At 35.7% G+C, this 63,772-nt stretch overlaps 1 protein-coding gene and 2 long non-coding RNA genes across 3 annotated transcripts; 2 read left to right on the top strand and 1 right to left on the bottom strand.

The window, feature by feature from the left end:
- The first annotated feature begins 23,368 nt into the window (after positions 1–23,368).
- LOC131630906 (uncharacterized) lies at positions 23,369–25,819 on the top strand. Its single transcript, XR_009292548.1, has 3 exons — positions 23,369–24,134; positions 25,303–25,401; positions 25,532–25,819. It is a non-coding gene; the product is annotated as an uncharacterized LOC131630906 (long non-coding RNA).
- A 9,909-nt stretch (positions 25,820–35,728) lies between these two features.
- On the top strand, positions 35,729–38,179 carry LOC131630905 (uncharacterized). Its single transcript, XR_009292547.1, has 3 exons — positions 35,729–36,494; positions 37,663–37,761; positions 37,892–38,179. It is a non-coding gene; the product is annotated as an uncharacterized LOC131630905 (long non-coding RNA).
- Positions 38,180–60,261: 22,082 nt separating this feature from the next.
- On the bottom strand, positions 60,262–62,140 carry LOC131630889 (uncharacterized). Its single transcript, XM_058901632.1, has 2 exons — positions 61,854–62,140; positions 60,262–61,110 (listed from the first exon to the last, which is right to left on the bottom strand). The coding sequence occupies exon 2, from the start codon at positions 61,086–61,088 to the stop codon at positions 60,609–60,611; it is 480 nt and encodes a 159-aa protein (XP_058757615.1). The 5' UTR covers positions 61,089–61,110; positions 61,854–62,140; the 3' UTR covers positions 60,262–60,608.
- Positions 62,141–63,772: the final 1,632 nt, after the last annotated feature.

Below are 63,772 nucleotides of genomic sequence, written 5' to 3'. Positions count from 1 at the left end.
AACAGATATGGTCTAATGTACGACTCGTTCTGCTATTCCTCTTCAGATATGGTCCAATGTATGACTCGTTCTGAAACCCTCCTCAGATATGGTCCAATGTATGACTCAATGCTGTGCACAATGTTCCAAGGTCTAATTCAGTTACTACGAACGGTACTGACACGATCAACATTCAAAGATTTAATCATGACAACAAAGTCACGACAACTGAGTCACAACAATCAATTCACTCATATGATCCAGATGCTCAGGGAAATCGAGCCAACGAATTCTAACACCATCCTCCTGAAACCCCTGTGGTGACCACCGCTCCTATGCCTAGTCATGACAAGACTGATTGACGTCTAGACGGACGAACTTTTGGATCATTAGATCTACTTCCATTTGCAATTTTCTTTTCTGTTTGTTTAAACATTCGACTCATGATAGACATTATCTGTTTTAATAATCATCATCAGTGCATTGCATATGTTTGTCTTGAATAAATTACTTCGCTATCACTCATCTTAAATTGTGTCTTTACTTTGCATATATTTTGTGATATCCAACTCCTGCTAAGTTGTATGCCTTTTGAGGGAGGATGACGAAAACGATACCGCAACCTCATACAATATGCTTTTGAGCGGACTATGCTGACGATGTACAGGCATTGTTTCAATTCCTAAACAGTGGAGATATAAGGATGTTAATCCCTCGTCAACCCTTTTGAGCCTGAGAAGTAGAAGTTTCTTTCTTGTACTAATTAAAACCCTTGATCATAACCTGGGGCAGGGTAATTCTTAGTTAATTTGGCTGTGCATTCTATTTTAAGAGAATCATTCAGTACACCTTTAAAACAAAGGTTTCAATCACAAGCGTTCATCCGCACACATCAAAGAAGTGTTGGAGATAGCAATCAAAAGACAATGATAGTTCATCAATCATCAAACAAGGCAGTCAATACCTTTCAAAAAGGAAAAAAATGGAAAAAACATATATACAAAGAAAAGCCTGCTAAGTCAAAAATCAAAAGATGACTTAAGCAAAAATCAAGGCATCCCGCTGACTGTAAGCTCAAAAGAGACAGTTCAGGCAAAAGTGAGGGATATCAAAAAGATGAAAAAAGAAGTCAATAAATTCTTGAACAACTCAAAGTTGTGACTACCAAAAGGAAGAAGTGACTGCCATCTCAAAAGTTCTCTTTGCTTGTGAACTATCATCATTATCAAAGGTGCAAATCCAAAAGTCTCTTGGAACCTGAATGCATAAGTTGAATCAACTGAGCTTAGGATTGAAGATCATCACGAAGAGGGGTGGGTACAATCAAATTTTTAGCCTTTATCCTTTGTTTCTTAAACCGTGAACCAAGCCACGTTACAACCCTTGAAAGTCCTAATTGAAGCATGGTTAGTTCAAAAGCATACTGTCACCAAAAGGGTATCCTGACTCCTTAAGGTTACCAAAAATGCTAAGTTGATATCACATTTTTACAAACATCACATTGTTACGAATACCACGTTTTTACAAATATCATGTTTTTACATCTCCTGCTTTAATGTTTTTCAAAAACTCAAGACAAACGTATGCATTGCATCTCATGAATTCATTATTAAGCATATTCTGCTATATAATTTCAAATGTTAGCATCAGAAAGAACTTGCACAGGGTACAACTAATGACTGAAAGTTATCCCGACAGACAATATTACTCCAAGAAGCAATGTCTCTTACGTATACAAGGGGAATGATACGTTTTTTCCAATCAATCTGGGGCAATCAAGTCAAGATTCCAAGAATATCTCAAAAGCCAAACAATCAAAGGCATACACCTCAAGTGGGTTTCAAGCTATGTTCTTGATCAAACTGAGGCAATCAAGTCAAGATTCTGAGAATCTCTCAGGATGCCAAAATAATCAGGGGCATCATCCTGAGTTTACGATTACTAAGGGCATGTCGCCCATAGCGCACATCTCATAAAGTCCTCGTGAGGCGAATCTTTCCAAAGCTCTTACTAGCGGGGGCAAACCTATGCAAGTCCAGTTTGACATCTTGATCAACATTCAGTGACATGTCCTAAATCCAGGAATAGCAGGTACTATAATGCTAGGGGCAACTTTCACCCATGTCTCCCCACAAAGCCGGGTTCACAAGATCATATCCCCACAGAGTAATCATTAAGATGATATCTTCAAACGCTCCCGATAAAGACATGGCTGCCCAACAGAGTTTACATCTTCAACACTGTCGCTCTCCTCCAACATGATTTATCAATATCTTTATCACCAATCAGGGAACATCAAGTCACTGATCATCTCCAATCATAAATTCCCAGCTGAGCATCTTCAAGACAAGATCAGACAGTACAATTACAAGGACATAAAGATCTACTTTCTTAATCAAAGACAACATAAATCATATTCACATATCATATGTCATAAACATATTCATACACTGCATACATTACCTCATACATAACATGCAAAAGCTCTCATTTATTTTGAGGGATTCATTACATAACTCATGCATCATGACATTGCATAAAGATTAACCTTACCTTTTTCAGAATACAGGTACCGACAAATGAACGAAATCTCCAACTTTCCAAGATCTAATTCAGCTACTACGAATGGTACTGACACGATCAACGCTCGAAGATCTAATTCATTTACCACGAACGGTAATGACACGATCACTTTCAAAGTCTAATTCAGCTACTACGAACAGTACTGACACGACAAAAGATCTAATTCAGTTACTACGAACGGTACTGACACGGTCAACGCTCAGAGATCTAATTCTATCATCACGAACGGTGTAGACACGATCAATGACCAACTAAGTCTAATTCAGTTACTACGAACGGTGCTGACACGACAAGAGAATCTAATTCTACCATCACGAACGATGTAGACGCGATTATCTCCTCAAGATCTAATTCCATCATCACAAACGGTGTGGACACGATCAACTGCTTCTAAGATCTAATTCGGTTACTACGAACGGTACTGACACGATCAACTCTCAGAGATCTAATTCTATCATCACGAACGGTGTAGACACGATCACTGACTTTCCCAGTCTAATTCAGCTACTACGAACGGTACTGACACGACAAAATATCTAATTCGGTTACTACGAACAGTACCGACACGATCAACCTTTAAAGAGATCTAATTCCATCATCACGAACGATGTGGACACGATCAAATATTTCCTAAGTCTAATTCAGTTACTACGAACGGTGCTGACACGATCAAACTCTCAAAGATCTAATTCATCTACTACGAACGGTAATGACACGATCAAAACACAAACAACACTTCTCAAACACTTCGAACACCTGGATGGCATCTTCAAGCCCATCTCCGACAAAAGTCCCTACTTCAGCTAGGGCAAATTTCTTGGTATTCTAGTGTTCAATCATCTTCCACCTTCAGATACCGACTGGCACACAAACCACTCTATATCTTCAGGTTTAAGAAGATTGAACAGGGGCAGCTGTCATACCCCAAAATTTGCCCACAATATTCAAATATTCAAATTATTTTAAAATTGAATTTTTTTTATAAAATTTTGAGGTCATTCACATTGACGTCTTGAATTTTATAAATATTCAATTTAAAGTCTATTTTAAAATATAATAATTTACTCTTAAATTATTTATATTTTAATAAATAGCAAAATGCTTTCTCATGCTTCATACACTTCCAATTGACTTTTATTTCAAACAAATAATATAACATAGTTGGTAAGGAGGTAAGGCTTGCAAGTACAAAGTCTCGGGTTCAAATCCCACTTCTAACACTTTTTTTTCTTTTTTTTCTAACTATAGTTTTAATTTTATTTTTATTAAAAAAATCACAAAAAATCATTTTTTTTATCATTTTATTTTTAATTTTCGCACTATTTAAATATGCATTTTTTAAAATAGTCAAATTTTCACTTTTATGTATTTTCTAGTCAAAAATCATCAAAAATCATAAAATATTCAAAAAAATCCAAAAAAAAAGTTTTTAATCTTATTTGTCCTATTTTTAGCACTTTTTATAACTTAGAGAACAAGTCAATCTTATTAAATTAGTTTGATTTAATTTTTTATTAAAACAAATTGATTTTTGGGCTTTGATTTGGTCCATAGTTTTACTATAATTATTTTTTCTAACCTAATTCATGAGATATAAATAAAACTAACAATTACAAATTTCTCAATTTACTCTCTCACAACTAAACCCTTATTTTTTTTAACACCTTCAACCTTATTCTTCATTCCTAATTCCTACCTACAAAACAATTCACCAAGTTTCTTCAATATCTTTTGTTCTTCTTTTGCTTAGTTCTTGGCCAATGATTTCGTATGAGGCCTCATCTTCTTCTTTTTTAAAGAAAAAATCTTTTTCTAAATCTTTTTATCAAAACTAAAAATAAACCTTTTGTTTTCAAAACCTTTTGGCCAATGATTATCATATGAGGCCCTTGATGTATGTTTTTATACTAACTTTAGTTTTTGGCTAATGATGATACTTGAGGCCACCTTTTATCAAAATTCTTATGTTTTGACATCCTCTTTATGTTTCGAAACATTTTCTTTCAACTCTCTTTTTTTAAAAAACCTTTTTCAAATACTTTATCTAGAATTACAATTTTTTTGGCCAATGATGATACATGAGGCTTGTTTTTTTTTAATCATTGTTTTGGTCATTGTTGCTACATTTTAGTTTAAATTTATGTTTTTACAATCATAATTATTTTTTTTTTACTTTTGAGAATTTTTGCCCTTTGAGCCATAATCTAACTTTCTGAACCTTTCTTTAATTTTTGGGAAAATTTAGATTATATGAGGTCAAACCTATTTTATAATATTTTTTATTTTATTATTGTAACTATTATCATTACTAACCCTTATTATTATTATTATTATTATTATTATTATTATTATTATTATTATTATTATTATTATTATTATTATTATTATCATTATTATTAACATTATTACTATCCTTGTTTGCAGGTACTTCCTTTGGCCATTAACCTTGTTTTGGCCAAACAATTTTGCTGGCCACTTTCTCACCATGTACTCTCAAGAGCGCACAACACCCAATCTGAGCTAAGTTTCTTTTTTTGTTTTTATTTTAATTGCATGAAATTTTTTATATATATTCCTTTCTTTTTTTATTATTAGTATAATTTTTTTCTTTTATTTATTTTTATTTATTTAACCAAATTAGTTTTTATATATAATAATTTCATAGTTATTTATTTTAATCGAAAACTCGTTTTTTAATTTTATCAATAATTATTTTTAAAACAATAAAAAATTTTATTTTTGTATATATTTTTAATTAATTAATTAATTGAAAATTAATAATTAAAGTTTTTGTTAACCTTGATTCATTTATAAACCTTAAAATCTTCAGGCAGGTGTTCTCCACTAACGCATTGTTAGGCCTTATAAACCTTTTGGGTCACAATAAGTTTTCTTAAATAACCCTTTAGGGTTCGTAAACTTTTTAGGGTTTATAATCAATTAACGTTTAAATCAGTTAATGCACTAACATTTCTCTTCTTCATGTCAATTCTTTTCAGGGTTACCATCAGGGTTCGTCCGCCTACGCGCCACGCCAGATCAAAAGCTAAGTCCCTAATTTGATTATTATTTTAAATATTATTTTTGTCCTATAAAATAAATTATGATTTACTTTTAAATATCAATGAGTCAGCCATGCACTCACTGCATCCTTTTTCTTTATGCCCATCTTTTAGGATTCATCACAATCTGGTCAGTGTCAATGCTTCATGCCTCAAGGCTAGCCTCTGCCCATCAACCTTCATCCATCAAAGATAAAAGTTTGTCAGACTGCCAAAGCTACGTTGGTAACCCTAAACTCTGTCTTTATTATTACTTATGTCAAACCCTATTAAGGGATCCGCTGGTTTCATTGTTCCCTTCCCCGTATTATTATGTAACTGTTCCCTGGTTGTATTGTTTGGCCTTGAAGGCACTTAAAACTGTTATATTATATTTACTGCGTGGTTAGTAATTTAGGGAGTGCAAACCATGAACTGAACATAGATCACTTAATTACAAGATAATTTTCTAAATATAATCACGTGATTGGTGCACACACGCACGCTTTTGGGTAACCTCTCTGTTGCCTTGTTGCCTGTTGCCTGTTGCCTGTTGCCTTGTTGCCTGTTGCCTTTGTGTTCTTGCAGAATAAGCCACGTCCCTCGAATATGAGGATACCTCAGCCATGTTGCCTCGAATAATAATGGTCATACGACCCTAAATGATGCTGCCTTCGATACACAATATGACCTCGACCCTCGGAAGTTGCCCACGAAAAAAGGCTGAGGTATCTTCTGGTTGCCTAACAAAAATGGCTTATTCTGATCCTTGCCTTAGGCTACCTGCCCCTCTATGGCATGGGACAGTCTTATGGCAAAGGATGCTTCGATGACCCCTCAACCTCCAAACGAAAGGCTTCCTGCCCTCTTATGGCAAGGATAGACCCTTTCATTCTGAAAGGCAAAAAGAGACCTATCATCTGAGTTTAAGGTAATTGCCCCTAATTGCCTTGCAATGCTCAAACTTTCATTATATTCTTTCTCATAATTTTTCAAAAGGGCTACGCTCATTTACGAGCTAAAGTCCCTATCTCTTTCATCTACATTTTCTAAACAAACGAGCAAGCAAAGCAATTAAGAGCCCATGGAAAACCATGGATGCAAAGGGTGCCTTACACCTTCCCTTTGCATAAATTACCCCCCGAACTCAGATTTCTTAAAAGGTTTTTTTTCTGTTTCTTTTTGCCTTTCCGAATTTATTTGGATAAAATAAAAGTCGGTGGCGACTCTTGCTTACCGTACATTTCGATTATTAAAAAGTCAGTTCACCGTATTACACTGATGATTGGGAAAGTTTCTCCTTTGTGTTAGGAGAGGAATTGAATTGAATGAAAAGAAAGACAGACAAACTGACTATTTTTGGTATTTTATTAGCTCGCTGAGATTCCTTGTGAACCTCATGCCTACATATCCCTAATGGAAGTCAGAGCTTTTTGTAGTTCGGAGAACTAATTAGGGAAATTAATTATTTTTGGTGTCGCTTGAAGCTCAAGGTTGAAGCTTGAATTAAATCTCTATTTACAGTAAAGAGGCATGAAATCATCTTTACAGAGAGGTATTTCTACTATTCCACCACAAACATTTTAAAAGAGTGACAGAAAAGCTGAATTCATTTCATTAAAGAGAGGGACCTTACTCGTGTGTTTGCAAGTATGCCAGTCACGTGTCTCTTGAATGAAAGAAGGAGTCTCATCCAAATTAGGGAAAGTGTACAAGTCTGGGTTTGTTTTCCTCAGAGCATGCCTTTCAAAGTCCTAAATGGAAGAATGTTTGAATTTGAAATTGAAATTGAAATTGAAATGTTTGTTTGTTTGAATGTGGTGAGATAGGAGAAATATCTCTCTATAAGATAAGCAATGTCTATCTACTGTTTGAAAGATTTGATTTTTAGTTGGCTTGTATGAGGCCCAAGCTTGAGGCTTTTGATTGATTGTTATTGACTCTAGGAGATGACTTTACTGGGAATTAACTGAAGAAATTTGTGTTCTGTACAAAGCCCAGAATTGTGGCTGACTCTAGTTGGAGAGTGTTTATTTGATGGATTTTATTTGGTGTTCTGTACAAAGCCCAGAATTGTGGCTGACTCTTTATTGGGGGGTATATTATTTATTTGCTGCCTTGTATGAAGCCCAAGGTTGTGGCTGACTCTCTAGGGGAGACACTATTTTCTGCCTTGCATAAAGCCCAAGGTTATGGTGGACTCTGGATAGGGGAATACCTATAAGGGTTTTGACTTTAAGGGGAAGTATGTGCCTTGTACAAAGCCCAAGGTTGAGGCTGACTTTTTGAAGAAAAGGGAAAGATCCACCAGTGTGGGATCTTTGACTCAGAGGGGATTTTGACGTTGAGGATTGTGCTTTTGTTAACAGGAATTGAGGAATGAAAGACCCAGGTTTGAAGACTGACTCTACTGGTGACTTGTTTGAATGGTTGACCTAAAGTAGACTCTACCGGGGAATTTGTCTTTTTACTGACTGAGACTGGTGAGATTATCTTTTAACAGAGAATTTTTGGAAGCTACCCTTTCCAGGGAATTTTGACTTTAGAGGACTGATTTTGGAGGCTAACCCTTTCCAGGGGTTTTTGGATTTAAAGGAGTGATTTTGGAGGCTGACCCTTTCCAGGGGTTTTACTCTGCTGGAGAGTTTATCTTTTGAAAGTTTAATTTTTTTGGAAGCTAACCCTTTCCAGGGATTTTGGGTTTAAAGGAGTGGTTTTTGGAGGCTGACCCTTTCCAGGGGATTTTGTTAAAAATGAAGGAATGAATGGAGGCTGACCCTTTCCAGGGGTTTTTGAATGATGGCAGAAGAATTATCTAGTTGATACTTCTTGTTTAAAGCCCAAGATTAAGGTTGACACTGACTGAAAATAAACAATTATGGATCCTAGACTCTGCTAAGGAAAATTAATGAAGATAAGGGTGACAGAGACTGTCCATGTCTCTCATTCCAAAAGGTGTACTCAATGTGAGATTGAGACATTCTTAGCTTGTTTAAAGTCTGGTTTGAAGAGTGGAAGAAACTCACCAAGGTAGACTAAAAGGTGACTAAAGACATGTTCCTATGTTTATAAGAAACCTGATGGGTCCTTGTATACAAGCTCAAGAGGAAGCTGAGAATGCTTTTAAGAAGCCTGTGGGTCCTTGTACAAAGCCCAAGAGGAGGCTAATCGAGGGTCCTTGTTATAGCACAAGAGAAAGCTATGTGGTTTTGAACTTATTTTGGCTCTAAGCAAATTGGTAAGAGGTTTCATCGGGAATAATTCCTCTTGGGTGGATGTGTCCTATTTTGGGTTCTAAGGTTTTTTTCAAGATGTTTCACCGGGAATAATTCATATTGAGGATTTGAACTAAATATCTCTAATTAGGAAAGAGCCTTCACCGGGAAGACATTCTCAATCCTAGGCCATAGTCCTATAATATATATAGTTTAACTGTCCTAAGGTTTACACTCAGACGTAGTTCTAAACAATATATAAACAGTTTATATTTGACAGTAATTTAAATGAAGACTGTAAATTGAAAGCTATAAAGCCTAACCTGGATGGAGTGGAGGCCTTTGAAGATGTATGTACAAAGCCTCACCAGCAATTTTGTTGTTTTATTGATAACAGTTGAATATTTATGATAAACAGTTAAAGGTTTTTTGAAAACAGAAGAAGTGAAGATGGACATAGGTCACATAGGTATTTGAAGAGTTTCACCGGGAATAATGCCCTTCAAATACCAGAAGAATGTTTTGAAAACAGAAAGAAGATTTTGTAAATACAGTTTTGAAAAAACAAACTATGAAAAGAAAAAGGTGCTGGGACTTACACTCTATTAGAGGCCCAATGAAAATGAGTTACTGTTTATAAGAAACAATTGAGGAGATACAAGGTTTTGTTGTCTGAAAACCTGGATCGTCCGTTTGATCGGAGGTTGAAAATAGTTTTGAAAATTTGACAAAGAAAAGTCAACTTAATTAAAGTAAAGATGAAATCTATTTATTAAAACCTAAATAATTAGGGTTTTATCACAAAGATATTTATAAGAGATTAGATTTTGAGAATCAAGTGAAAAATATATTTTTTTAAGTATTAAAACATACTTAGAGATATATGATTTTAAACCTAATTAAAACATATTTAAAATAATATATTTTTATGATTTTTTGGTATATTCTCAAAATAGATATATTAAATAAGAAGTGTGTGAAAAATAAAGTGAAAATGACTTAATTTGATAGGTGAATTAATTGTGTGAAGTTGTGAAGAAAATAAAGGAAATTAGTGATAAAAAATAAGGTTTGTCTCCACCAAGGCTTGAACCCACGCCCTTATGGTCACACGTTCAAAATAATACCACTGGGCCAAGCCTCAGTTGGTGACTATAACACGCGCGCGGTTGGTTTTGTTTCAAAATGAGTTAGAAATGTTTGAAAAATAAAAGAATCAAAAAGTCTGGGGCGAGGGGGATTCGAACCCCAGACTAGAGGCATGAGGAGACTAAGAGCGCATGTGAGGCCACTAGGGAAAACGATGAATTCGTTTAGTAAGCGGATTCAACTAAATATATTTTAAACTTAAACCCTGATATTCAAAAGAATGGCGCCATCACCATCTTCGTCTTCAACCTCCAGCTCAAACATTTTTGAATTTATGAACTCTCTCAATTCTCAACCATTTGCAAAGATGTAAACATCAAACTTGTTCTAAATTCTCTCACGGTTTCAAATATGTAACTAACATAAGCTATAATTAACTATAACTAACGAATTATATAAAAGACGTGAAGAACCCTAAAAATTGAAAATGAAATTAAATGGCTATACTGTAAGATAAATATATGATGATAGAGGGTTTTCAATCCTCTGATGATGCTGAATGAAATGGTGTTGAGATATATCAAGAAGAACACTTAAATATGAGTGTTAGAGTTTGAAAAAATACCTCTAAAAATGGAGGTCGATGGTTATGGTGGAGAACTTCTGGCTATGGCTGAACGATCCTAAAAGCTTCCTGGGGACTCAGTGATGCTAACTGAATGCTTATTGTAACTTGAATGCTTCAGAATTGTTCTGCTCGACTCCTTCAATTTGAGCTTCAAGTGAACATGGAGGTTGAGGATTCTGAACTTACAGATGAGCTGCGGCCATCTGGATAGCTTCACCACACCCTAAGGAACCTGTTTGGATGCTTGGACTTGCTTGACACCTTCTGAATTGCTCTATGGACCTCCAACTGCACGAGCTTTAAAATGAAAGCAACAATGGTGTTCCCTCACTTACAAAAGTGATCCAGATGTTTGGATCAACTCCAATGAACCTCCTTAAGATGTTAGAAGGCTTACTTTCAAAAGAAAAGCTCTGGTTTGAAGAATTCGATTCTTCTTGCCAAAGAACTTTTGAAAACTATAAGCAAGAGGGAGAAATGAAGAAAGCAATAAGTTATGGTTGCTTTGGTGTGATCAATACTGATGAAGGCTCTTCTATATATAGGCAAAGAGCTCAGTACAATTGAAGAGAGTGAGCTTGCTTAGTGGGGTTAACTTGGTTTCTTGGTTATGAAGGAATTCAAAGAAATATCCAAAATGCAATGATGACAATTTGATTCATCTTGATCCCAAGCCCTAGCCCTCGATTTAATCTGATCTTTAGGGATCATTTCTAATGCAGAGAAGCCTCTAATTGGCTTAGGAGAAGATTCCTTGATGATTCACCAATATTCCATTTTGTAATGATTACTTAATCACATGGCATTGAATTCTTGCAACTTGGCCAAAAATGATGAAATAATGCATTTGATTCCTCTAAATCCCTTCTGATATATCATGTACAAGGATGCATCAATTGGTATAGGCATTGGTACAAAGTTTGCAAAAATTCAAATGTGGACATGACCTATAATTTTCTTTTATGAGGCCAACTTTGAACAAGCATAACTCCTAGCTCAAAATGAATTTGAAGAAGGTTGAGTATAATTTGGAAAGCCCTTAACATATAATTCAATTCATTAGTTTGGACTTTCTTCAAAATCATTTGGGAAATTTATGAAAAATGGGCCTAAAGTTGGAAGAAAACTAGGTCAAAAAACACTTAGAATTTTTTCTAAGTTTTTATGACCTATAACTTCCAAAGCCTAAATCTCTCAAATGATTGATCTCTTGAAAAACTTTGCATTGTAAGATGTTGTTTTATTTTGCAAAATCTACAACTTTCATTTTGGGAGATTTTTGAGTGTGTAAGTAAAATTTTGAGTTCCCAAAATGCCCTTAAAACCCTAATTCTTGACTTTTGTTGACTTTTTGATCCTTGATGAATTTTCTTGAGTTTCTTTTGCCAAATGACTTCAATAATCATATATTAATGATATTGATCCTTAAAAGTTATGGTTTGACCAAAAATCCCAAAAGTCAAATGTGATCTTGTACAGTTGACTTTTTCCAGATGAAGTGAAATTTGGACTTTGGTAATGAATCAAGTTCTTATTCTCAAATGAGTGATATGAATGGATTATATTGAGGTAATAGAAGTTCTTGAGTCATGTTTTGAGTTTTGGATCCATGTCCTGATTAAAAGTCAACTGCCCAGGTGAATTAGGTCAAAAAACCCTAATTGTCGACCAGATGAAATTGATGACTGTAGATCTTGAATTGAAGTGTAATGCCTAGTGGATATTGCCATATGGATCATTTGAAGATGATTGAATCTTTTGAGTGATGCCCTGGGGCTTTTTAGGGTTTCCCAAATGTGGTCCCTGATTTTAGTCCTTGAGGGGCTCAAAACCCTAGTCTGGTGATCTGAGCAAACCTGAGTCTTGATGACTGGTGTCTAATCAATCATATGTGAATGAATGAATCATTTGAACCTTGTGATTGCATCATAGATTAATCCCATACTGATTGGTCCTTGGCCTGAACTCTTTTGTTCTTGCACATCTCCAGTTGGGTAACAAGTGACTGCCCTGAGTACCTGTCTTGGGTTAATGAAAAACCTGGAAGTGTAACATCTCAGGGGGGGGGTCAAAATTAGGGTATGACAGAGAGGTTATCCATATCCCCACTGCCTCAAGGTTTTGGGTGGATATGTGGTGTCAATGTCTCTTTGGGTTTCAAGTGTGAAAGTTGTGCAAAGTCATACATCGACTAGGAATGAAGTAAATGTTGGGTTTATAAAAAGGTGACCTATACACCAATTGCTTTAAGGTTTTTGGTAGATATATGGTCTCAAGGTCTCTTGTAACCTTGGATGTTTGGTCCATTAACACTTCTGAACCTCGCTCCCTGGACTTCTCCAACAAGTGGTATTAGAGCCCTGGTTGACTCGTGGGGGAATAGAAGTGGATCCTGATATAGATCAAGGCTAGTGATGTGGGGGACTCACACTTGTGGGGGAGATTGTTGGGTTTCAAGAGTGAAAGTTGTGCAAAGTTCCACATCGACTAGGAATGGAGGAAATGTTGGGTTTATAAGAGAGGTGGCCCATACACCAATTGCCTTAAAGTTTTGGGTGGATATGTGACGTCAAGGTCTCTTGTAATCATGGAAATTTGGCCCATTAACACTTCTGAACCCCGCTCCCTGGACTTCTCCAAAAAGACATAATAAATGGAACTATAGTTACTCTATAGTTGCAAATGTAGGTAATTTGGCTGAACTACGTGAACAAAGCTTTTGTGTGTTTCTCTCTACGCTGATGAGTATTCACGTTACTGTTCTAACAATTGGTATCATATGACGCTTAATCCTGGAAGTGCAAAATTCAAAGTGACTCAGTTCGAGAGGACGAGCAATTTTGGTTTATGGAAAAGGATGGTTAAGGATTTGTTGGCTCAACAAGGTTTACAAAAGGCGATTCATTATGAGAACCTAACGGACAACCGTTGATTGGAACAAGATGAAGGAGAAGGCCACAAGTTTGATAAGATTTTGCATTTCTGATGACGTGATGAATCATATCCTTGACCTCACAACCCCGAAGGGTGTCTAAATAAATTGGAAAATCAATACATGTCCAAGAAACTCATGAAAAAATTATTTGCGAAGCACCGTCTCTATAGCCTGAATATGTAGGAATGAAGCGATTTGCAGGCTCATGTCAATGATTTCAACAACGTCCTCGCAGATTTGGGACGACTTGGTGTGAAGGTTGACGATGAGGATAAAGCCATTAATTTTTTGTGCTCTTTACCAAGCTTTTATGATCACTAGGTGACCACTCTCACATACAAAAAGGAAACAATCACGCTAGAATCTATTTCTTCTACTCTTTTGCAACACGCATAACGCTAAAATATAGAGGAAGGTGGAGGAAGCTTGTGTGAAGGTTTGTTTATGATGGGAGGTTAAGATTGTGGCACTGGCAAGGGTAAGGCAGTGACTTCTGGAAAGAAAAGGAGGTTCAAGTCCAAGGAAAGAAAAATAGTATAATGTTATAGTTGCAAGCAAATTGGCCATTGGAAAAGAGATTGTCCAAACAAGTCAGGCAACAATAGTTCAGCAAATATAGTTCAATTTGATGGTTCCTGCAGTGAAGAGGATTTGCTTTGCGTTTCATCTGCAAAGTACACTGATGCATGCAGGGACGGACCCAGGTTGCATCATGTGTGGGTTGGTGCCCCCACTATATCAGTATGAGTATTACTTATATTACTTATAATAATATACATGGTACTTATTTACTCTATAAGGTTTAATTAATTTTCAAAAACTATTATATTATTACATGTATCTATATGTGCATAATGTAATATGTTTATATACGTGGCCCTCTGAAAAAACATAAGCTTTGTCATCTAAAATATTATTTTATAGTAAAACTTATAAGTTTAAGATCGAAAAGTATTATCAATATTTTTATAAAGTTTGGATTAATAAAAATGTTATGTATTCTATTTATTGAATTTTACTTTATGTAAACTCTTTATTTATCATAATTTATAAAATAATTTATAAATTATATTAACTTAATTATTAAAACTAATTTAATAATTTATTTTTTAAAAAACTATACCCGATTCAAATATGACATCTAATAAATAAAAAAAATATATTATTTATATAGCCCCCACTGCTAGAAAATTCTGGGTCCGTCCCTGGCATGCATGTATGCTTGATTCTGGGTGCACCTACTATAAGACGCTACACAGGGATTGGTTCAACTCTTTTAAATTAGGTGATTTTGGTTTTGTCTATTTTGGTGATGATAAAACTTATGCCATCACTGAAAAAGGGCAAATTAAATTGCTTTGGATGATGGTGGCGTGCCACGTTGAGTGAGGTACATTATATTCTTGAATTAAGGAAGAATTTGATTTCTCTAGATACTCTTCAAGTGAATGGTTATTCATTTCGGTTAGATGGATATAGATACATCATAAGGATTAACAAGGGTGCAATTACAGTGATGACGACAATGAGGACCGCAGGCAACATTTATAAGTTGTTAGGGGCACAGTTATGGGTGATGTGGCATCTGTTGAAAATGATAATGATACAACTAAATTGTGGCACATGCACTTAGGTCATCTCAGTGAACGTGGGATGATGGAACTACACAAGAGGAATTTGCTAAAGGATGTTCGCAGTTGCACAATCCAATTGTGCAAGTATTGTGTTCTTGGGAAACAATGTAGAGTTTGTTTCAAGACCGTGCAACATCAAACCAAGGGAATTGTAACACCCCGTTAATTCTGGTGTATTAATTTAATTATTTTATTAATTAAATTATTAGAAATAATAATCTGTGGGAATTATTTGGAAAATAATAAAAATATGGTGTTGGGCTGAGTGTGATAGTTAGTAGAAGAGGGGTGTTAACTAAGCAAGCCCATTAAGAATGTTTTATTTTATTTTTCATAAAATAAAGGAAAATTGGGAAAAGAGAAGCAGAAGCAGTAGAAGCAGATTTTGGAACTGAAGAACACGTGAAAGTGAGAAGAGCCAAAGGGGAAGAGAACCTTCGAAGATTCGACTCTGAGGTAAGGGGGGATTCTTCGGGTTAGTATTCCTTATGTGATTGTAGGTAGTATGATTGATTAGGATTGTTATCTAGTTCAATCGTACGTGTCGGGTTTGGGATTTATGTTAGGTTTTGATGAATTGTATGAATTACATGATTTTTTTGATATTCATGTTATATGTGTTAATACTTGTATAAAACTTGTCTGAAATATGTTATGATGTGCAAACTGATGGTAATTGTGTGCTATGTTCGTATGTACCTGAAATTGGGGTTATGGGATAGGGTAAAAGCTGTCAAAATGGTGATTTTTGCTGTACAGGTACGTAGGAACCGGTTCCCATGTGGGACGAACCGGTTCCCCCTTGTAAAAACAGAGAAATATGGATTCTGGGTAGCTGGGAACCCGTTCCCATGTAGGGACAACCCGGTTCCCCATAGTAAAAACCAGAGACGAGACTTTTGAAGCTGCCAGGAACCGGTTCCCACGTAGGGACAACCCCGTTCCTGCAGCATTTTTCTAAAAATGTTTTATCTTTGAAAACTCATAACTTTTGATCTGAGTATCCGATTTATGTGCCGTTTTGGGCGTTGCGAAGCTAATGAGATGCTTTATCTGATGAATTGATAAAATGGGCAATAGCCAACTTTACTTTTTAAACTCGATTTAATGATTAATGAATTGAAAGATAGTATATGTATATGTGCTTATATATATGACTATTGATGCATGTATTAGTGTTGGTGATGAGATTGTGATATCCATTGAGTGATGTTAGTATATAACATGTCGTAGATGATATATGTTTTGTGATTATGCTGTCGGGTTGTTTGATAATTTATTACATTGTGTGCAATGATGATAAATGTAACGATGTATAATCGTGGTGATGATTGATGATTTATGAATGTTAATATGCTGTTAATATTAACATGTGGATTATGGTGAATGTATGCGTGTGATATATTTGTATGAATGCTAAACTTATGCATGCTTATCGGTGATGATTTGGTGATGATAATGAGACGATGTGTTACATCGGATTTGGTGATGTTGTAAGCATGTTATATGTTGCATTCATTAGCATACATTTTCGGTGATGGATCCCGGTGATGAAATGGATCAAATTGGTGGGCATAATTCCCATTGTGTGGAATTTGTGCTGGTTAAAACTGTATCTCGGTGATGAAAAGATCAGTTGGATGGGTTTATCCCATGGATTGGTACCACATGCATAGTGACAGTTGAATCATATGCATTGGTTATAACATGATTGGATGAAATCCAGTGTTATGCCTTGGTGTGTTTATGTGATTGATGTATTGTGGAGTTGTTGTTAATATAACTTGATCATTGATGAAATTGATGAGTTGTGGGCTGATGGCCAATATTGTCGAATTGATGCTTGCTTGTGTAATAATTCCGATTATATGTATGATTGAGTGGATGATAATTACTATGAGATTTTATTGCTTATGATTGCATAATGCTTATTAATTCGAATGAAACTCACCCTTACTTTAATGATTACAGATTAAGGAGTAGCGGCATCAGAATGGGGTAGGATAGCTCATAGGCTAGTCCGTAGTCGTGTCGTGTCATGCTCTGATTGTAACACTGGGAAACGCTAGTTTAGGGACGAATTATCTTATTGGTTTTGTTGTTTTATAATTGTGTTGTAGTAACCTGCATAGATGATGAATATGCAATGTCATGAGTTGTGATCCGTTGCGTTGAACATGAATTGTGTTTTATATTAAATGGTTTCCTGTGTGGCATGACAATTGACTAAGATAATTTATATTAAAGAAATTGTGATACCCTTGTATTTCATGTTTACTCTGATGATTTTTGTTATTATTATTATTATTATTATATTTTCCGTGGGGGTTTAGAAGGGTGTTACAATAGTGGTATCAGAGCATAGTCGGTCCTTGCGACCAGAGTCTTATTGTTAATTCCTGTCGGTATGCGACATGTGTGAGAAACACTGTCGGTACTCAGTGTGTTCTAACGGTTTGCTTGCAGAAGTAGGATTGAAACTAGTGGGGGAGAAGTCATGCTTCTCGGATATGTCTCAGATGCAAGATGTTAGAGAGATGCGTGGGGCAGTAGTACAAGAGTGTGGAGTTATTGTTTTCTGAAGCGAAGGTGACATGGACTGAAGACCGTGGTTGTTGTTCAGTCGGAGTGTCTCGGAGTAGATGATGGTTATTTCTGAGAAATGGAATTTGGAAGTTGTGATGCTTCAAGTGCTACTGACGTATTGCGATGTTGTTGTATGAGTAGCCCTATGTAAAAGGTTGCTGTTGAAGCAGTGATTAAAAGAAGTATTGTCGTAGACCTTGTCGTAGGATTACTAGTAAGTAATTGAGATGATGGTGGAGGTTATCGATGTTGTTGAGAAAGTTTCGAAGTGCGAGTAATGCAAAGAGATGAATATGATCTCAAGGATAAGAAGGTTGATGATGGCGTACATGAATTTGGTTTCAGGATGTTACAGAAACCGAACTTCAGCGATGAAATGTGTTGTTTAAGTTATAAGAAGTTTGGAAGCGAAGAGATGTGATAAGATGATGTTAATAATGAGATTAATTCGAAGAGGATGAGTTTTGGAGCAGAATTTTCGTAAGCAAATCGCAGGAAGATTACTGAATCGTTATGAAACTTCGAAAATTCATAACTGGAGTTCTGGACATCCGATTTGAGTTCCGTTTGAAGCGTCGGAAAGCTAACGAGATGAACTTTGTTATAAAAACGGTTGCAGCAGCTGTAACATATCTAATTGCGTCAGGATGATGTTAGAAAGAGGTGAAGTTACGGTTACACTTGTCCTTAGAACTAGATTGTTCGTTGGTGCGGCATGGGATGTCAGTGTCAGAGTTAAACAGAATAAAGGAATAATGAGGAGGCTTGTTGAGAAGCAATCTTAGAGATTAAATGTGCCAATTGAGAAGTTTTGGAGATGTCGTATAGAGTTTCGTTGCATGGTATCGGTATTGTATCTTGGGTAACGGTTGGAAACATACATGTCTTGAGCTCTGAGTGTCGGATTAATGTACCGTTTGAACCCATGAAGAGGAGAGATTATGTTATAACTTGTGGAAGAGTTATAAATACAGTAGAGTGGTCCTATGAGGAGATATTATGATGTTGGATAAAGAGGCCTAGACCAGTGTTGAAATAGGAATGCTTATTACCGCGATTGTTCGGAACGAAGTCGAGTAGAATATGTCGTTGATGAATAAGATGATAAAGATGATTTAAGTATTAATGGAATTGAGTGATGAGGGAATCAGTAGAAAAAGTGAAATAGACTTTGGAACCATTTATGGTATATTGTGATGCGTCGTTGATGGGTTTGGATGGTGTATTGATGTAAAATCAGTAAGTAGTAACTTATGCGTCGGGATGATTGAAAGCGCCGGAAAGGAATTATCTGACTCATGATTTAGAATTGGCAGCCATGGTTTGGTTGAAGTTGCGGTGACGTTATTTGTATGGTTCGAGGTTCGAAGTGTTTAGTGATCATAAGAGTCTGGAGTACCCCTTTGATCAGCAAAGACTTAATGTGAAGCAATAGACATGGTTAGATTTTGCTTGGATTATCATCTTGGTGAGGAAGATGTTGTGTCAATGCACTGAGTAGGGAACCTCTAAAAAGATCGATGCTGATGGAGAAAGAGTTGGATTTAATTGAACAATTCAGAGAATTAAGTTTGGTATGTGAAGGTGTTCCTACTAATGTTGGATTGGGTATGCTGAGACTGACTAATGGTATTCCTAACGAGATTAGAGGAAATCAGAAAGCTGATGTTGAGTTGATCGATAAGTCTACTTTGGATTACCAAAGTAAAGATGGCGGGTTCAGAATCAGAGAGGATGGTATAATGAGGTTGGGGGTCGCTGTTGTGTTCCGTGTGTTACCGAGTTGAGAAAGAATATTCTAGAAGAAGGACACCATAGAGAATTATTAGACTATGGCAATGTCAATGAGTTTGGGTGCAAACTCGGAAAAGACACTATTATGTAGTAACAACGGCTTATGCTTAAATATGATTGTCGGCTATCTATTGACAAATTGAGGACTTGATCACCCTTAATCTCTTGTCGATAATAGGCGGAATTATATAAATGGTATAAGATTGCTTGTTACCTTAATGGTATAAGATGTGACGAATGCTGAGATGTGAGAACAACCACTCACCATATTGTGGGAACTTATGAAGGAGTGAATATGAAGGAGTGCAAAGCATTGGACGGTGACTTAAGACGAGTAGTCGTAGTCGTACAGCGAAAGTATGATGTAAAGTGGTGTTATGAGTGCTACTCGTGAGTAGTGAGAATTAATATGTCGGGGTTCTACATGGAGAATATGTGTTTATCTATATGTTGGGTTTAGAATCTCGTGGACGTAAGGATGTCGTGCCAAAGGATTATGACCTTTTGAATAATTGCCGAAGTGATGGATATCCTATTACGGTTGTACGTAGTTAACGAGTAGGCATTCGGAGAAGTTAAGAAGAAGAATTGATATTACATGATGCTATAATAATCTTATGATGTTGTAAGGTATTGTGTGGATTCCTAATTGAAATGAAGGATTATACTCTACGAAGGACGAAGTTGACTTCATTCTTAGTGAAGAGTGGGACTCTGTTGAGCTATCTTGTAAGAAATGGTATATTGAGGATGATGAGCTATGTAATTATAACTACTGATGTGCACTCATTTCCATAGTTGGAATGTTTAATAGATGAAGTAAATCAGGAATTTGTTTTTGAGTGCGAGTAAGTATTGACGAGTGGTAAGTTAGAACCATGGATGGTAAAGAATGATTCTTGAACGAATGAGTAAAGAGGGCCAGAGTTGGGTATAACCTAGAAGTCTAATTGATAATGATGGTTGCAATGACAGAATGTAGCGTGTTGAGTAATTCTGGTGTGACCTAAGAGGAGCCAGACAATTGGAATTCAATGGTATAGAAATATGAGTATTGGATTCTTGAAGGAAGCAGTTGGTAAAGAATGTAAGTATTACTTATCGCTCAATTGGAAGAGTGTGCCTAACGTTAGTACATGGGTAAATGGAATCCATTACTACAGTGTTGATCAGTTGTGAACATACCATGGATTGTGTAATTGTATTATTCAGTTATTGAGTGTATTGTATGGATCACACCTCGAAGTTTCATTGTTGTTAACCGTTGGAGTTATAGCGGGTGGTACACCTAGGGATGGTCAAATGCAACGTAAGAACTGAATTGAATGCATGAGACATGCTTATGTTGGTTATGTCAGATGAACTTGGAGGTTCGACTAAGAAAGTGTTAATTGAGAATAGGAGAGTCAGATGGAGGACTTCTATTTGGGACTATTCACTGGAAGTATGTTTTCGAGGACGAAAACTCTTTTAGTGGGGGAGAGTTGTAACACCCCGTTAATTCTGGTGTATTAATTTAATTATTTTATTAATTAAATTATTAGAAATAATAATCTGTGGGAATTATTTGGAAAATAATAAAAATATGGTGTTGGGCTGAGTGTGATAGTTAGTAGAAGAGGGGTGTTAACTAAGCAAGCCCATTAAGAATGTTTTATTTTATTTTTCATAAAATAAAGGAAAATTGGGAAAAGAGAAGCAGAAGCAGTAGAAGCAGATTTTGGAACTGAAGAACACGTGAAAGTGAGAAGAGCCAAAGGGGAAGAGAACCTTCGAAGATTCGACTCTGAGGTAAGGGGGGATTCTTCGAGTTAGTATTCCTTATGTGATTGTAGGTAGTATGATTGATTAGGATTGTTATCTAGTTCAATCGTACGTGTCGGGTTTGGGATTTATGTTAGGTTTTGATGAATTGTATGAATTACATGATTTTTTTGATATTCATGTTATATGTGTTAATACTTGTATAAAACTTGTCTGAAATATGTTATGATGTGCAAACTGATGGTAATTGTGTGCTATGTTCGTATGTACCTGAAATTGGGGTTATGGTGTCGCACGCTCGCGAAAAATGAACAGAGTCGCCACCAATATATTTATCCCATAAGGGAAAGGAATATCAGGAAACCTAACAAAGGAAGGACAAGGGTCTTGCGACCAGAGAATCTAGGTACGGGAGTCGGTTACGCAAGGGGAAGGTATTAGCACCCCTCGCGCCCATCGTACTCGATGGTATCCACCTATGTTTGTTTCTATCTAAAGGGTGTATAACTATGTCTATGTCTAAATGCGAAATGAATGCAGAATGTAGGGAAAAGAAAGAATTGTACTCGCACGGGCCCTACCCCGCTGCCTACGTATCCTTTTCAGGAATCAGAGTTACCGTAGCTCGGCTAAAGATTTTCTGTTTGTTTTTGTGTTTTTTAGTTGGGCGGCGTTAACGCTCACGCTCTTGCACAAGGGGACAGCCTAGGATGCAATGGAGCGGAGATAATTTGCCCTTAGAAAGGAGAAAAAGAGATTGGTTTGTATCTTTTAAGGGTAATTCCATGATGACGAGAACCCACTACAAGGTCTCGCATCACTTCCTCACTTTTGTTTTAAGTCTGAACATTTATTAGTGTTTTAAGTGTTTTTGGTTGGTGTTTTTTAAGGGGATTTATTTGTGACTTAGATCATACCAAAAAGAGTTTTTTTTGTTTGTTTTTGAATATTTAGAGAACGCACATCGAGGCCTACGCCACAATCGTTTCTCTAAATAACGGTTAAGAAATACATCGAGGCTTCACACCTCAATCATTTCTTCTCCGCTAAGTAAAAGAGATACAAAAGAGTTTTTTATGAATATTTAGAGAATGCACATCGAGGCCTACGCCACAATCGTTTCTCTAAATAACGGTTAAGAAATACACCGAGGCTTCACACCTCAATCATTTCTTCTCCGTTAAGTAGGAAAGAACATACATCGAGGCCTACGCCTCAATCATTTCTTTCCTACCATGAAATATAGCAACGGTATGATCTTCATCGGTTTTTATTAAGTATTTTAAAAGTTGAAAAGAAAAAGAAAATGAGAAGGGAACTATTCCTAAATTCTAGCCTAAGTTGTTATCGTTTATGTACAAAGGGAAATCTAAACCTAATGTTAACACGGTTTCTACCTAAAGTTAGGAATTAAAGAGACATGAAAATAAAGTCACATTAGAAGCAAAAATTGAGAATGGCGCAATGGTAGAAAATCACACATAGGCATGAAATATCAAGTCAAAAATATAGTACAAAAATGAAAAATTACAAGTCAAGTACTACTATTTGATATGGTTTCATATGACAAAAACAAGAATTTTAATCAAGCAAAAGAATTAAAATAAAAGCCTAAACTAATATTTTTGTGATTATTTTTCTATGTCAACAATTTGTATTAAAGTCTAAAAAATCTAACAAGGGAAATTAGTATTACCTAAAGTCTAACAAGAGTAATGATCTAATCTCTAAAACTTATCAAAATCTTATTTTTTTTATATGTCCTTTTTATCTAAAAATCTAGAAAGAAAAATACTAAAAGGAAAATCAAATCTAATTAAAAACATGAAAACAGGGGAGTTCAGTCTGAAAATAATGGTGTACACAACAGATACGCAGGCCCAGGTACATTGGCCCAAACAGAGCTTTTTTGTTCAGTCATTTAGCACAAAAATGAAAGATGTGCATTGGGCTAAGGGGAGTGTGGAAAGAAATTTTCGGTGCATGGCCCAAGTGATTGAATTCAGTCCCTTTTTTATTATTATTAACCCAAAAATAACAAATTGACCATTTAATAAAAATAAAACAAAAAAAGAATGTGAAATTGGGGAAATTAGGGTAAACCTGTGAACAAATTTCAGGTTGTTCTTCTTCTCTTACTCACGAATGCGATGCAACGACGGCGCGGCGAAAATCAACCTGCTCCGGCGAAATCCTTCAGTTCGCCATTTTTATCGGAAGCAAACGCCTCTACCTCCGATTTCGTTCTCTCGTTTCCGTCTCTCTCTCAAACTCTCGCTCTCGCTTCTCTGATTTCACAACTCGAGCTCTCGTCTCGATTCCATCTCCCAAAATCTCTTCGGCTCAAACTCTCATCGGATGAAGGTGGCCGATAATGATGATGAAGCGTCGTTATTGTTGTTGCGTTACGGTACGATGCGTGATGTTGTTGTTGCGATTGGTTGAAGAAGAGAAACAAATCTATGTTGAATGATTCTTGGATGAAGAGAAGGTTGAGGTGAGAATATGAAGGCTATGGTGAATGGTGTGGTGGGGACGAATGAAGCTGTGAAAGATGAAGAATCGGGTAGAGTGATTGAAGAGATCGAGAAGTGAAGACTTGAATATTTATGGAGATTCTCAGGTTTGATTTTCTTCTTCTGCTTTTTCTGTTTTTTCTGGTTAGGATGTGAAGTTGAATGGTAGTGAAGAATGAATGCGAGGTGTGGATTCTGTTACAGTTTTTTGGTTGAAGATTGTAGATGAAGATGGATGAAGAGAAGTGAAGATGAAGGAAAGATGGTGATGAAGATGAGAAGATGTGATGAAGAGTTGAAGAATGAAGATTTAGGTTGAAGTGTGAAGGAGTTCTTAGAGAGAATTGAAGGTGAATGAGGTTATATAGAGGTGAGTGATATCTCTGATTTCTGTTACTTTTCTGTTCTGATTCAATTGCATTCTGTTAGTTAGTTATAGGTTGTAGTTATGATTCTGTTTAGAAGTTGGTTAGTAGTTATAGAAGCTGTTAGGATGTTAACTGTAATGAGGGGTTTATGTGATTGATTAAGAAAATATCAGGGCTGACTCTGTTAAGTATTGGAGAAGGTTGGTAAGAGGTATTTACAAACTGTTATAAGTTAGTTTTAGATTGGTTAGGACAGTTGAAAGATATTGGTTAGAAAACTGTTAGAAAGGTTGGAAAGAGGTTAGTTATGTGTTATGTGCTGAGCTGGAAATTAGGGTGATTGAAGGTTAGAAGTGTGGTTAGTAACAGAAAGTTAGTTACAAACTGGTTTTTTAGAAGTTGTTAGTTAGTAACTGAAAGTTAGTTATAGACTGTTTTGTATGGAGAACAGGTTAGGGGTTGGTTGATAACTGTCAGTAGTTTTGAAATTAAAAAGTGAGGGGGAAAGTTAGTTATGAGGTTAGAGGGTAGTTATAACTGTCATAGGAGTTAGTTGTATGGGTATGGATTTAGTTAGTTATAGGGGAATTAGTGATAGGTTTAGGATTGTTAGGGATAGTTTGAAATTGGAAGGTGGGGGAAAGTTAATGATTGGCTACTGTTAGCGGGACTTGACTGAATTTGGGATTTGGAGTGTGGTTGTATATATACCCGAACTGTCCTCATCTGAGTTGAACTGGTAATGAGGTTTAGTCGGTATGAAACTGTGATCGAGCCATTAAATCATGTAGAATTCAGCCGACTGTTTTTTGTAGTGAACTGGTTTGAAATGTATGATTATGTGTGATGTTTGTATGGTTCTTTGTGCAACTGTTTGGTTATGAATGAAAATGCATATGGCTGAAGCATGGTTTGGCTTTTGAATGTTTGGACATTGGGGGCAGTGCTGGTTGTATGTGCAGCAGGGAATACGAACTGGATATGCTTGAGCTGTCCTCATCAAAGTTGAATTAACCATTTGCATCATGTTGGCATATCACTCTGATTGTGGAATTTTAGTTTTTTTTGGTGCAGATTAGTGGCATGATATTAATCTGTTTCTTTTTCTATTGAAGCTTCGATCATGGCTTGAATAACCCCTTAATCTTTCTGTTTTCGCATACATCGCAGGTCTAATGTCAGCTGAGTGTTTGGCATAACGTGAAACTGTAGTGTTGAATCAAAGCGGATTTTCGTGTAATGAAAGCTGTGACAGATCGGGAGTGATCAGTGAGTGAAGATTTCTTTTTGCATATAATTCAATGTGCTGAATTTCTTTTGTAACCTCCTTTGCTTTGAAATTCTGAAAAGCTTTGCCGTTCATGATCGTATGTATGTTTTTTCTTTCGGAATTATGCAGGTGATGGTGTGGGTGAAGTCACTTGGTTCATGAAGATGACTTGGTGAAGTTTTAAACAGAGCTGGACTTGAAGAATACATGAAGAAGCACTTAGGATTTTAGGAAACTCATGACTTTGTATAGACCTTTTTTTGTATGAATTTTTGTACTTCCATTTCCTTTTGCTACTCTCTTGTAATTGACTTCCCTTTTAGTTGGAATGGAACTTTAGTTTGACTTTTGATGATTCACCATGAACATAAATGGGCTTTTGAGCTTTTGTAATGAACATTTTTTGTATCAAATAGAGACATGGGCTTTTGAATGGAATTGTGAATTTAGAGAAGTTGTTATGTAATTTGAATTTGGATTTTTGTAGTTGCAAATGAAACGGACATTTGAAGCTTGAACTTGAATTGGTGAATATATGAAAGATGACATTTGATGATTTGAAAAATGGTGGGAAATTGCTTGAGAATTTGAATGGGTTTGAAGCTTTTGAATGCATTTTTATTCTTGTATAAACTCTTGGATAATTTCAAGTTCAAGCTAATCATGGCCAAAGAAATTGGTTCTTAAACACCTTGATCATGTCCATTTTTCAGACTATCTCATTCGTATTTTCTATCTGTATTCCAACATGCTTCCAACACGCATCCCTTGACGATTTCTGTTTCTTGATGATAAAAGCCTAAATCCCTTATACTATAGCACTTGTATTTCAGACCACCTCAACGATAATGTATTGAAGGAATTAGGGAAATAAACCCTAACTGTTTGATCTTGGTGAAGATAGTCTTGTGGATAGCCTTGTAGCTTAATGACAGAAGAGTCCACAATAACCATGGATCCAAACCCCGCTTTCACAGTCCAACGCTCTAAGGAGAACTAGATGAATCAGAGTTATTTGATATGTACACCTCAAACCTTTATGAAACCCTAGCATTTCGAAATCATTGATCCCATGCCAGATTTATTGATTAATGATGCATGAGTTATGTTAATGCCCTAGTGAAAAGATAATGCATATGAAATGAGAAGCCTAAGCCAGTTAGAAGTAAAGGGGTAGGACAAATTTGGGGTATGACAGCTGCCCCTATTTAATCGTCTTGAACCTGAAGGTGAGATTGGCGCTAGCCTTTCGAACATTCCAGGTAGAAGAAGATTAAATATCAAGACCAGAAATTTGTCCTGAAAGATGAGATGGTGTAAACGTTGTCCTTATTTTTGTTCTGATATCTGCTGGGGAAAGGGAATTTTTTTTTTGATGAAAAATTTACAATGAGTAATTGGATGAACGGTGATAGCTTGTAACGTGGTAATGGTGCCAATACAAGGTTCTCGATGGAAATGGTTATTGCATGGAAGTAATTGGAAAATACGGGTTTGATGGAAAGGTAGGACCTACGATCTGTGACTCGAAACTAGGGTAAGGTCAACGGACCTACGACCCACAAGAATTGAAAAAGATGAGGATAAGGTTTACAGACCTACGATCCACAAGAAATGAAAAAGATGAGGATAAGGTTGACAGACCTACGATCCACAAGAAATGAAAAAGACGAGGATAAGGTTGACAGACCTACGATCCACAAGAAATGAAAAAGACGAGGATAAGGTTGACAGACCTACGATCCACAAGAAATGAAAAAGACGAGGATAAGGTTGACAGACCTACGATCCACAAGAAATGAAAAAGATGAGGATAAGGTTGACAGACCTACGATCCACAAGAATTGAAAAAGGTGAGGATAAGGTTTACAGACCTACGATCCACAAGAAATGAAAAGGACGAGGATAAGGTTTACAGACCTACGATCCACAAGAAATGAAAAAGACGAGGATAAGGTTGACAGACCTACGATCCACAAGAAATGAAAAAGATGAGGATAAGGTTGACAGACCTACGATCCACAAGAAATGAAAAAGACGAGGATAAGGTTGACAGACCTACGATCCACAAGAAATGAAAAAGATGAGGATAAGGTTGACAGACCTACGATCCACAAGAAATGAAAAAGATGAGGATAAGGTTGACAGACCTACGATCCACAAGAAATGAAAAAGACGAGGATAAGGTTGACAGACCTACGATCCACAAGAAATGAAAAAGATGAGGATAAGGTTGACAGACCTACGATCCACAAGAAATGAAAAAGATGAGGATAAGGTTGACAGACCTACGATCCACAAGAAATGAAAAAGACGAGGATAAGGTTGACAGACCTACGATCCACAAGAAATGAAAAAGATGAGGATAAGGTTGACAGACCTACGATCCACAAGAAATGAAAAAGATGAGGATAAGGTTGACAGACCTACGATCCACAAGAAATGAAAAAGACGAGGATAAGGTTGACAGACCTACGATCCACAAGAAATGAAAAAGATGAGGATAAGGTTGACAGACCTACGATCCACAAGAATTGAAAAAAGATGAGGATAAGGTTGACAGACCTACGATCCACAAGCAATGAAAAAGATGAGGATAAGGTTGACAGACCTACGATCCACAAGAAATGAAAAAGATGAGGATAAGGTTGACAGACCTACGATCCACAAGAAATGAAAAAGATGAGGATAAGGTTGACAGACCTACGATCCACAAGAAATGAAAAAGATGAGGATAAGGTTGACAGACCTACGATCCACAAGAATATTGTTGAAAAGCACTTAGACTGGGGATTGGGGATTGGTAAAACCAAGTATCGGCACCGTGGGTGGAGGAGATTTGTAATGGAGTAGCAGATATCAATTGGAGTTTGTAAGGACATTTTATGTGGGGATGTATCATTGTCTTGATTGAGGGATGATTTGCATTATCTGGCTTATGCTTTGTATGCATGTTTGAATTTTTCTATGGCGTAATGATCCGCTTTGACGGATATGCTACGCTTTTGAGGATGCAATGTTATATGCAATGAGTACTATATGCAGAGTGCCAAATAAAGGCATTAATGAGGCAAACACCAAGGAGAATCCCCTTAGTGTTAAGGACCATGTGGAGGTGCCAATAGATATTGGACTTTGATTTGCAAGATGACTTTTCTTTGACTTGAAGAATGTGGATTTCTGACTTCTCACCATGTGCCACTGCTTGAAGGATTTTCAGCTTGAGGAGATTCCCTCTATTCACCATGTTGGGAATGAGAAATCCAGATAAAGAGCCTTGATTAAGGAAGTAGAACAGCTCCTAGGAGAAATAAACTCCTATGCTTGAGAAATGGAATAAACTCTCAGGAGAAATAAACTCCTATGCTTGGGGAGAGACCAAATTTCCAGGAGAAATAAACTCCAACGGTCGGGGAAGAGACAATATAACTCAAAAGAGTGTGCCCCAAGCTTCATGACTTTCAAAGGAATTTGCCCAAAAAGATCTTTGGAGAGATTTGTCCAATCTTGACGTGACTGCCCCATATTGACTGAACTTGAGGGGTTCCACGACGTGATTGCCCCAGATTGACTGGAATTGAGAGAGAATCCTCGACTTGATTGCCCCAGATTGGAGGAAGCTTGAAGATATTTATTGACGTGATTGCCCTAGATTGCACATTTGAGAGGTCAAACCTCGATTCAATTGCCCCTGATTAGGTACGTCTTACTAGAATCCTCAAGCTTTCTTTGTTTTGAAGTCAAACAAACATGGAAACAACTTTACCACGCTCAACGGAGTCTTCAAACTCTTCCCCTCAAGGTGATCAAGGGAAGCATTAACCGTTCATGCCCAACGGAGTTCTTTGGATAACTTGCCCCTTGATGGTCACCATTTGAGATGATTAGCTTTTCCTCCTCGGAGTTCTCAAGTCTCTTGTACTTTGACATGATCGAGTTACTTACTGATTCTCATCATGGTAATTTCCTTGATGTTAAGCACATATTTTGTATGCAAAAGAATGTTAATTATAAGAATGATGATTCTAATGCAAAGCCTATGTTAGTCTTGAAGTTTTAAAACCTTTTTTGTGGAATGAGGTTGCGACCTCTTGTGACCGAATCACTAGTTGACACAACCTCGATTTTTCGCACATGAAAGATAAAGCAGGCATACGATACCAACATGGATATGAGTCTCGCTTCATTAGGAGTCAGTTAAACACTATCTCATCGGAGTGTGCTTTCGAAATAAACCCTACTTCAATTAGGACTTTTAAGGGTTGTAACTTGGCCGGGTTCACGGTTTTTAGAAAACAAAGGATTTTTAGGCTCAAAATTATTTGGTACCCACCCCCTTCGTGATGTTCTCCATTCCTAGGTTCAATTAACTCGACATGAGTGTTCATTCCTCACAAGGAATTTGGAATGGTTGAGGAATCAATGAGGTTTTTTTTGGACATGGCAGTCACTCACTTTCTTATTCTTCTGATTGATCATCACACGACTTTGTTCCTTTGATAAGGATTTTTATTTTGTAATTCTTGTTTTTCGCTTCTGCTTTCCCTAACTTTTGCCTGGACAAATTCTTTTGTAAATTTTTGAAGTCCAGCGGGATGCCCTAACTTTTGCCTAAGTCACTTATTTTCAAGTTGTTGACTTAGCGGGCTCTTTTTTTTCTATTCTCTTTTTTTTTTGAACAAGTCGTGTGATATCGCGTTGCTCTCGATTTGTTTGAAAGATTGTGACTGCCTCATTCTTTGATTGATGAGGGATAACCATTGCGGTATTATCATCTCTTGATCTCTTGATGGAATAAGGATAATCATTGCGGTTTTGACATTCCTCAACATTTTGAAGGATAACCGTTGTTGTACCCTTAAATGCATGCCCTTCTGGTGAGTTTTGAACACTTGATCAAGTTAAATGAACACTACCCTGCCCCAGGGTTAAAATAAGGGTTTTTTATGATTAGAAAAGAAACTCCTACTTTAAGGCTCAAAGGGGTTGACGAGGGTCTATCTCCCTTATATCTCCGGTGTTTGGGGATCTGAAATAATGCCTGTACATCCTCAGTAGGGTTTTATTCAAAAGCACACAATTAGAGATTTTTGCATTTTATTTTTCATCATTCTCCCTCAGCTTTTTGCATAAGCAAGCAATTAGTAAAGTTGGTATCGTAATGCCAAAACATTTTATGAGTGATAACGAATGGATTACTTCAAGACAAACATAAACAATGTATTATGATTTTCATTCTGAAATTAACAAGTTTTTTACATGCTATAAATGCTTAAACAAACAGTGAAATGTTACGAATGAGAATGCAATGAAGAACTGAATGGCTGCCATTGTTGAGGAGACTTGACTCCGTCTGGACTTATTGATCTTGAATACTTTCTGCAGTTCTTTCCAAACACTTCAGATTACTCCAAAAGAGATCTCCAACGAAGTCACCCATGAGTCGTAAACTTTTGCCTTGCTTTAGGGATTCGAGCAATGCGAGTGATGCAATGCTCAAGATAAGAGTACGTCTTGCTTATCCCTCGTGCGGGAGCCCCAAGCATAGTTTCTAGAGTAGTAATCGCCATCCTAAATGGAAAGAATCTTGTATGATCATCAACTCGAGAGATACTTGTGGTGAAGAAGACCCAATACTAGAATCTTAACCAATTGTGATTCCAACAAACAAGGAAACGAATGAGTACAAGGCAATAGAATCACGTCAATTTGTTTCTCATATTCTTCTTGTCTCTGTTAACTAGCAAGGCCACTGAGAAGGAGATCCTGAGAAAAGGCAACTGATATATGAAGTAGAACCTTGAGAATGAGAAGCATTGTGAAGAACACTCTTGATTATCACACGGAAGAAGATTCTGACGAAGTCACCCAAGAATTTGTAATGCTTTAGGGATTCGAGCAAGGCGAATGATGCAATGCTCAAGATAAGAGTGTGTCTTGCTTATCCCTCGTGCGGGAGCCCCAAGCATATTCATTGAAGAAGTATTTACCATTAAACATGGAGGAACCTTGTGTAGTCACCAAACTTAGAGAAGCTATTTGTTGCAAAGAGATCAAACACCAACTGAAACACCAACCTCCACGGATACAACTGAGCATAACAACCTTGAGACGCTTCTACAACACATTATTGATTTCTTTTTTTGGAAAAGATTATGACAAAGTTGCTCGAGAATTTGTGGTGCTTTTATTATTATCATACCAACCAACTCAGACAAGGAAGTAGTTTTCAACCAAAATAGGGAATACTGAAGTGAGAATACAGAAATGAAGTGATGATTGCCAATGTTGAGGAGCCTTGACTCCATTTGGGCTTATTCTTCTTTTTTTTTTTGTGATACTTCCTGGAATACGGGCATTCACTTATGCGTGAACTCTTCGTTTTATGCGCAGGCCATTTGGAGTGAATGATATTACTTTGGAGTCAATGAGATCTTGGACTTTGTGTTTCAAAATACTACAATCCTCAGTTGAATGTCCAGATGTCCCAGAATGGTACTCACACCTTGCATTTAAGTCATATCCTTGAGGAATCGGTGTTGGAGGGGGCTTAAACTCCCTTAGTTGGACCAAAGAATCCTTGAGCAAATGAGAAAGCAGCTGACTATAGGTCATAGGAATTGGGTCAATTCTTCTTGGTGGTCTCCTTGGCATTTGTGGACCCTGCTGATGGCAATGATTCCAGTACCCATTCTGTTCAGGTGTCTTCCTCTTTTGACCTGGCTGTGAAACAAATGGAGACTGATGAGGTGGGAAACCTGGAACCCAAGATGGTGCATTATGCTTCTGATTTGAAGTAGATCTGACATAGAAGTATGAATCAACCTTTTCTTCCACCGCAATTGGAACCCCATTTCCTTGAACAAACATACCCTCAGGGGTGAACAAAATCACTTTTGAATCAATGAGATCTTGAACTTGATGTTTCAGTGCCCTACAATGCTCAACATCATGACCAGGCGCCCCAGAATGGAACTCACATCGAGCATTGGCATCAAAGTTGGGGGGAAGCTTTTCAGGCGTAGCCAATTCTCGTAGCTCAACCAACTGAAGCTCCAGCAAACGGGGAAGTAACTGAGCGTAAGGCATCGGGATAGGATTGAGAATTCTCTGAGGTATCTTAGGCTTTTTCCCACACATTTGGCCCCCTTGAAGAACAAATTGGCATGGAGGTAATGGCACATGGAGTTGAGAAGGAACTTCCTGAGGTATTCCATGAGTGGGAAGGGATCCTACTGAAGAGAAGGGATCAACAACTTCCGTTGCAGCAGTAGGAACAACATCCCCTTCCTTCCTTAATACCGTCTTCAGAACTTCCATGACCAAGCTCAATTGAGTCTTCAACTGACTATTCTCCTCTTTTAGTGCATCCTGATTACGGATCAAGTCTCGCATCTCCAACATAAGATGACCCATTTGTTCCTTCATCTCATCCATTTCCTCACGGAGTTGTTCCATAGTTGATCTTGGAGTTGTGGCGGTGGGAAGTCAAATTTGTTGTTGATCTGGAAATCTGAAGAGAAAGGGTCCCATAAATATCTGAGAGAACCATGAAATGCATGATAGTATGAATGCATGTTTTGTTTATGAGAGATCCTAAAGTCTTTTCGCACTTTTGTTTTGTTTTGTTTTTTTTTTTTTTGAGATCAGAGCATTTTTTGTATAGGATATTTTTTCTTTTTTGCTTTTCTATTTCCTTTTCTCTTTTTTTTTTACATATCTTTTCTTTTCTTTTCTTTTCTCTTTTTTTTTTTTGGAAATAGACTTTAGGATATTTCACGAATGGAGTGGATAAAGCAATGATGTTATGTAATGCAAAAGCATGGGATCCACGGTCCATATAATCTTAGTAACCACTGTACAATCCTCTGAATAACTGATATAGATCAGATGTCATGAGATCAAAGGTTCGGCCTTGTATCATGGAACCATAGGAACAATAGTCACCATCATAACAGAATAGTCACCAACGGTACCTGTCATGTATATCCCTCCCCACTCACAGGTGTAGTCTAGGTCAGGGTAGGTCAAAATGGCAACCAGCGTTATCAGTCCTCCTGAGGCACCAATGTTGTTGCATCTACATGCCAACAATGATACCCCATTTGGACCTCGACTGGGCGTGGGTCTCATGATCACACTAGACAAGACCTGACATCTCATCGGCGTCATGACTATCCACTCTATCCTAGGTATCCTATGTGTCACTCTGGCCTGGGTATTGGGCCTTTTACCTCATAGAAACAATCCCACCCAACCTGCAAAACAGAACAGAAGACCCCAAGGAACACAGAATATAATCCATATGCATGATGTGCAAACAGAAATAAACATGATATGCAAGCAGAAAAATAAACATGCAAACATATATACAAGGTATAGACATGAAAACAAATAAACACCCAGTAAATAAACAAACAAACGCAGGCTAGGATCGACTCGCTAAGGATGGACCAGCAACAGGTCTAGCAACATCCCCAGCAGAGTCGCCAGCTGTCGCACGCTCGCGAAAAATGAACAGAGTCGCCACCAATATATTTATCCCATAAGGGAAAGGAATATCAGGAAACCTAACAAAGGAAGGACAAGGGTCTTGCGACCAGAGAATCTAGGTACGGGAGTCGGTTACGCAAGGGGAAGGTATTAGCACCCCTCGCGCCCATCGTACTCGATGGTATCCACCTATGTTTGTTTCTATCTAAAGGGTGTATAACTATGTCTATGTCTAAATGCGAAATGAATGCAGAATGTAGGGAAAAGAAAGAATTGTACTCGCACGGGCCCTACCCCGCTGCCTACGTATCCTTTTCAGGAATCAGAGTTACCGTAGCTCGGCTAAAGATTTTCTGTTTGTTTTTGTGTTTTTTAGTTGGGCGGCGTTAACGCTCACGCTCTTGCACAAGGGGACAGCCTAGGATGCAATGGAGCGGAGATAACTTGCCCTTAGAAAGGAGAAAAAGAGATTGGTTTGTATCTTTTAAGGGTAATTCCATGATGACGAGAACCCACTACAAGGTCTCGCATCACTTCCTCACTTTTGTTTTAAGTCTGAACATTTATTAGTGTTTTAAGTGTTTTTGGTTGGTGTTTTTTAAGGGGATTTATTTGTGACTTAGATCATACCAAAAAGAGTTTTTTTTGTTTGTTTTTGAATATTTAGAGAACGCACATCGAGGCCTACGCCACAATCGTTTCTCTAAATAACGGTTAAGAAATACATCGAGGCTTCACACCTCAATCATTTCTTCTCCGCTAAGTAAAAGAGATACAAAAGAGTTTTTTATGAATATTTAGAGAATGCACATCGAGGCCTACGCCACAATCGTTTCTCTAAATAACGGTTAAGAAATACACCGAGGCTTCACACCTCAATCATTTCTTCTCCGTTAAGTAGGAAAGAACATACATCGAGGCCTACGCCTCAATCATTTCTTTCCTACCATGAAATATAGCAACGGTATGATCTTCATCGGTTTTTATTAAGTATTTTAAAAGTTGAAAAGAAAAAGAAAATGAGAAGGGAACTATTCCTAAATTCTAGCCTAAGTTGTTATCGTTTATGTACAAAGGGAAATCTAAACCTAATGTTAACACGGTTTCTACCTAAAGTTAGGAATTAAAGAGACATGAAAATAAAGTCACATTAGAAGCAAAAATTGAGAATGGCGCAATGGTAGAAAATCACACATAGGCATGAAATATCAAGTCAAAAATATAGTACAAAAATGAAAAATTACAAGTCAAGTACTACTATTTGATATGGTTTCATATGACAAAAACAAGAATTTTAATCAAGCAAAAGAATTAAAATAAAAGCCTAAACTAATATTTTTGTGATTATTTTTCTATGTCAACAATTTGTATTAAAGTCTAAAAAATCTAACAAGGGAAATTAGTATTACCTAAAGTCTAACAAGAGTAATGATCTAATCTCTAAAACTTATCAAAATCTTATTTTTTTTATATGTCCTTTTTATCTAAAAATCTAGAAAGAAAAATACTAAAAGGAAAATCAAATCTAATTAAAAACATGAAAACAGGGGAGTTCAGTCTGAAAATAATGGTGTACACAACAGATACGCAGGCCCAGGTACATTGGCCCAAACAGAGCTTTTTTGTTCAGTCATTTAGCACAAAAATGAAAGATGTGCATTGGGCTAAGGGGAGTGTGGAAAGAAATTTTCGGTGCATGGCCCAAGTGATTGAATTCAGTCCCTTTTTTATTATTATTAACCCAAAAATAACAAATTGACCATTTAATAAAAATAAAACAAAAAAAGAATGTGAAATTGGGGAAATTAGGGTAAACCTGTGAACAAATTTCAGGTTGTTCTTCTTCTCTTACTCACGAATGCGATGCAACGACGGCGCGGCGAAAATCAACCTGCTCCGGCGAAATCCTTCAGTTCGCCATTTTTATCGGAAGCAAACGCCTCTACCTCCGATTTCGTTCTCTCGTTTCCGTCTCTCTCTCAAACTCTCGCTCTCGCTTCTCTGATTTCACAACTCGAGCTCTCGTCTCGATTCCATCTCCCAAAATCTCTTCGGCTCAAACTCTCATCGGATGAAGGTGGCCGATAATGATGATGAAGCGTCGTTATTGTTGTTGCGTTACGGTACGATGCGTGATGTTGTTGTTGCGATTGGTTGAAGAAGAGAAACAAATCTATGTTGAATGATTCTTGGATGAAGAGAAGGTTGAGGTGAGAATATGAAGGCTATGGTGAATGGTGTGGTGGGGACGAATGAAGCTGTGAAAGATGAAGAATCGGGTAGAGTGATTGAAGAGATCGAGAAGTGAAGACTTGAATATTTATGGAGATTCTCAGGTTTGATTTTCTTCTTCTGCTTTTTCTGTTTTTTCTGGTTAGGATGTGAAGTTGAATGGTAGTGAAGAATGAATGCGAGGTGTGGATTCTGTTACAGTTTTTTGGTTGAAGATTGTAGATGAAGATGGATGAAGAGAAGTGAAGATGAAGGAAAGATGGTGATGAAGATGAGAAGATGTGATGAAGAGTTGAAGAATGAAGATTTAGGTTGAAGTGTGAAGGAGTTCTTAGAGAGAATTGAAGGTGAATGAGGTTATATAGAGGTGAGTGATATCTCTGATTTCTGTTACTTTTCTGTTCTGATTCAATTGCATTCTGTTAGTTAGTTATAGGTTGTAGTTATGATTCTGTTTAGAAGTTGGTTAGTAGTTATAGAAGCTGTTAGGATGTTAACTGTAATGAGGGGTTTATGTGATTGATTAAGAAAATATCAGGGCTGACTCTGTTAAGTATTGGAGAAGGTTGGTAAGAGGTATTTACAAACTGTTATAAGTTAGTTTTAGATTGGTTAGGACAGTTGAAAGATATTGGTTAGAAAACTGTTAGAAAGGTTGGAAAGAGGTTAGTTATGTGTTATGTGCTGAGCTGGAAATTAGGGTGATTGAAGGTTAGAAGTGTGGTTAGTAACAGAAAGTTAGTTACAAACTGGTTTTTTAGAAGTTGTTAGTTAGTAACTGAAAGTTAGTTATAGACTGTTTTGTATGGAGAACAGGTTAGGGGTTGGTTGATAACTGTCAGTAGTTTTGAAATTAAAAAGTGAGGGGGAAAGTTAGTTATGAGGTTAGAGGGTAGTTATAACTGTCATAGGAGTTAGTTGTATGGGTATGGATTTAGTTAGTTATAGGGGAATTAGTGATAGGTTTAGGATTGTTAGGGATAGTTTGAAATTGGAAGGTGGGGGAAAGTTAATGATTGGCTACTGTTAGCGGGACTTGACTGAATTTGGGATTTGGAGTGTGGTTGTATATATACCCGAACTGTCCTCATCTGAGTTGAACTGGTAATGAGGTTTAGTCGGTATGAAACTGTGATCGAGCCATTAAATCATGTAGAATTCAGCCGACTGTTTTTTGTAGTGAACTGGTTTGAAATGTATGATTATGTGTGATGTTTGTATGGTTCTTTGTGCAACTGTTTGGTTATGAATGAAAATGCATATGGCTGAAGCATGGTTTGGCTTTTGAATGTTTGGACATTGGGGGCAGTGCTGGTTGTATGTGCAGCAGGGAATACGAACTGGATATGCTTGAGCTGTCCTCATCAAAGTTGAATTAACCATTTGCATCATGTTGGCATATCACTCTGATTGTGGAATTTTAGTTTTTTTTGGTGCAGATTAGTGGCATGATATTAATCTGTTTCTTTTTCTATTGAAGCTTCGATCATGGCTTGAATAACCCCTTAATCTTTCTGTTTTCGCATACATCGCAGGTCTAATGTCAGCTGAGTGTTTGGCATAACGTGAAACTGTAGTGTTGAATCAAAGCGGATTTTCGTGTAATGAAAGCTGTGACAGATCGGGAGTGATCAGTGAGTGAAGATTTCTTTTTGCATATAATTCAATGTGCTGAATTTCTTTTGTAACCTCCTTTGCTTTGAAATTCTGAAAAGCTTTGCCGTTCATGATCGTATGTATGTTTTTTCTTTCGGAATTATGCAGGTGATGGTGTGGGTGAAGTCACTTGGTTCATGAAGATGACTTGGTGAAGTTTTAAACAGAGCTGGACTTGAAGAATACATGAAGAAGCACTTAGGATTTTAGGAAACTCATGACTTTGTATAGACCTTTTTTTGTATGAATTTTTGTACTTCCATTTCCTTTTGCTACTCTCTTGTAATTGACTTCCCTTTTAGTTGGAATGGAACTTTAGTTTGACTTTTGATGATTCACCATGAACATAAATGGGCTTTTGAGCTTTTGTAATGAACATTTTTTGTATCAAATAGAGACATGGGCTTTTGAATGGAATTGTGAATTTAGAGAAGTTGTTATGTAATTTGAATTTGGATTTTTGTAGTTGCAAATGAAACGGACATTTGAAGCTTGAACTTGAATTGGTGAATATATGAAAGATGACATTTGATGATTTGAAAAATGGTGGGAAATTGCTTGAGAATTTGAATGGGTTTGAAGCTTTTGAATGCATTTTTATTCTTGTATAAACTCTTGGATAATTTCAAGTTCAAGCTAATCATGGCCAAAGAAATTGGTTCTTAAACACCTTGATCATGTCCATTTTTCAGACTATCTCATTCGTATTTTCTATCTGTATTCCAACATGCTTCCAACACGCATCCCTTGACGATTTCTGTTTCTTGATGATAAAAGCCTAAATCCCTTATACTATAGCACTTGTATTTCAGACCACCTCAACGATAATGTATTGAAGGAATTAGGGAAATAAACCCTAACTGTTTGATCTTGGTGAAGATAGTCTTGTGGATAGCCTTGTAGCTTAATGACAGAAGAGTCCACAATAACCATGGATCCAAACCCCGCTTTCACAGTCCAACGCTCTAAGGAGAACTAGATGAATCAGAGTTATTTGATATGTACACCTCAAACCTTTATGAAACCCTAGCATTTCGAAATCATTGATCCCATGCCAGATTTATTGATTAATGATGCATGAGTTATGTTAATGCCCTAGTGAAAAGATAATGCATATGAAATGAGAAGCCTAAGCCAGTTAGAAGTAAAGGGGTAGGACAAATTTGGGGTATGACATATGGGATAGGGTAAAAGCTGTCAAAATGGTGATTTTTGCTGTACAGGTACGTAGGAACCGGTTCCCATGTGGGACGAACCGGTTCCCCCTTGTAAAAACAGAGAAATATGGATTCTGGGTAGCTGGGAACCCGTTCCCATGTAGGGACAACCCGGTTCCCCATAGTAAAAACCAGAGACGAGACTTTTGAAGCTGCCAGGAACCGGTTCCCACGTAGGGACAACCCCGTTCCTGCAGCATTTTTCTAAAAATGTTTTATCTTTGAAAACTCATAACTTTTGATCTGAGTATCCGATTTATGTGCCGTTTTGGGCGTTGCGAAGCTAATGAGATGCTTTATCTGATGAATTGATAAAATGGGCAATAGCCAACTTTACTTTTTAAACTCGATTTAATGATTAATGAATTGAAAGATAGTATATGTATATGTGCTTATATATATGACTATTGATGCATGTATTAGTGTTGGTGATGAGATTGTGATATCCATTGAGTGATGTTAGTATATAACATGTCGTAGATGATATATGTTTTGTGATTATGCTGTCGGGTTGTTTGATAATTTATTACATTGTGTGCAATGATGATAAATGTAACGATGTATAATCGTGGTGATGATTGATGATTTATGAATGTTAATATGCTGTTAATATTAACATGTGGATTATGGTGAATGTATGCGTGTGATATATTTGTATGAATGCTAAACTTATGCATGCTTATCGGTGATGATTTGGTGATGATAATGAGACGATGTGTTACATCGGATTTGGTGATGTTGTAAGCATGTTATATGTTGCATTCATTAGCATACATTTTCGGTGATGGATCCCGGTGATGAAATGGATCAAATTGGTGGGCATAATTCCCATTGTGTGGAATTTGTGCTGGTTAAAACTGTATCTCGGTGATGAAAAGATCAGTTGGATGGGTTTATCCCATGGATTGGTACCACATGCATAGTGTCAGTTGAATCATATGCATTGGTTATAACATGATTGGATGAAATCCAGTGTTATGCCTTGGTGTGTTTATGTGATTGATGTATTGTGGAGTTGTTGTTAATATAACTTGATCATTGATGAAATTGATGAGTTGTGGGCTGATGGCCAATATTGTCGAATTGATGCTTGCTTGTGTAATAATTCCGATTATATGTATGATTGAGTGGATGATAATTACTATGAGATTTTATTGCTTATGATTGCATAATGCTTATTAATTCGAATGAAACTCACCCTTACTTTAATGATTACAGATTAAGGAGTAGCGGCATCAGAATGGGGTAGGATAGCTCATAGGCTAGTCCGTAGTCGTGTCGTGTCATGCTCTGATTGTAACACTGGGAAACGCTAGTTTAGGGACGAATTATCTTATTGGTTTTCTTGTTTTATAATTGTGTTGTAGTAACCTGCATAGATGATGAATATGCAATGTCATGAGTTGTGATCCGTTGCGTTGAACATGAATTGTGTTTTATATTAAATGGTTTCCTGTGTGGCATGACAATTGACTAAGATAATTTATATTAAAGAAATTGTGATACCCTTGTATTTCATGTTTACTCTGATGATTTTTGTTATTATTATTATTATTATTATTATTATATTTTCCGTGGGGGTTTAGAAGAGTGTTACAATAGTGGTATCAGAGCATAGTCGGTCCTTGCGACCAGAGTCTTATTGTTAATTCCTGTCGGTATGCGACATGTGTGAGAAACACTGTCGGTACTCAGTGTGTTCTAACGGTTTGCTTGCAGAAGTAGGATTGAAACTAGTGGGGGAGAAGTCATGCTTCTCGGATATGTCTCAGATGCAAGATGTTAGAGAGATGCGTGGGGCAGTAGTACAAGAGTGTGGAGTTATTGTTTTCTGAAGCGAAGGTGACATGGACTGAAGACCGTGGTTGTTGTTCAGTCGGAGTGTCTCGGAGTAGATGATGGTTATTTCTGAGAAATGGAATTTGGAAGTTGTGATGCTTCAAGTGCTACTGACGTATTGCGATGTTGTTGTATGAGTAGCCCTATGTAAAAGGTTGCTGTTGAAGCAGTGATTAAAAGAAGTATTGTCGTAGACCTTGTCGTAGGATTACTAGTAAGTAATTGAGATGATGGTGGAGGTTATCGATGTTGTTGAGAAAGTTTCGAAGTGCGAGTAATGCAAAGAGATGAATATGATCTCAAGGATAAGAAGGTTGATGATGGCGTACATGAATTTGGTTTCAGGATGTTACAGAAACCGAACTTCAGCGATGAAATGTGTTGTTTAAGTTATAAGAAGTTTGGAAGCGAAGAGATGTGATAAGATGATGTTAATAATGAGATTAATTCGAAGAGGATGAGTTTTGGAGCAGAATTTTCGTAAGCAAATCGCAGGAAGATTACTGAATCGTTATGAAACTTCGAAAATTCATAACTGGAGTTCTGGACATCCGATTTGAGTTCCGTTTGAAGCGTCGGAAAGCTAACGAGATGAACTTTGTTATAAAAACGGTTGCAGCAGCTGTAACATATCTAATTGCGTCAGGATGATGTTAGAAAGAGGTGAAGTTACGGTTACACTTGTCCTTAGAACTAGATTGTTCGTTGGTGCGGCATGGGATGTCAGTGTCAGAGTTAAACAGAATAAAGGAATAATGAGGAGGCTTGTTGAGAAGCAATCTTAGAGATTAAATGTGCCAATTGAGAAGTTTTGGAGATGTCGTATAGAGTTTCGTTGCATGGTATCGGTATTGTATCTTGGGTAACGGTTGGAAACATACATGTCTTGAGCTCTGAGTGTCGGATTAATGTACCGTTTGAACCCATGAAGAGGAGAGATTATGTTATAACTTGTGGAAGAGTTATAAATACAGTAGAGTGGTCCTATGAGGAGATATTATGATGTTGGATAAAGAGGCCTAGACCAGTGTTGAAATAGGAATGCTTATTACCGCGATTGTTCGGAACGAAGTCGAGTAGAATATGTCGTTGATGAATAAGATGATAAAGATGATTTAAGTATTAATGGAATTGAGTGATGAGGGAATCAGTAGAAAAAGTGAAATAGACTTTGGAACCATTTGTGGTATATTGTGATGCGTCGTTGATGGGTTTGGATGGTGTATTGATGTAAAATCAGTAAGTAGTAACTTATGCGTCGGGATGATTGAAAGCGCCGGAAAGGAATTATCTGACTCATGATTTAGAATTGGCAGCCATGGTTTGGTTGAAGTTGCGGTGACGTTATTTGTATGGTTCGAGGTTCGAAGTGTTTAGTGATCATAAGAGTCTGGAGTACCCCTTTGATCAGCAAAGACTTAATGTGAAGCAATAGACATGGTTAGATTTTGCTTGGATTATCATCTTGGTGAGGAAGATGTTGTGTCAATGCACTGAGTAGGGAACCTCTAAAAAGATCGATGCTGATGGAGAAAGAGTTGGATTTAATTGAACAATTCAGAGAATTAAGTTTGGTATGTGAAGGTGTTCCTACTAATGTTGGATTGGGTATGCTGAGACTGACTAATGGTATTCCTAACGAGATTAGAGGAAATCAGAAAGCTGATGTTGAGTTGATCGATAAGTCTACTTTGGATTACCAAAGTAAAGATGGCGGGTTCAGAATCGGAGAGGATGGTATAATGAGGTTGGGGGTCGCTGTTGTGTTCCGTGTGTTACCGGGTTGAGAAAGAATATTCTAGAAGAAGGACACCATAGAGAATTATTAGACTATGGCAATGTCAATGAGTTTGGGTGCAAACTCGGAAAAGACACTATTATGTAGTAACAACGGCTTATGCTTAAATATGATTGTCGGCTATCTATTGACAAATTGAGGACTTGATCACCCTTAATCTCTTGTCGATAATAGGCGGAATTATATAGATGGTATAAGATTGCTTGTTACCTTAATGGTATAAGATGTGACGAATGCTGAGATGTGAGAACAACCACTCACCATATTGTGGGAACTTATGAAGGAGTGAATATGAAGGAGTGCAAAGCATTGGACGGTGACTTAAGACGAGTAGTCGTAGTCGTACAGCGAAAGTATGATGTAAAGTGGTGTTATGAGTGCTACTCGTGAGTAGTGAGAATTAATATGTCGGGGTTCTACATGGAGAATATGTGTTTATCTATATGTTGGGTTTAGAATCTCGTGGACGTAAGGATGTCGTGCCAAAGGATTATGACCTTTTGAATAATTGCCGAAGTGATGGATATCCTATTACGGTTGTACGTAGTTAACGAGTAGGCATTCGGAGAAGTTAAGAAGAAGAATTGATATTACATGATGCTATAATAATCTTATGATGTTGTAAGGTATTGTGTGGATTCCTAATTGAAATGAAGGATTATACTCTACGAAGGACGAAGTTGACTTCATTCTTAGTGAAGAGTGGGACTCTGTTGAGCTATCTTGTAAGAAATGGTATATTGAGGATGATGAGCTATGTAATTATAACTACTGATGTGCACTCATTTCCATAGTTGGAATGTTTAATAGATGAAGTAAATCAGGAATTTGTTTTTGAGTGCGAGTAAGTATTGACGAGTGGTAAGTTAGAACCATGGATGGTAAAGAATGATTCTTGAACGAATGAGTAAAGAGGGCCAGAGTTGGGTATAACCTAGAAGTCTAATTGATAATGATGGTTGCAATGACAGAATGTAGCGTGTTGAGTAATTCTGGTGTGACCTAAGAGGAGCCAGACAATTGGAATTCAATGGTATAGAAATATGAGTATTGGATTCTTGAAGGAAGCTGTTGGTAAAGAATGTAAGTATTACTTATCGCTCAATTGGAAGAGTGTGCCTAACGTTAGTACATGGGTAAATGGAATCCATTACTACAGTGTTGATCAGTTGTGAACATACCATGGATTGTGTAATTGTATTATTCAGTTATTGAGTGTATTGTATGGATCACACCTCGAAGTTTCATTGTTGTTAACCGTTGGAGTTATAGCGGGTGGTACACCTAGGGATGGTCAAATGCAACGTAAGAACTGAATTGAATGCATGAGACATGCTTATGTTGGTTATGTCAGATGAACTTGGAGGTTCGACTAAGAAAGTGTTAATTGAGAATAGGAGAGTCAGATGGAGGACTTCTATTTGGGACTATTCACTGGAAGTATGTTTTCGAGGACGAAAACTCTTTTAGTGGGGGAGAGTTGTAACACCCCGTTAATTCTGGTGTATTAATTTAATTATTTTATTAATTAAATTATTAGAAATAATAATCTGTGGGAATTATTTGGAAAATAATAAAAATATGGTGTTGGGCTGAGTGTGATAGTTAGTAGAAGAGGGGTGTTAACTAAGCAAGCCCATTAAGAATGTTTTATTTTATTTTTCATAAAATAAAGGAAAATTGGGAAAAGAGAAGCAGAAGCAGTAGAAGCAGATTTTGGAACTGAAGAACACGTGAAAGTGAGAAGAGCCAAAGGGGAAGAGAACCTTCGAAGATTCGACTCTGAGGTAAGGGGGGATTCTTCGGGTTAGTATTCCTTATGTGATTGTAGGTAGTATGATTGATTAGGATTGTTATCTAGTTCAATCGTACGTGTCGGGTTTGGGATTTATGTTAGGTTTTGATGAATTGTATGAATTACATGATTTTTTTGATATTCATGTTATATGTGTTAATACTTGTATAAAACTTGTCTGAAATATGTTATGATGTGCAAACTGATGGTAATTGTGTGCTATGTTCGTATGTACCTGAAATTGGGGTTATGGGATAGGGTAAAAGCTGTCAAAATGGTGATTTTTGCTGTACAGGTACGTAGGAACCGGTTCCCATGTGGGACGAACCGGTTCCCCCTTGTAAAAACAGAGAAATATGGATTCTGGGTAGCTGGGAACCCGTTCCCATGTAGGGACAACCCGGTTCCCCATAGTAAAAACCAGAGACGAGACTTTTGAAGCTGCCAGGAACCGGTTCCCACGTAGGGACAACCCCGTTCCTGCAGCATTTTTCTAAAAATGTTTTATCTTTGAAAACTCATAACTTTTGATCTGAGTATCCGATTTATGTGCCATTTTGGGCGTTGCGAAGCTAATGAGATGCTTTATCTGATGAATTGATAAAATGGGCAATAGCCAACTTTACTTTTTAAACTCGATTTAATGATTAATGAATTGAAAGATAGTATATGTATATGTGCTTATATATATGACTATTGATGCATGTATTAGTGTTGGTGATGAGATTGTGATATCCATTGAGTGATGTTAGTATATAACATGTCGTAGATGATATATGTTTTGTGATTATGCTGTCGGGTTGTTTGATAATTTATTACATTGTGTGCAATGATGATAAATGTAACGATGTATAATCGTGGTGATGATTGATGATTTATGAATGTTAATATGCTGTTAATATTAACATGTGGATTATGGTGAATGTATGCGTGTGATATATTTGTATGAATGCTAAACTTATGCATGCTTATCGGTGATGATTTGGTGATGATAATGAGACGATGTGTTACATCGGATTTGGTGATGTTGTAAGCATGTTATATGTTGCATTCATTAGCATACATTTTCGGTGATGGATCCCGGTGATGAAATGGATCAAATTGGTGGGCATAATTCCCATTGTGTGGAATTTGTGCTGGTTAAAACTGTATCTCGGTGATGAAAAGATCAGTTGGATGGGTTTATCCCATGGATTGGTACCACATGCATAGTGTCAGTTGAATCATATGCATTGGTTATAACATGATTGGATGAAATCCAGTGTTATGCCTTGGTGTGTTTATGTGATTGATGTATTGTGGAGTTGTTGTTAATATAACTTGATCATTGATGAAATTGATGAGTTGTGGGCTGATGGCCAATATTGTCGAATTGATGCTTGCTTGTGTAATAATTCCGATTATATGTATGATTGAGTGGATGATAATTACTATGAGATTTTATTGCTTATGATTGCATAATGCTTATTAATTCGAATGAAACTCACCCTTACTTTAATGATTACAGATTAAGGAGTAGCGGCATCAGAATGGGTGAGGATAGCTCATAGGCTAGTCCGTAGTCGTGTCGTGTCATGCTCTGATTGTAACACTGGGAAACGCTAGTTTAGGGACGAATTATCTTATTGGTTTTGTTGTTTTATAATTGTGTTGTAGTAACCTGCATAGATGATGAATATGCAATGTCATGAGTTGTGATCCGCTGCGTTGAACATGAATTGTGTTTTATATTAAATGGTTTCCTGTGTGGCATGACAATTGACTAAGATAATTTATATTAAAGAAATTGTGATACCCTTGTATTTCATGTTTACTCTGATGATTTTTGTTATTATTATTATTATTATTATATTTTCCGTGGGGGTTTAGAAGGGTGTTACAGGAATCACAGACTATGTCCCTTCTGATGTCTAGGGGCGTATAAAAGAGCCCTCAGTTGGAGGTTCTAGGTACTTTGTGACATTCACTGATTATTTTTCTCGTAAGGTCTAGGTTTATTTTATACATATAAATCTGAGGTCTTTTCCAAGTTCAAAATATGGAAGGCAGAGGTTTAAAACCAGACAGGGAGAAAAATAAAGTATATGCGGCCTGATAATGAAGATGATGACACTGTCAAGAAGTTCATGCATTTCTGCAAAAAGAATGGCATCTAGATGCACTTTTCTGTGAGAAAAACACCATAACACAATGGTGTTGCAAAAAGGATGAATAGGACTCTAACGGAGACGGCAAGGTGCCTTCGGTTGAATGTTGGTCTTTCAAAAGGTTTCTGGGCAGTAACACTCAATATGGCATGCTATCTAGTCGACAGATCACCACAAGCTTCATTGGATGGAAAATTTATAGAGGAGGTGTGGACAAGTAACCCCATTTATTTGAGTAATTTGAGGATTTTCGGATGTATAACATGTGTGCATATTTCCAGTGAGGATCGGTCTAAACTTGACCCAAAGTCAAAATAGTGCATCTTTATTGGCTACAATAAAGGTGTGCATGGGTACAAGTTGTGGGATCCGGTTAAGAGAAAGGTGGTTGTCAGTAGAGACTTTATATTTGATGAGCACTCAATGTTGAAACAGTCAGATATGGCAGTTGTGCAAAATAATGAGTTAGAAAATTCCAGTTAGGACAAGATTCAGATGGAAATTGTGGAGCTATTAGTGAGTCCAAGGAAGATTGCAGCCCCACAGCAGGATGAACCATGCTCAAATTCAAGTGGAGTGCAAGATTTAGCAGAACTACAAGACTATACATTTGTGCCTGATAGGGAGCCATGCAGTACTACACCTCCAGTGAGTTATAGGTTTGAAGACTTGGCAGCATATGCTCTTCTTACCAGTTCAGGAAACCCTTATACTTTTCGAGAGGCTATGGCTAGCTAGGAGAAAGATAAATGGATAGGTGCTATCGTAGAGGAGATGAAGTCCTTGAAAATAATGGGACATGAGATCTTGTTCAACTGCCATAGAGAAAAAGAGTCATTGGTTGAAAATGAGTGTACAAGAAAAAGTTAGCAGTAACAGAAAAAGAAGGAGAAAAGTCCAAGGCTTGTCTAGTTGCACAGGGGTATTCACAGTAGAAAAGGATTGATTATGATGAGATTTTCAGTCCAACCGTTAGACACACTTCTATTAGAGCAGTATTAGCCTTGGTAGCCAGCAAGGATACGCATTTAGAGCAGATGGATGTGAAAACAACTTTCCTTCATTGTAATTTAGATGAGAAAATCTACATGGAGCAGCCAGAGGGATTCAATGTACATGACATGACAGACTTCTTTGCAAATTGAAGAGGTCTTTGTATGTCTTGAAGCAGTCTCCAAGGCAAGGCAGTGGTACAAGTGCTTTGATTCATACAAACTTTAGATTGGCTATAAAAGGTGTGATTATGATTGTTGTGTTTATGTGATAAGCCTTGATGATGGTTATTTTATTTTCCTGTTAATTTATGTTGATGATATGTTGATTAATGCCAACCATTTGCATGATATAAATGAGTTGAATACCAACTTGGGTAAGGAGTTTGATATGAAGGATCCGGGTGCTGCAAAGAAGATTCTTGGGATGGAAATTCACAGGGCCAGGAGAGCTAATAAATTATGGTTGACTCAGAAAAGCTATGTTGAAGGTGTTTTGAGCAGATTTGACATGAGCAAAGTAAAGCCTATGAGTACTTCATTGGCGAGTCATTTTAAACTCTCTTTTGAACAATGTCCGAAGACAGACTCAGAGATTGAAGATATTTCTAAGATTCCTTATTCCAATACAATTGGTTGTTTGATGTATGCTACAGTTTGCACTAGACCGAATTTGGCACAAGCAATTAGTCAAGTGTGCAAGTCCAAGCCAGGGAAGCAACATTGGGAAGCAGTCAAGTAGATCCTAAGGTACTTGAAGGGTACAACAGATCATGGTATCATGTTCAGCACGGAGAAGGAATTCAATCAATTGTGGTATATGTGGATTATGATTATGTAGGTGATATGTATGATAAGAGGTCTACAACAGGGTATGTCTTTACTTTTGCAGGGGGAACTATATGTTGGAAATCATCAATTCAATCCATAGAAGCTATGTCTACAACTGAAGCAGAATACATAGATGTAGCTGAAGCTACCAAGGAAACATTGTGGCTTACACAATTAGGGAAAGAGTTGAGTGTAGATTAAGGTGGAGTTCAGTTGCATTGTGATAGTCAAAGTGCTATGTATTTGGCGAACAATTATGTGTATCATGCTAGGACCAAGCATATTTACGTGAGGTTCCACAAGATCAGGGAGTTATGCCCGAACAAACATTACTTCTGAAGGTTCACATTTCTAAGAATGCAGCTGGTATGTTGACCAAGCTAGTCACCAGTGACAAATTCGAACACTGCTCGAACTTGTTACATGCTTGTCAGTGTTAAGTAGGAGTTATACCTCCCTAGTTTCCAGGATGAATCATTATGCATGAAATCTTCATAGGGGTTTGATATACGCTAAGGTGGAGATTGTTGGAAATGGCTCATATTGTTGAGATAATTATTGGTTGTTGAGATAACTATGGGTTGTTGAGAGTATAACTCATATTGTTGAGATAATTATGGATTGTTGAGATAACTATAGGTTTTTGAGAAAATATCTCATATTGTTGAGATAATTATGGGTAAAGATAATTGTTTGTAGAGGGAAACTAGGGATTAAGGTTTTAAATAAACTAAAACCTCATATTATATATATATATATATATATATGTGTGTGTGTGTGTGTGTGTGTGTGTGTGTGTGTGTGTGTGTGTGTGTGTGTGGCTTGTAATACTGTAATCTATATGCAACTCACAAGACATAATAAAGGGAACTATAGCTACTTTATAGTCACAGACGTAGTTAATTTGGCCGAACTATGTGAATAACGCTTTTGTGTGTTTCTCCCTACTCTGATCTGTATTCACGTTACTGTTCTGACAAGTACCCTATATGTATGTATACATTTGAAATTTTCTTTAAGAATTTGCATAGTCCTAATCTTCCTTATCTTAGCAAATTGTTTGAAGACAAACAATATTTTAAGTATGAAGGAATTTGATCAGTGACATTTTAACTATGTTTCTAGAGTATTTTATCTTTGAATCTTAAGTAGTTTAATCTCTATTTGGCGCATTTTACATCTCTATCTTTGTTATTCTATGTTTCAGATGGAAGAGAATGAAACAAAACAAATTGGAGTTGAATCGGGGAAGAATACGCGAAGATTGCACAAAGAAGAGGTCTTCAATACAAAAAAAATGGAGGCTTTACATGTCGTAGTGAGAGCCCCATATATAAAATAAAAAGGTGCTACTATCTGCCCATAGCAGGCATTACTGGTCGTAACTAGCATTACCACCTTCCAATAGACTGCGTTACTGGTCGTAGCCAACATTACCACCAAGTTGTAGTGCACCAGTACCATCATAGGATTCCAATTTTTTATGTTGTTTTCTCGTTATAATTTGAATCAAACTTGTATGAGTGAAATTATTGGCATGAATAATTGTCTTAGATTTTGTTGATGAAATTTTCAAAATATTTATTTGAGAAATTATAATGATTAAATTCATTTAATTGAATTTATAAATCAAAATTGGTTGTAATGGTGCAGTGGTTATGATTTTAAATAAAGAACTAAAGTGTCATTGGTTCAACACTTGGTTTGGATAGTTTTTCATCGTAATCATATAATACGAGTTCAAATATCCAATGCTTCTTTTCACCGATTGGCTTGAATAAATGAGGAAACTTATTCGGTTAAATATCATTGATCGATATGCTTAATGTGAATGTGTGATTCATGTTAAGGTTTCCAAAGTATCCTGAAGAGGATTCGTCGGTTAACCAATTTTCATCCAATTTTTCTAAATTGGTGGGGGCGAATGGAACCTAAAACTGAGTGTAAACACACGCTTTGGAATTTATTTTGTGCAACTTACCATTTTCATCTTTTTCTTGTCCATGTTTTGCAGCAGACCCCCAACATAAGATCTAACATATTCTTCTTTTTTATAATCAAGAAAAATAATTTTTCAATTTTTTGCATAACAACCATAAAATTTCACCGTCTTAGAAAACACAAATAGTATAAATCGGTACTCAAACTGGTCTATGAAGAACGGTAACTCTTTTTATTACTTTGATATTGTCTTACGCTTGCGGTGTGTCACTTTGCGGGGCAGCTCTCCCCCAGCCAGTGTAATTGGTCTTTCATATTCTTTCATGGATTATCCCTTCTTAAGGCCCAATAAAATTATTTCGGTACAATTCTTTACTACCCAACATTCTGTTCTGTACAACATCTATAGTCTTATAGTTGTCCGATAAAAATATTCCAAAAGTGTAAGTGGTACTTTCACGTCACATAAAACTCTGGAGGCCCTCCTCCATTTCAACAACTTAGTTTGAATTCGATGTTCTACATCTCTTTCTATTTCACCATTGTTTTGAACTAAAGATCCAAAATAGTTAAATTGTGTAACATGTGGTATGATATGATCTCCAACTTTCACCTCTAGGTTAGAAATACTTCTTATTTTGCTAAAATTACATTTCATACTTTGTCTTACTTCCGCTTATGCGAAATTCATACGCTTTTAAAACTCGTCTCCAACTTCTCATTTAACTTCTTCCTCGACTCTCTAAATAGAACTATATCCTTTGCAAAAATCATACATGTTGGTATGCTAGCTTTTGAAAATATTTTGTAAGTACATTCAAAACTGAAGTAAAAAAGTAAGGGCTTAGGATTACACCTTGGTGCAATCCCATTGTTATGAAGAAACCGCTCGTGTCTCCACGATGTGTCATCACACCACACTAGTTAAAACTCTCTCAGATATATTCTGGATTACTCTAATATAGGCAATCATAATATTTGTCTTCTCCAATAATTTCCACAAAATCTCTCTATGCAAACTATCATACGCCTTTTCCAAATAAATGGAAACTAAGTGTAAGTCTTAGTGATCCATTTGATACATATTCATTACATATCATAGTAGATAGATCGTTTTTATGCTCGACCTCTCAGACATGAAACCAAATTGATTATCAGTAACTTAAGTCTATTTTCTTAGTCTTCGTTCAATCACTTTTTTTTCTTCATAATTTCATGGTATGACTTATAAGTTTAATCTCTATAATTTGCACAATTTTATGTCTCATTTGTTTTTATAGATAAAAATTTAAGTGTTTCTTCTCTTTTTATCTGACATTTGCTCTGATCTCATTAGTTCGCTAAATAATTTGATAATCCACTCAATACTTTTATTTCCAAGACTTTTCCACACTTCAATATGTATGATGTCTGGTCCAACCGTCTTGCTATTACTCATTGTTTTCAATGTTTCTTCTATCTCGTGTTTTTTATATGCCGATAGTAGTTATAATTTCAATCATCTTCTCTAAAATATAACTTGTTAGAGTCTGAAAAAAAATTCATATCATTCATGAAATAAAATGTTGAAATACTTCTTCCCTATATTATTTATATCTATTTTTCTAATTTTTCCTTCTTTATTTTTAATACACCTCCAAGTTTCTTATCTATCTTTTTCTTTTATTAATAAACCTATATATAAATTTTCTTACCTCTCAGTTAAAAGTTTCGCACACAACCTTCCTGATCTCTTTCACATCATCTCAGAAGTACTCTACATATTATGCAGGTTGCATGAAAGAGACTAATGAGCTTCCCATCCATTTTCAAAGTAAGAAAAATGTGATAATCTGAAGACTGGTGATTGAATCCTACTCTAACGCTAAGATTATGTTTGTTACTAACCGCGCTATTCGTCATTGGCATCAAAGTGTTTGTTTTCATGCTCTTCATCATATCATCATTATTCAGTAACACATATTAATACTTGTAGACAAGTGGAAAAAGAATAGTGGGAAACAGTGCACATTTACAAGCAATAATAAGGAAAATTATGTGTGCCAAAAGTTGCTAACAAAGGATAATAACCGCAAATCTGTGGACTGATACACAAATCTCAAAAAGACTCATGATTCAACAAGAAATTTGGGACCAGAAGATGAATTCAAAATGAGTTTAACCAAGCAAAATATCAAGTGGGGAAAAGAAATTTATCCTGGACATTCAAAATCTACAAAAAGTAGGCTGCTAATAAGAATGCCGGCTAACAATAGTTAATCCAAATAGTAATTATGATTTTAAAACCATAAGTCCTATTTGGATTAACTATTGAATTAAATGCTTATATAGCATTGTTTGTTTCCTTATAAAATTATAAACTGTTTTCCCAAGTTATCTTAGACCATCTCCAGCGGCTGTTCCTTCTAATAGTTCGCCAGCATGGACAGTGAAAGTAGTATTGGAAAATGGAAAAAAAATTGTCAGCTGGAAAACCATTGCTTCATAATGCAACGTTGCATTGGATTATTTCTCTTTAAAATATATGTATTGTGAGACCCAATATGAGATAAAATTGAATATGGGTGAAGTAAATATAATAAAATATTAATAAATAACATAAAGTTGTGGGACCCAATATAGATTATTTAGAGTTGTACTATTGGAGTGAAAAATTAAATGAGTTGTTTCAAGATGAAGTGGCTTGATGGTCCCACAAAAAACCAAAAGATGAGTAGCACCATTGGAGATGCTTAGAGAGTTTACAAAAATAAACTGAATACAACTTATAAGCAACGGCGCCACTTGTTGGAAATTTTCTTAATTAATCAAAACTTTATTAATCCATACTCAATTCAAGATGAAAAATAAAGCGGAAGCGTACCTTTAGGATCCATGGAGTTTCAATGAAAAGATGATGATCTTGATAGAGTAATGACCTTCCAATTGTAGATTCCTTAATTCCTTTGTTCCTCTTCCAATGGGATAAGAGAATAAATATTTTATAATATTTTCTAGTGTCGTGTCTACAATTGGGGACCATAACCCCTTATTTATATGAATTACATGCCCTTTCATGAAGAGTCATGCCTATTCAAGTTTAGAATCTCATGCCCTTCCATGAAGGGTCATGATTATTCAAGTTTTCTTATTCCAATTTTACCCATCACAAATAATAGAAATAAGACTTTTGGTATCTACACAATATTTTTCATGACAATTACATCCTTAGCCATAAATTTTACATTAAATAGATCACTTTAATTTGGCTAATTAAATAATGGTCCTAACACATTAATTTATTACATGTATGACCCCAAAAAATTCTAACAATCTCCCACTGGTCATATATGTATCCTTATAAATGTGTTAGACTTTATGAGCTCAAAATTTTCCATTATAAACATTGGACATATCTCCATCTCGTCCATTAATTACATCAATATATAGGACCAAAGCGGTTTTCATTATATCAGTCATAATTAAACCCATCATTGATCACAAATATAAACACAACTAAATGACATAGATTAATCATGAAATGTACAGCATGAAAATCACATGAAGGTGATCAATACATGTCAATTTTCAACTGGTCCACCTTACTTTAATGAAATCCATATTATCATACAAAGTGCAATAAACTGAATAACTAAACTTTATTTCTGATCAGAGCGTAATATGAATATACTATCAAACATAGAACATAATTGATAACAATGACTAACTCCCACTAAACCAAAGAATCCTCTAATTCTATAACACCCATGTGAGCAGTTTGCTCATGAAAGACCTTGGGTGGAAGCCCCTTTGTCATAGGGTCCGCTATCATGGAGTTTGTCCTTAAATGTTCTATAAAAATTTGTCCACTTTGTACTCTCTCCTTTTGTCAATTATAGTTAATCTTAAATTGACCAAATTGTGCAGTAAGAGATATTAATACCAAATGCACGAGTAAATTATCCGACAACTCAAGCTTTTGTGCCATAAATTTGTTGGAAGAGATATTAGACATTTCCATAATATACTTTCTTATGTTTCCTTTGCCTTTATACTTTATAGAAATCAAGCTTTGAAGAAGTGTGCTTGCTTCCACTTTATCGCTTTTAGCAAAGTGCTTTTCAATTTTAGCAATAAAATCTTTAGCATTTGTTATTTCTTTAGATATAGTATCCTTGAATGCCTCTAGAACGCCGCACTTTATGATCATAAGACTCATGCGATTAGACCGCTTCTCATAATTTTCCTTTCATTAAAGGTACTGAAGTCTTTAGGAGAAGGGGTCGATTTATCATTAATACAAGGTCAAGATCCATGCAGCCAAAAAACAATTAAAATGTTTTCCTTCCAATCCTTAAAATTGGCACCATTAAGAACCGGAACTAATGATTTGAAATCAATCATAAATAAACTAAAATAATATATGTTCAAATAATGTCATAACTCATCTCAAGATATCTAGTGCACCATCAATATCAAGTCTTTGGACAATAATATTAATTGCTAGTGATACTCTTGTTATAACAATCCAACATTGATGATAAAACATGTCAAATAATAAACCCCTCTTTGGATTGATTTATCATTCACATTTGAAGCCTTAAAATTATCACATGTTTATCATTACAAGTGTGTGTATATAATCATGTCAAATATCAATTTTCCTTTGGGCCAACTAATACTCACATAGAAATATATGCACACTAACATTCAACATTTCTCATGATCAAATCCATAAAAGAAGTGTCATTTTGGTGATTTTTAGTCTCAATAGAATCATTTAAAATGTCAAATAACTTTAATTTAAAATTATAACAAATGAAATTAAATTAATTTTTAAAACTGAGATATATTTATATCCCACCTATAATTTCATTAATAATATGAGAGGGATTTGTTGCTAACATATGTATCCCAATATCTCATTCATCAATCAAATTCTACTACTTCATTTTTTTTATTTTAATATTTAAGAAAGAACATAACATTCAAGTACTGCATTTTTTTTTTAATATTTAAAATAAAACATAACATTCCAACTTTTAAGTTGAATTCCCACACTCATTCATGAATGAGACACCGAATGGATTTCTTACGCAACCATTAAAAAAAATTAAGAAGCATCGCTTAAAAACATGCCGTATTTCCTATTGAATTAAAAGGAACATACAATTGCTGTGTAGACTTGTAAAGAAAAATAACGTGCTGCTTCTTTATAACAAAGAGAAGCATGTATATGCTAGTATATATTGATACACAGCATAATTTTTTCTTTTACTGACATACAAAATTCTATTTTTAAGATTTCACAAAATTCAAACATGAATCAAGTATAGGTGGCTCTGATACCACTTGTTGGAAATTTTCTTAATTAATCAAAACTTTATTAATTCATACTCAATTCAAGATGAAAAATAAAGCGGAAGCGTACCTTTAGGATCCATGGAGTTTCAATGAAAAGATGATGATCTTGATAGAGTAATGACCTTCCAATTGTAGATTCCTTAATTCCTTTGTTCCTCTTCCAATGGGATAAGAGAATAAATATTTTATAATATTTTCTAGTGTCGTGTCTACAATTGGGGACCATAACCCCTTATTTATATGAATTACATGCCCTTTCATGAAGAGTCATGCCTATTCAAGTTTAGAATCTCTTGCCCTTCCCTGAAGGGTCATGATTATTCAAGTTTTCTTATTCCAATTTTACCCATCACAAATAATAGAAATAAGACTTTTGGTATCTACACAATATTTTTCATGACAATTACATCCTTAGCCATAAATTTTACATTAAATAGATCACTTTAATTTGGCTAATTAAATAATGGTCCTAACACATTAATTTATTACATGTATGACCCCAAAAAATTCTAACATGATGGTCCCACAAAAAACCAAAAGATGAGTAGCACCATTGGAGATGCTTAGAGAGTTTACAAAAATAAACTGAATACAACTTATAAGCATGTCATACTCTTTTAAACTGTCTCATAAGTGTCAACCATCTAGTAGGTGTTTATGCGATAGATATGCTCAAATAAATAAATTCTAGCAGACCCTAAATTTGTTAAGCCCTCTTTGTTGGTTTTATATTGAAATAAAATGTTGCAGGAAGTCATGGTGGAGATTAGAACTAAGTTTGAAAAACTTAAGAGGTCGATTCTGATTTGGGTGATTTTGTTAGCAACCGAAGAATTGGATTTCAAAGAAATAGCATTTTTATAGGAGAGAATCTCTCTTGAAAGATTTCTCTTTTGCAAGAATACTTTATTCATAATTACAATATTCAAAGATATTCGGATATAGAATAATATATATTAGAGAGAACTTAAAAATTGTTATGACTTGTGAGAAGTTAGTTAATTGATGTTGTTAATTGATGTTGTTATTAGAGGGTATAAACAAGAGAATAGAAAGGCTATAGAACATTTTCATTATTGTAATTGTTAGTAGAGTATTCTTCATTAATAGAGATTCTCTTCTTTTCCATCCTAATTCTTAATAAAAAATGCTATTTCCTTGGACTCCAATTCAATAAAATGCATGAGTAAATAGTATTAAGATAAATTAAATACACTTAACAGAATATCTCATTATATTCCTTGAATCTCTTAGGCATCTGACGAAATTTTAATAATACCTCCAACTTTCGTAGATGCGTTTCCGGAAGTTTTTTTTTTAAAATTAGTTCTTTCCTTAGGTACATCTACGGAAGCGCTAAAATCATAGTAAATATTTGGAAAATTCAAATTATTTAAGTTAAGAAATTCTTCTGTAGGTACATCTACGAAACATATTAAAAACAGAGTGTTCCGTAGATGTACCTATGGAACATTCTGTTATATTTTCAAATCATATGCATTTCACTCAAAAACTCAATTTTTATAACATCTAGCGTCTGTAAGGATCCGACACTTGGTTCCCCCTGAAGGGGACGAAGCTCTAGCACGCGCCATGGCCTCAGTGTAGCCCGACATCTCTCCCCAGCCAATAATGTCAGGGAAGTGCTGTAATATTCAACTCTGAAAAAAAAAAGAAAGGGGATCAAACATATTATCACAAATATATAATAAACTTTGAGAAAAAATAGAATGATATAAGATTGTTACCACTAAGAGGGTACAACTGCCAGCCACAATCCTTGCCTTCCACATGCATCCCTCTCTGAGCCTATGATAGTTGTACGCCAGTGTAGCCGCTCTCTAGTTGTGCTCATGGACACGTGTAGTATCCAATAAGTACCTCAGGTAAACGACGTCCGTGTACGTGGAGCTCGTGTCCACCAACAGTTGGGTGCCTAACAAGTATAGGAAGTAACATCTCAGCACCCACTGCCTGTTTATGTCCACCTCTCCCTCGTCACCATCAGCAGTCTTTGGTAATTGTTGTTTTGAGATTGGGAATTGTTGTTGTGTAGTTGTTGTTGATGGGTGTTTTGATTTTTGTTTGTGTTGAAGTAGTGTTGTCAATGTCATCGTTTTCAACGAAGCCATCTAAATCTGCCATTTTTGGGTTCTGAGAGGAGACAAGAAGGAAATGTTTGAGTGTTTTTTGAAAATAAAACTGGAGAGAGGTGATGAAAATATGAGATTGTTGAGAGAAGGATATGATGTTAGATAGGTGGGGGGGTTAGGGTTTTTGAGAAAAAGGGGATGAATGGGTGAATATTTCTGGAAAAGTATGAGGAACAGGTTGAATCTTTGAAGGCTTTTGGAAAAATAAGAAGAATGGGATGAATCTTTGAATATTTATGAAAAAATGGTGAGGAACAGTTTGGATCTTTAAATGTGGGTGAAAGAAAATCGAACGATATTGAACAAGAACAACGAAAAATAGTGAGATATGGTGAGAAAAATGGTGAATTTTTGGTGAAATTGGAGGAATCGGAAGGAAACAAATGAATTTTATGGAAAAGATTTTAGGGTTGATGGGAGCGGCGACAGTGAGATTGTAGAGGAGGGGAGAGCGAATACAAAGGTTAGAGAGAGAAAGAAAAACCAGAAATGAGAGTAATATCTTTCGTAATGGTTAGATCAATCTTTAATTGAGATAGTTGGGGTAATCTAGATGAATCCAGTGGGATGGTGATCCATAATTGTTTGGAGAGAAAAAGAGGATAAGGAATGAAAGTCGGAAGGACAACGAAATTTGGATGAATGACACGTGTTGATGAGAAGCAAAATGCGATGAGATGAATTTTGAGTCCACGTGTGGAGACTTTGATCAGAAAAGCAAGTGAAATCTTGAGAGAAGGAATCAGAGCCCTTAATCTGCTCTTGATACCATATTAAAATAAAATTAGATATTATTTAAAATCTGAAATCAAAAAACACAGAAGTGCCTTTACATATATTTATATCCTGATTTTCTAACTAACTAAGGCTTAAAAAATAGATAACTGAATTAATTAGAAAAAAACTGTTATAAACCTAATAATTAGGGAAGTCAATATTTTATCAAATAGTATTATCTTATCCTTAATAAAATCAAGGGTTAAAAAGTGCGTATCTCACATGTTTTGAATAGCGAGTATAATTCTTGTTATGCTTCTGAAATCCAACATCAAGGACATCATATTAGATTATGTTTTGTTATCTATCACTATCACCGTGAAAGAATCGAATTTGAAATCATCCTCCTTCCATTTGAAACAAACTGGCCCATAATACTCATCCTATAGAAATAATTCATTCTTATGAATGACATTTCATTGGATATATATGTGTACAATACTGACATACTACACTGTATTTGTCCTGCTACGTAGCTCATGTAATCTCTATGTTACATTACTCATATGAATGATAATAAGTAGTTATATAATGTGTTTGATTAAACCAAAATCCACGTAACAAAGCATGGTATAGAAGGATAATTCTTCACGGTTTTATGTTTCCCTTATCATCGTAATAATCATGTATCCTTATCACGAGTCTCTGGCACTTATCAACTTGTAGCTCCAGTGGGTCTTACAAGTACGTTCTTTTGTTATCACAATTCATTGTACACAAATGTCCCCATTTTGTCTTCTTTCATACCCTCAATAAAACACATTTTTCAATCATAACCAATGGACCCTCTCTCTTTTTTTGTTTCACAGTAAATATATTTAGATTAAAAGAGACACGTCTGGTCTAATATACAAGCATAACCTTCTTTTAGAATCAGATCCTGCAGCACGGGCTACCGCACAGAATTGAATGTTTGTTATGGTTAAACCGTAACAAAAGAAACCTTTATTTGTTTTATCATGGCGTGAACCGTGAACAAAAGATCTAATCATCTGTGCCAACTGTAATATGCGTCGTCTTTACAATGGACTCATATGCCACTAAATTTTCTTTAATTTGCAATATATATCCTTGTCAGCTATGCCTCGTCAGACATATAAATTGTGTGGCTGAACATTTGAGGGCTTTATTTAATGGGTCACACACAATCTCCTCCAAAAAAATGTGCTTAGAAAACAACAAACTTGAAAATAGACTATATGAGATTGACATGTTAAGATAAATCATATCAACAAAATACCACATTTTAATTCTGTTCTAGAATTTCAAACTCTAGGTAAACATTAGTTTAAAGGCTAGTTTGGCCTTATTAGCAATAGCTTTTGGTTCTTCCATAAACAAGAGTTATCAGACAACCTTGTGATAGAGAATACTTAACCACTATTTTATTAGTACTCGGTCCATGAATCTCAGTCGTTCGATGAAGATCAGATGGTTGTATTATCAATTATGAATTCATTGCAACTAAGCGCAATTCGAAAAACGAGTCATCTGATCTTCATCAAACGACTGAGATTCATCGACCGAATACTAAACTATCAAATGCTGAATGGAGGGGTCTAATCAAACGACTAAGATTCATCTGCGCGTTGGTAGAATTCAACAGTTTGGCCATCAAGCCAAACTAAACATCGAGTCCAAAACATAAAAACAAAAGCTAGCTTCAAATAAATTTCATAAACTGAATTCGATCCAACGATACGAAAACTAAAGTTCAATTGCTAGTATCAAAATAAAATTACAACCAAGTGATTGAAGTCCAGGAAGGAAAACTCCTTTCAACCATCATCCATTCAATCACCAATGCCAAAGAAAAAACATAAACCATAATCTTCAAAACAAAACAACCTCTGAACTAAAAACATAAACAACATCAGAATACAAGACACAGCTATTTCTAACTAAACCTTGATCCACTAACAATGTCCAATGTCTATCCTTATTCTTACCATTATTATAACAAAAGTACCCGATGAATACCAATGAATTGAATCACTCTGTGTGTGTCTCTGTCGTCCTCGGCGGAGTTGTTTCCATCGCTGGGAAGCAACTACTAGATCTACCAAGAGGCCTACAAGCAAAACTTTCCTTCTTCCTAGGAGAATCCAAACTCCTAAAAAATATCTGTCTCACAGCATGTATGAAATCTTTCTTATGATCAGTAGCAGCAGAAGACCTAAACTGTTGGCGGAATTTGGTGTGTCGCTTTAAAGCTTCATCCATTGTGATTAGCTTCTCCTCGCTCTTTGACCTCGCTCTTTCTTCCTTCACTGCCTCGGAACATAAACCACATATCCATCTTCCCCCGAATCTCTCTCTCACACGCATAATGTATGCGAGTGTGCACTCTTCCACCAATCCGCAGCAGCAGCATTTTGCGGTGGAAACCGCGTCCACCTCCGCAACTTCAGATTCTTTCACAATCTTCCCAACCTCCGCTACGTCAGCTTCTTTCATAATCTTCTCATCCATGTCCAAGCCTTCTTTGTTTCTTCTGTATTCAATCACAAACAACACATTAACATAAAAATCAAAAACCAAAACAATAATGGAGAATTATAATTTATGAAACACAGACACCAGACAAACAATAAAAAACAACACATTAACATAAATATGAAAAACCAAAACAATAACAGGGAATTATAATTTATGAAACACGGACACCAGACAAATTGAACATCGACACTGACACAAATAATAATTTCAAAAAATAAATATATTGAACGGAACAACATGTATATGTGCCACTTACACGAGTCCACCCCAAACACGTCTTAACTCAAAGGTGTCGATGCTAGATAGATTATAATTATCACAAACCACAACACAAGATCAATAGTTATAACTACTTATGTTTCAAAGATCATATATTCTTTGAAAATAAAATAATCACTATATAGACCGCCATGTCATCAAACTATTTTGATTTTTTGTGCATACTTATCATAATTTTAAATTACAGTCTTCAAGAACATCAGTCACATTTGTGATTATTTGACTCTAATATTAAAATTAGCATAGTAATCTCGCAACTCGCAACTGCAATTTAAAACCATAATAACTATTACTGTGTCTGTGTCGGGGTCATCAGTAACAAAATGTGTCAGTGTCGTGTCTGAGTATCAGTGCAACTGAATTCAACTGAATTTGACTGTGATTCTATGTAATATCGAAAACTGTAAAATCTCAAATCAATCTAAATCAATGTAAGAAGCAAAAGTGACAAAGTAATACCGTGAATTACGATGGAATTGGATTCGGGAAACAACTAGCAGGTTTATCGCTCTTTCTCCCACTGGATCTCCTGAACTTGAATCTCTTCTGCGGCGGGTAATTGGAAAGGAGTATAGAACATTACAGAGCCGAAAATGGCTCAATTTTCAATGAAGCTATGTGATACGACGGAAGGGAGTGTCGTATTGAGTGATGGATCTTCTGTCTGAAGTGAAGAGAAAAGAAAGAGAATGAAATGAATGTGGAACAGAAGCAGAGGCAGATAGAAGGATATATACACAGAAAAAAAAGATATAGATGCGGATTTTTATTGCTCTGTTTTTTCTTTTAATATAAATAAAGGGAATATTGAGTTTTGATATACTTTTATTCTTTAGAAATTTTATAAATTTAGATTAAAAAATAAGATTTTTTTTGAAAAATAATTATTTTGTTGACTGTTTAATGTGTTAAGAAACTAAATAAAAGAAAAAAGTTATATTTTTATTAAAATTTCTTTGATATGTATTAATATATGACCATTAATATAAATACAAAAACATTGAATTGAGAGTAGTGTAAATATATGATAAGGTTGAAATATATTAGTCGAGAATGTTCTTAGACGGATTGTGGTTTATCCGGCCCTAATCAAATTATTTTAAAATACTTTTTCTTAAAATAAAAAAATATAAATATGATAATATTTATGATATATTAGTCGACAATGTTCTTAGACGGATTGTGGGTTATCGGTTCCAAATTATTTAGAATTACTTTTTCATAAAAAGTAAAATAAAAATTTGATAATAGTTATGATAAATAAGCTAAATATATAAATTAATGACCTTTAATATAAATACAAAATCATTGAATTGAGAGTGATGCAAATATATGATAAGGTTAAAATATATTAGTCGAGAATGTTCTTAGACGGATTGTGGTTTATCCGGCCCTAATCAAATTATTTTAGAAAGCTTTTTCTTAAAATAAAAAATACAAATATGATAATACTTATGATATATTAGTCGACAATGTTCTTAGACGGATTGTGGGTTATCGGTTCCAAATTATTTAGAATTACTTTTTCATAAAAAGTAAAATAAAAATTTGATAATATTTATGATAAATAAGCTAAATATATAAATTAATGACCTTTAATATAAATACAAAATCATTGAATTGAGAGTGATGCAAATATATGATAAGGTTAAAATATATTAGTCGAGAATGTTCTTAGACGGATTGTGGTTTATCCGGCCCTAATCAAATTATTTTAGAAAGCTTTTTCTTAAAATAAAAAATACAAATATGATAATACTTATGATATATTAGTCGACAATGTTCTTAGACGGATTGTGGGTTATCGGTTCCAAATTATTTAGAATTACTTTTTCATAAAAAGTAAAATAAAAATTTGATAATATTTATGATAAATAAGCTAAATATATAAATTAATGACCTTTAATATAAATACAAAATCATTGAATTGAGAGTGATGCAAATATATGATAAGGTTAAAATATATTAGTCGAGAATGTTCTTAGACGGATTATGGGTTAGCCGGCCCTAATTAGATTATTTAGAATTACTTTTTCTTAAAAAAGTAAAATAAAAATCTTATAAAATTTATGATAAATAAACCAAATATATAAATTCATGACCTTTAATATAAATATAAAAACATTGAATTGAGAGTGATGCAAATATATGATAAGTTTGAAATATATGACTCGAGAAAATTCTTAGACGGATTGTGAGTTATCCAGTTTTAATCAGATTATTTTAGAAATATTTTTTTTTATAAAAAATAAAATAAAAATTTGATAATATTTATGATAAATAAACTAAATATATAAATCAAAATATTTTAAATAATATATTTAATATTACTTTAAATATAGTTTTTTAAAATACTATATCATTTTTAAAAATATGAT

Source organism: Vicia villosa, unplaced genomic scaffold, assembly GCF_029867415.1.
Source record: "Vicia villosa cultivar HV-30 ecotype Madison, WI unplaced genomic scaffold, Vvil1.0 ctg.000747F_1_1, whole genome shotgun sequence".
Classification (NCBI taxonomy): Eukaryota; Viridiplantae; Streptophyta; class Magnoliopsida; order Fabales; family Fabaceae; genus Vicia; species Vicia villosa.
This window is presented reverse-complemented; position numbering and strand designations above follow the sequence as displayed.

Bases quoted from the DNA above. Each gene is read 5' to 3' on its own strand.
- LOC131630889 (XM_058901632.1), bottom strand. From the start codon at position 61,088: ATGGATGAGAAGATTATGAAAGAAGCTGACGTAGCGGAGGTTGGGAAG.